At 51.8% G+C, this 69,578-nt stretch overlaps 2 protein-coding genes across 4 annotated transcripts; one reads left to right on the forward strand and one right to left on the reverse strand.

Moving 5' to 3' along the window:
- The first annotated feature begins 13,008 nt into the window (after positions 1-13,008).
- Positions 13,009-30,519, forward strand: Lamp1 (lysosomal associated membrane protein 1). 2 transcript variants are annotated; one of them, XM_076872373.2, is made up of 9 exons: positions 13,009-13,207; positions 18,689-18,810; positions 20,682-20,898; positions 21,058-21,216; positions 27,070-27,266; positions 27,804-27,929; positions 28,735-28,801; positions 28,873-29,043; positions 29,566-30,519. In XM_076872373.2, exons 1-9 carry the CDS (start codon positions 13,162-13,164, stop codon positions 29,703-29,705), a joined length of 1,245 nt encoding a protein of 414 aa, XP_076728488.2. In that variant the 5' UTR covers positions 13,009-13,161; the 3' UTR covers positions 29,706-30,519. The 2 variants fall into 2 exon arrangements, with proteins under 2 accessions (XP_076728488.2, XP_076728489.2); XM_076872374.2 differs by having other exon boundaries at positions 18,692-18,810.
- A 1,008-nt stretch (positions 30,520-31,527) lies between these two features.
- On the reverse strand, positions 31,528-55,159 carry Grtp1 (growth hormone regulated TBC protein 1). 2 transcript variants are annotated; one of them, XM_076872163.2, is made up of 8 exons: positions 55,013-55,159; positions 54,493-54,644; positions 47,875-48,033; positions 45,573-45,697; positions 43,280-43,376; positions 34,555-34,727; positions 34,300-34,485; positions 31,528-31,810 (listed from the first exon to the last, which is right to left on the reverse strand). In XM_076872163.2, the coding sequence occupies exons 1-8, from the start codon at positions 55,057-55,059 to the stop codon at positions 31,721-31,723; spliced, it is 1,029 nt and encodes a 342-aa protein (XP_076728278.2). In that variant the 5' UTR covers positions 55,060-55,159; the 3' UTR covers positions 31,528-31,720. The 2 variants fall into 2 exon arrangements, with proteins under 2 accessions (XP_076728278.2, XP_076728279.2); XM_076872164.2 differs by lacking the exon at positions 54,493-54,644 and having other exon boundaries at positions 55,013-55,097.
- Between the last annotated feature and the right edge of the window lie 14,419 nt (positions 55,160-69,578).

Consider the following 69,578-nt stretch of genomic DNA (forward strand, 5'->3'; position numbering starts at 1 on the left):
GGTGCGGCAGGAGGATCAGAGTTCAGAGCTACCCTCCGCAACTCTGGAAGACCTGTCTCTAAATAATCCACAAAAAGGGCTGGGATGGTGTCCCAGTGGTAGAGCACCCCTGGGTTCAATCACCAGTACAAAAAGAAGAAGAGAGACTAAGGTTGTGTTGAAGTGCTAGTCAGAAGGATAGGAGCAGCCTCCACTGGATGAATGTGTTTCCTGAGCCAAAGGAGGGTGGGATGGGAGAGCCTCAGGGCGTGGCCGAAAGCCTGGTCCTGGTCCCAATGCCAATCCAATAACAAGGCCATGGTTTCGAGGAGGGGGAGTTTAAAACACCGGGGATGGAGCTTCTAAAGGGTGATTCAAAGGCTACGTTCCAGGTGTTCTCTGCCGGAGTTGGGATCACTTGTTAATTTGGGAGACTGTCATTCCTGAGATCTGGTGGTGCCATCCCCAAAGTCTGGACGACTTCCTTCCCACGGTGGGTGTGTGCTCAGGACAGACTACTCTGCCTTTGGGGAAGAAAGGTGATCCTGTTTCTTCTGAGATCAGGGAGGAACAGGGGGAGAAGGAAAAAGAAACACTCCATTTTAAAAATGAGTCACAGCGTTTGAGAGCAGCAAGGCTATATTAAAGCATAAAGTGGACCACTGTGAGGAGGTCAGGTGCAGACCATGACTTCGGAATAAATGAGGTCACTGGCAGGGGAGAGGATGAGGTGACTGTTTCATTATCACAAAGATTCACTTTCTTGTTACACTATTTACATAAATCCAATTTTTTTTCTCTAAGACAAGTTTTTTCAACCTTCTGTTGTTTTAGTTTGAACCATTTCTTTTAAGTGTAAATGGACATAATACTTTTATTTTTAGGTGGTGCTGAGGACTGAACCCAGTGCCTAACAAGCAAGGCAAGTGCTCTACTGCTGAGCTACAACTGCAGCCTGCCATTTATTTGGGGTGGTGGGTACCGGGGATTGAATTTGGGGGCACCCAACCACTGAGCCCCATCCCCAGCCCTATTTTGTATTTTATTTAAAGACAGGGTCTCACTGAGTTGCTCATTAGCACCTCACCATTGCTGAGGCTGGCTTTGAACTCTCCATCCTCCTGCCTCAGCCTCCTGAGCCACTGGGATTACAGGCAGGCACCACTGTACCAGACCCAAGACTGATTGTTATTTTTTACATTAATGTGGATCTTTTATTGACCTTTAAATGACAGTACATTGTATTTTTAATTTCTCAATTTTGTTTTCTAATATGGCAAATATCAATAGACAAAACCCACAAAAACAAAAGCTCTTTGTTATTCTCAAATAAATTTTAAAAGTTTTAAGGAATTCTGATACCAAATGTTTAAGAACTACTGACCTAGAGTATACCCGAGAGTGGAATTGCTACACTGTAACTTATCTTTACTAAATATTTCCAAATTATTCTCCAAGATGATTGCATTAGAATGTCTGTTGCTCAAATCCTCATCAGCATTTTGGAATTTTTTTACACTTAAATTTTGCTTATATTCAATAGGTGCCAAAGTGGTGTTATTTTAGTTTATGTTTCTCTGATTATGTACTTATTACATGTGAGATCATATACTTTCCATGCATTTATTACCCTTACAAATTTTTTCTTCCCTAAATTCCTGTTAAAATTTTTACACATTTCTCTAATAAGTAGCTGGTTCTTTGCATCAGTTTTTAGGGGCACTTTAAATTTTCCATGCAAAGTACCCTCGGTTGAGTTCTCCTTTTTCAATTTTTAAAAATGACAGTATATTTTGAAATATTATACATAGAAGAACTTGTTCCAATTAGTATCACAGTATTGTGATTGTACATGATATGGATTTATATTGGTCATATATTTATAAATGAGGATAGTTAAGATATGTTCAATTTATTCTGCTTTTTTTTTTTCTATTACTATCCCTTCTCCCTTCCCTTCATTCCCCTTTGTCTAGTTCAATGATTTTTTTTTTGACAGTGAATGCATTTTGACATTGTACACAAGTGGAGCACAACTCCTGCTTGCTCTGGCTGTGCGTGATGTGGAGTCCCTCTGTAGTGTGTCATTTGTGCACGCAGGGTGATAATGTCTGACTCATTCTGCATCTCCCCAGCCCCAGCCTGAGACTTATTTTTTAAATGGAACATTTCTTCCTCTTCCTCTATCCGTGTTCCTAATTTCTCCCCTTCCCTAATCTCAGGGGAAACAGGATTACCTTTCTTCCCCAGCCTTTGGAGCGATCTGTCCTTGAGCACACACCCACCACACCAATGAAGTCCTACAGCAGATCTCAGATACAGTCTCCCCAATTAACAAGTGAATTACAACTCCAACCGAGACCCCTGGAGTGTATCCTTTGAGTCACCCCTTTAAAAGCCCCCTCTTCCTGCTGACCGGCAGAATCACAGCCTCTGGGATGGGAGTCTCCTGTGCTTCTTTGCTAGTAAAGCCAATGAAACTTTTTTCCTTTTCCTCAACATCAGTCCTCATTATTGGATTGGACTTGGAGACAAAGGACGGAGCTTTTGGTGACAGCTCTGCAGCATAGATGTGACCCTGGAATCCCTTTTCTCTGAGTTCCTGCTGAGGCCCACTCCCTTTTGGCTTTTGGCCTTCCTTTTTGTTTTCTTGGTTTTACTAAAACAGATTCTGAGAATGATTCTCAGAATGCGTGCAGACACATTTACTGAACCTTTGCTTCTGTTTTGTGCTTAACTGTTTGGTTGTGTAAAAATTCTAGGTTCATTTTCCCTTTGAGCCTGAAGGCATTGCCGTGTGCTGTCCTCAGCCCACTGGCAACAAGGTTCACTTGCTTTCATGTGGTTGACTCTTCTGTTCCTGGGACTCCGCCAGAATAAGCGCGCGTTTGGCTCCTGGGCTTCTGTCTCGCAGAAGCATCCCCTGACCTCCCATGTGGCTCTGCTTCTCCAGCTCCTTTGCTCCCACCTGCCTCAAATTGTGTAGGTCAGCTGGCCAGAGGGTTTTACAAGAAAAAGCTACCTCCCCAGACTCCTGCTCCATTTGTTTCTGGGGTTCCTGGTCATGTCCTCTATTGGCATCAGATTCACCTTTATAGGTCGGGAGCCATTTTATCTAGAGGCTCCAAAATTTGGATTCTGAGGCAAGGCTGCTTAACTTCCCGTAGGACAGGTGCCTGCTAAATGAGCAGTCCCACCCAGCTTATGAAATTCCTCTTGCAATTTGGACAACCCTCTGCTGTTGTCCTCGGAGGGACAGCCTTTTTGGTTTGCCTTGTGCTACTGAAAGTAAATCTCTTGTGCGAGATTCCAGGGTGTGGCATGATCTTTGGACTTTTCGTGGACTCTGCGAGTGTCCTTCCAGCCTCCATGTCAGATCATTTCTTGTTTTCTAAGCCACATCCCTGTTTCCTTTTACTTTTTGAGACAGGTTGTCACCAAGTTGCTTAGGGCCTCAATAAATTGCTGAGGCTGGCTTTGAACTTGCAATCCTCCTACCTCAGCCTCCCAAGCTGCTGAGATTACAGGTGTACACTTAATAACAGACTTTTTATTTTATGGCTACAGAGTTCTTTTCTCCTTCCTCCTGCTCAGGGCAGAGCGGCAAACTTTTTCTATAAAGGGCTGGAGAGAAAATAGCCTTGCAAATCTCATGGTCCGTTACATATTCTTGTTTTCTCACACTTTAAAATCTTAAAACCACTCTCAGTTCATCTAATGAGTTGCGGGCAGCAGTCTGCTCCAGGGCCAGCCGGTTAGTCTGGTCGTAAGGTCCAAGCACTGACAGCCCCCTCCGGCCTGTCCCTGTTTCTGTGCTTTAACAGCAGGCATCCAGGAACACCAAGGTCAAAGGTCATCTGGAAGGCAGGCCCCCGTTCTGCATCGGGCCTTTTCCTCCCTCGACCCTCACCATCTGTGGTGTCCTGAGGCCTCACTCACCAGGTTCCAGAGGCACTGACAGAGCAGAACCTCACCTGAGTTGTGCACCTCCCCAGCCCTCAGGAGCCATTAGAAGTGCAGGGGCCCCCTTCCACAGAACATCTGAACTCAGCTTCTCCCGAAATCTTCACCACAGTTGATTTATTTAAGACTATAAGCAAAAGTTCAATGTAATTAAACTTCCTATTTTCCTGTGACTCTATTTTACTTGGCCACTGGCCTGGAAGAGATCAGCACTCCAGGTGCTGCAGGCCCCTTTACTTCTTTTTCACAAACGTGTATCTAATATAGTAGTTTGTAGAAGTGTGTTTGCAAGTGCAAAATGTAATTTAAAAAAATCCTTTAACAAGGCCTCTGGCCTTGAGCTGGGCTTCACAGAGATGTCTACATTTCTAAGATAAGAGAAGTTACCAATGGGCTCCATGGTAACAGCTGGCAGGGGAGGAAAGGAAGGGGAGAAGAAGCTCTCCCCTTCTCAGGCACTGTCCTTGAAGGGTGTGCCCAGAACAGTGAAAAGGAAAAGCTGCTTTTATGTGAACTGCTGCAGACTGTGAACTTCTGAGCCCCTCCCCTTACATGCTGGGTATAAAGTTCTGAAACTACCTGAACTCGGGGTTCAGAGGATTAATTGATTTCAGCAAAAGATCTGCCCTCTGAACCTGGCCACAGCCAAATAAAACTGTGTCCTGCTGTCTTGGGTCCCTTGCCTCGTCTGTCCCCTGCAACAGAAACACCGAGTGTTAGGGAGAGGAACAAGGGGAGAGGGGAAAGTGGGAAGAATGGTGCAGATGCCCACAGGCTGCACCAGTTCAGGCCAGCAGGGCATGTGTCTGGGCAGGACAGGCCTGAAGCGCACTAGAGTGGCCACTGGATAGAGCAGACACCAGGGAGTTTCTCCCGGATGATGAAGGCAGAAAAAATTCATTCTCCAAGGGACAAGCCAATCCAGGGAGGAGAGGAATAATATGAAAATGTAGAAGAGAAGAAATGGTACAGGTCAAGTTTCCAGAAGAGCTGGACAGTGGAGGAGACCCAGCAGCACATGGGGCCTGTGCACCTGCCCCTGGCAACAACACATGGTGCAAAGCCAGGCACAGGAGTCCACGGAGGTGAAGCAAGGAAAGAAAAGTGGAGGGACTCAGGAATTGCAGCTGGTTGTAGAGTCACCTGGGATGGCACCTTGCTGTGAGCACCGTCAGGAGTCTGAGTCACCACAGAGTGGACAGAGCTTTCAAGGCACAGGGTCAGTGGAGAGGAGGGTCCACACTGGTCTCAGGCTGGGCCTCCAAGTTGGAAGCCCCAGGAACCAGTACTGGTTCTGCAAGGATTGCATGCCCCAGGTAGATTGCTTAAAATCTCTGAAGCGTGGTTTTTATTTTTTCAAATGGAGATAATGATCTAATTTCCGGGGTTATTCTGAGTTCAAAGTACAAAGCTCCTTACACCAGAAACCACATAACTGAAAGGACCAAGGAACAGCCTGCAAACCGCAGCTCCCCAGGGTGGGAGGACACTGTGGTGACTGAAGTGGTTTATTTATGAACATTCAGCTAACCACATACTCAGTGAATGAAGGCAAACGACAACCGGTCAGATGTGCTGCAGAAATGACCTCCACCAGACTGACATGGAGAAAGGCTGGGGGACTTCCTCATACAGCAGGACACAGGGTCCCCAGAGTCACAGAAAGGCCAGGGTGCCCACCCAGAAACAATTTCACTATTTTACTATGTTCTTTTGATTAGTCACCCTGTGAGTCCTGTGTATGAAAACTGCTCTGTGGTGACAGATCAGTGATGGGTGGGCAGGGAGGGTCTGACGCTCAGGGGCACCTGAAACTCTGGGGTGGAGAAAGCGTCTTCCGTCCCTTTGGGGTGCTGGTTTCACAGGTGTACACAACTATCAAAACTCGCTGACCCATCAACTCAATGGGTGTCTCTATTTTACATAGAAAGCTGATTGTTACAGCTGGAGGAGAACAAAGACATGCTTGCCAAGAGCCTGGCTCTTGGGAAACACATTGCTGCGGCCTCTGATTCCATACTGGTCCTCAGGTAGCCTTTTGTCATAAGAAGGCACAGAGGCCAGAGTGACACCACCGTGCAGGCTTCAGGGCGAGCTCTGAAGACGCGCATGTCCTGGCTGGAGGGTCTGGTCACACCGTGTTTCATGCCTGTCGGTTCTGACCCAAGCTGCCCTGCACCTGCAGCCACCCGACGAAGGCCTGCTTCTCTTTTCTGTGCACCAGCGTCATGTTCCCCTTGGAAACTTGGTATAGGTCCCTAACACATTACCCATACTAGACCTGCCCTGGCCAGCCACTGCAGTCACCTGTGTATCATGACCTAATGATAATGAGTGCCATTATCATTAGGTAATGATACCTGAGGTGGATGGGCAAGAAAATGGGGAGAGAAGGGATAAGAGCCAGCCCTGAGGGCAAGGCTCTGTGGTGGAAGCCCCCCTGGCAGCCTCTCCTTCTTCCCAGGCCAGGTGCTTAAAACCAACCAGCCGTCCATTGGATCCAAGCCGCTCCACCGACTCTCAGGCAAGGAAGAAAGGAGACAGAGCCTGGGCCAGGTGGACACCTAGCAAACAGCCAACCAAGAATGGGAGACCTTCCAGTGGTCGCTAGTGGGCAGCCTGGCAGCACCATCTGGCCCACCACCTCACCTGGCAGGCCATGGGGAGATCCTAAGCACATAAAAACTATCCTCAAAAATGTTTTCGTATATCACTTACACCAGGAAATGATGTAACACGACTGCTAAAGCTGCTTCCAGAGAGCCTGTACTGCACCGGGAAATGTTTGTTATAAGGCAAGAATCAGGACACAAAGTATCGGCATTTTTAAGAAGCACCTGTGTACTACCAGACTCCACACATCACCCCCAGGGGCTGGGATACAGCTGTGCGGAACACCTGCGGCACATGCATGAGGCCCCGAGTTTGACCCTCAGGACCACCAGAAAACAGCAACCACCACCATAGATAACTGGTGGGTAACAAGTGGTGCATTTCCTCCTTTGATCCCACATTTTTACATTTCTCTGTTTCTTTACTAACCAGCATAATTCACCATTATTTTCACAGAAAAACTGTAATCGAAAAACGACTTTGAGCTGTGTTGTAGCTCAATGGTAGAGCGCTTGCCTAGCACGTGAGCCACTGGGTTTGATCCTCAGCACCACATAAAACGTCATTGTGTCTATCTACAACTAAAACATTAAAAATAAATGAAAAGTAAAATGACTTCTGGATATCTACAAATGAAGTGCCCCAAGATTACAAGACACAGTGCCATGAAGATGTCCCCTCCCCAGCTGATCTATCAACATGGCAAAGTCCAGTAAAAACGTGTTGCTCTCAGCTACCCAGAGTGTCTTGGCAGGAGGGAGTTCCCCACTCTTTCTTACAGGATGGGTATGCTCACCACAGACACCAACACTGGTGGAGAGAAACCACAAAGTTCCCTCGGATGTTTCTAGCTTCTTGACCACATCCTGTTTCAGTTCCAAGAGTAATCCAGGGTCCCACATTGCACTGGTCTTGTGTCTCTGAGTCTCTTTCTACCTGTGACCAGTCCTGCCTTTGTGACCTTTCAACCCAAGAGGATTGTTTCAGCTGTCTGTCACCCTGCAGAGCCCCACAATTCATGCCCATCTGTTCTACTGCAGACAGAAGTGAGTTCCCCATCACTGGGAAGAACATCAGAGGAGTGGCTTCCAGAGAGCCCTCGGGAGGGACATCAAGTCAGTTTGTCCTCCTATAGTGATGCTGATCTTGGTCAGCTGATTAAAGTACCATCAAATGGTCTTCTGTAATGTTGTTTTCTCTCTTTGGTGGTGTGGTGTTGGGGATCAAACCAGGACCTTACTCATGATGAGCAAGCACTCTGCCTCCAGGATACACCCCAACCCAATAGTTTTCTATTTGTAATGAAAAATACTTATTTTGGGAACTGGTTACCACCCTTTAATATAAAGGATGTGCTAGGTTCTGTTCCTCAATTCTGCCAAGAACCTGAAGCAGATAAAGCCATCTGCTGCTTTCTAAGAGTAAAACTTCTCTACTGGTCACTACCATACCTGCTGAGTGGAAAAAAAAAAAAAAAAGAAAGAAAGAAAGGGAGCAAGCAAGCCTCTGTCCCAGACATTGTGACACATGAAGACATGTTAATTCACACCTTTCCTTCATCAGACCATATCAGCTTTTAAGGATTCAACACAAAAAAAACAGTGAATGCTCCCCTTACAGCTCTGCTCCATCACACTCTACACTTCCAAACTTTCCATTTGTGGCCTTTTTTTTTTTTCATTAACCAGGGATTGAACTCAGGGACACTCAATCACTGAACCACATCTCCAGCCCTATGTTGTATTTTATTTAGATACAGGGTCTGAGTTGCTTAGTGCCTCGCTCTTGCTGAGGCTGGCTTTGAACTTGGAATCCTCCAACCTCAGCTCCGAGTCACTGGGATTACAGATGTGTGCCACAGTGCCCAGCTAAAAAGAGATTTTGAAGGTTAAATTCAGGAAATGACTGTTTTATTTATTTTTAAAAATATATATTTTACATCTTAGTTTAAAGGATCACAGTTCAAGTCTTTTTTAAAAAAGAGAGAGAGAGAGAGAGAGAGAGAGAGAGAGAGAGAGAGAATTTTATTATTTATTTTTTAGTTTTCGGCGGACACAACATCTTTATTTGTATGTGGTGCTGAGGATCGAACCCAGGCTGCAAGCATGCCAGGCGAGCATGCTACCGCTTGAGCCACATCTCCAGCCCTGACTGTTTTTAAATATATATGTATATATTAGTTTACAGTGGACCTTTACTTATTTATATGTCGTGCTGAGAATTGAACCCAGTGCCTCATACATGCTAGGCAAGTACTCTACCACTGAGCCATAACCCCAGCCCAGGAAACAACTCGATTGTACAGACAGGTTTTGAATGCTCTAAGCAGAAAAATAATGTACTGAAAAGACTCTGAGTAGCTCACAAAATTTACAAAAAGGATGCAGAACACTGCAGGAAAGTCACAAGGGGGAATGGCAGAACCACAACTGAGTGCAGACTGCACATTCACACCAAGTCCTGGCAGGCCAGCACAGCCTCCTCCTGATGCTCAGGGCCAGCGTCTCTGCACTCACCAGCTCCACTTCAGCCTGACAGGCTGGACTCCTGATAGCCCACACATGAGCTACCAGGAAAGCTGGGAACGAACTGTTTTTTTCAGCCTCTACAGGTATTCTGCCACCACCTACACCCACAGGATAGGAAAGGATTCAGAGCCAAAAAACATAGTTCTGGGGCTTTGTTTCCAAGCTCAAGATTAGCCATAGTTTTTCAAGGTCAGAATATTCAAGAGAAAATGGAAATATATTACAATTCCTCCAATCACATTTGAATTTAATATTATATTTCGTAGAAGTAAACCAGACTTAGTCTGTTCAGGTATTGGACCAACAGCACGTCACATTACTGCTGACCAACTACTTCACAGGAGAAGTCTCAGCAGGCTCTGTGCAGCTTAACAGGCCTCAGCCTTGCCGGCAAGGTGGAGAGCATCACCTTGGTGGAATTCTGCCATTACTCCTCCTTTTCTGGAACAGCAGGAAACAAACTGTAGAAGAATCTGGAAACCTGAAGAAGATATGAGGAAACACACTCTTCACCAAGCATTCCATTCCCACCCCAACCACAGAAAAAAAATTCAACAGACTCCCAGTTCATTACTTATTAGGCTGGAGAGGCAGGAGTAAGACAGAATTAACAGCAGGGAAAGTCAAATCTACAAAAAGTAAAAACAAACAAAAAAAGTGACAAGAATCCAGGACCATTTAGTTGAGTGACCCACTGTAGTGCACAAACCTGAACTGAAGTGACTTGAGATATGGTTCCTAAGAAGCTGGGATTTTATGTCGTAGGGAAGAAGGTGGGACATTCACTTTATAAATAACTGAACCAACAAAAAAGACAAGCAGGCTCCAGGGGCAAAGAAAGGACAAGAGGAAGCCAGGCTGGGGCTCTTCACCCTGCAGACAGCAGGTGATGAACTACTAGGCTATCTCAGGCCCCAGAGGCAAGGAACTTGGATTTCTTTTCTCTCTTTTGTGGTGCTGGGGATTGAACCCAGGGCCTTGTGCATGCGAGGCCAGCACTCTACAAACTGAGACACATCCCCAGTCCAAGACTTGAATTTCTCTTAAAGGAAAACATGTATGTACTGGACTGAGTGCTCCTGCCATGCTCCGGTAAATCCCCCACCTGTGGCCTAGGGCACACTATAGGACCACTGAACAAACAGGAATCCCAGTGAACCCTTAAACCAAGATCTTGTCCAGCATGATGTTCCTTTTTGGGTGGGGAGTTAAAGTACTGAGGATTGAACCCAGGGGTGCTTTACCAAAGAGATACATCCCCAGCCTTTTTATTTTTTGAGGCAGGGTCTAAGGAGCTAAAGGACTTGCTACAGAGCTGACTTTGGCCTCAAACTTGCAATCCTCCAGTCTCAGCCATTGTTGTGATGGGCAAAAAGTGCAGAATAGAGCAGGAGTCACAAGGCAGAATGGCCGGGGCCGCAGCTGAGTCCAGGGGGAGAAATAAAGAATGTCCACCCACTTCTGCCCTTTTCAATGCTTAAATCACTCAACACAATTTCACGCTATAGGTTCTTAATCAAGAAAATGACAATCCTTAATGCTAGGCACTGCAATAGACATAATCAATTCACAGCTAACAATTCTAGATTAATTCAAGCAAACAATTCTAGATTAATTCTAAGCATTGCAAACACACTTAATCATGACAGTCTAGTGATAGATACTCCCTCTGTGTGCTAAGTTCAAGTGTCAGATCAAAAATCTTAAACCCTAGGCTTTTAAGTCCAGCAGATGCCCACACACTCAGACCCTGGTGATCAGGTCAGGAAAGAAGGCAGGTTTCTCCTGGGATGGAGCTGATGGCGATTGAGGAGGCAGTCCTAGGGAGAAGTTGTGGCTCTCACCAAGGTCAAGATGTGGCTGTAGAGTTTGAGGCAGTGAGGACAATGCAGAGGTTCAGGCAGATAAGAGTTGGGATGTCGATCCAGGTCCTCATCAGGCTCTCCAGCTTGTGTGCATCAGTGTCAGCTGGCTGAATGTCTTGTTCATTTGCTCTATTATTTATACTAAATTTTGGGGCTTTTGACCCCCCCTTTCTTTTTTAAAAAAATTTTTAAAATTTATTCTTTTTAGTTATACATGACAGTAGAATGTGTTTTTTAAAGAGAGAGTGAGAGAGAATTTTAATATTTATTTTTTAGTTTTTGGCGGACACGTCTTTGTTTGTATGTGGTGCTGAGGACCGAACCAGGCCGCACGCATGCCAGGCGAGTGCACTACCGCTTGAGCCACATCCCCAGCCCTTGACCCCCCTTTTCAATCCTTATCAGCTACCACTGGATTTCTCAGGGACATCATTTACCCTGGGGTTAAAACATCTGGTATTGTGGTCCCCACCCTGATCTTTTCCGCCTTTCCCTCTGGCAGCCTGCCAGAGGCTTCACTCTTTATCAGGGTGGGAGAAGTGACTTGTTGGTGCCTGAGGGCCATAGTGCCTGGTGAGACTGCAGGTTTCAAACTGGAGTTTTAAAATGGAGCTGCTTAGGCTCAGGCCTAAGGCCATCCTCACAACCTCCCAAGTTCCTGGGATTACAGGCCTGTGCCAGGATACCCAGCAATTACTATTTTCAAAGACAACTTTTGTTTCATAACATGAATTCCAGCATTCAGTATGCTTGTTGAAGTCTGTGGCGAGCAGACGGTCCCGATGTCTGGAATTCAGCTCCGGATCACCTCCCGGGGGTCCCGCAATGGGCAAGGAGTCCGCTCACCCTCACGGGTATCCGTTCTGGTCCAGCAACCCTACGACTACTGCAAGACGCGAACACCAGATGTCTTTCTCGAATGCTCGGTTTATTCAGGTCACGCCTCACACAGCGGCTCCGGAGCAGAGACTGGTTGGACCAGCAGACCGTCGGATGTTGTCCTCTCTCGAGGCAGGTCTGAAGGTGAATGCCAGCCCTCCGTGCCGATATATTTATACCAATCCATAAGCACATTACATCATTCCATTGGGGTATCAGCTCTTTGCAAGTACATTACATCATTCCATTGGGGTGAACATATCAGCTCTTTGCAAGTACATTTTCTTATCTCTACCTAACAGCACATGTCTTTCCTAGCTAGCTACTGCACAATAACTATGACCTCACCTTTTACTTTAATCAATATACTTTTACCAATACTCCTATCAAAGTCCCAATTCTAACTCCCATTTCCAACCTTTTTGAGAATCAGAGGGCCAGAGGAATCCCCAAGTTAAAATTCAGGGGTTTCCAGTATCAATCCCGAAAAGAGGAAGGGGTTTCAGTTCTGTGGGGGAGGACCCAGAGGTTGAGTTCACCGAGGGGACTCCCGGTAAGGCTGACCATGGCTATCTTCTCCAGCCATCAAGAGTGCTCCAAAACGCTGAGAAGTGTCCCACCTGCGCCTCTACTCCCTTTCCTGCTTCGAAATCAAAACCACACTTACCGGATTTCACCTCCCTTCTCTCCTAAGAGGGCAGAACGCTGAGGACTGAAACAAGTTTCCGAGAGGCAACTGAGGAGCTTGCCACTCCAGAACGAACTCCTTCCTGCCCACCCCAAACTGGCGACCAGGTCCACCTACCAGAGATGGGCCTCGCAGGTTCCCCCCGCACTACACAAAGTCGAACGGCGGCCAGTACCGGCCCGGCTGGCGGGAGAGGGCCCGTGCGCCTCGGGCCAGTGTCCACAACGCGCCGCCCCGGTCTCCCGGCGGCTTCCCCTTCCCGCTCTCACTTTCCACTGCGCGGCTCTTCCTCTTCACTTTCTCCAGCCCCAGCCCACTCTGTTTCAGGCCGCCGGCCGCTCACGTGGCCGCCGCATCACGTGCCGAGACAGGCGGTCACGTGCCGGGCGGGGTCACGTGTCTGCCGACGGGGACGACTGGAGGGCGAGGTGCAGCGGGGAAACCGTGGCCGGCGTCGACGCGCGCTCTCGCGATACCTGCCGGTCACGTGGCGGCCGGGCGCGGCGCGGCTCACGTGACAGGCGCCGCCGGCAGCGGGGTCTCGTCGGTGCCGGCGCCGCAGCGGCCGGGGCTCTCCAGAGGTGGACGCCGCGCTCCCGCCCGCCGGCCCACACTCCCGTCCGCCGCGTCCCGGCCGCCCCGCGCCATGGCGGCCCCCGGCGGCGCCCGGCGACTGCTGCTGCTGCTGCTTGGTGAGCGCGGGCGGGGGGCTGCGCTCCCGGCGGCCGTTGGGCGCGGCGCCATGGCGGCGGGGCCCGGCGGCGCGGAGGCCGCGGGCGAGCCTACCGGCCCCGGCCGCCCGACTCGCGCTGCGCCCCCGCCGCCCGGGGCTTCGCGTTGCGTTCCGGCCTGCGCCGCCTGCGTGGAAGGCCCGAGCGCCGGGGGAGCGGCCCCCGGGGAGCCTCGCGGGGGAGCCCGCAGCCTGGCTGGAGGCCGGGACGCGGGAGGCCGCGGTCTGAGAAGGGCGCGCGAGGCTCAGGGTGTGCCGCCCCGCCGCGGGGGCCGGCTGGAGCGCGCGGACCGTGTGTGACGGGGCTCAGGACGGGGCTCCGCCTGACGCTGGAGCCCGGCCTCCGCGTGCGGCGCGAGCGCTCTGCTCCCCAGCCACCCACCACCTCCCCAGCCTCGGCGTCCAGTGTTTGGACCCGCAGCCTCGGGTTGCCCAGGCTGGCCTCGAACTGGCAGTTATCCTGCCTCAGCTTCTCAGGAGCTGGGATGGCATACAAAAAGGTGTTTTTAATATTTATCTTAATGCACAACTTTACCATAAAACAACTTAAAAAAAAGGATCCTGGTTTCTAAATTTTTCTACATTAATAACTAGAACTGGGTAAAGCTGCCACTGTTGTGTGTCCTTAGAAAGAACGGAGAAGCAAGAACTGAAGTTTTACTTCTTAAACAGTGTGATTGTGTAATGTCACTTAAACATAGATGACGACTGAATGCTTTCCTGTTTCCGAATGACGTCGGCCACTTAGGAAGTTTGAAAGGTTTTTTGTGGTAACCAGTGTTACCCTCGGTTGTCGGCTTTTCCGGTGGAATTAGGATAGATGCACCCCAAACAGTATTCTCTCTCTCATTACTTAAACGACATATCCTTTGACCTGGCACCAGGCTACCTCTTCTGTGACTGTTTGACAAGTCTTTAGCCTTTCCCATATGTAAAGCCCAACCCAGGCTTGACAGTGTGTGGCACTTACATGTGTCTGATTTTTATTATTGGTGCATATTATGCAGAATAGTGAGTTTCATTATAGCATGATGGTACAGGCATGTAACATAGTTTGATCAGTTTTTGTTTTCCAGCACCTCCCCTTACGCCCCAATTTTTTTTACCCTGTTGGTCTCCTGCTTTCATGACCACCCCCCCACCTCCAACAGGATTGTTGTCTTTCTGCTGTGTCTGGCTTATTTTGTTTAGGACTGTTGAATTTTACAACAATGGTCCTTAACCAATTTTAGCCACAAATTGGCTTTTTAGGAATACTCTGCCCTGCCACTTAAGGTTGTGACCTGTTCCTGGGATGGAGCTTGGGTCTTTTTTTTTTTTTTTTTTTTTTTTAATCTTTGCAGGTAATTGTTGCTGGTTAAGAAGAAAAATACTGGGTGGTCATAGTGGCACATGACTGTGATCCTAGCAGCACAGGATGCTGAGGCAGGAGGGTCCCAAGTTCCAGGCCAGCCTCAGCAAATTAGTGGAGATCTGGTCTCTAAATAAAACAAATAGCTCTGAGGATTTGACTCAGTGATTAAGCACCCCTGGGTTGAGTCCCTTGTACCAAAAAAAGAAAAATTCTCAATTTGAAAGAAGCTAGGACAAAATAGGATTGGATTTTTATGCAAATTAGTTTTTAAAAATTTTTTTATTGTTGTATATGTACAGAAACCTTTATTTTGTTTTTATATTTTTATGTGTATGCTGAGGATCAAACCCAGTGCCTCACACTTGTTTGGCAAGTGCTCTACCACTGAGCCACAATCCCAGACCCTGCAAATCAGTTTTTTTTTTTTTTTAAAGAGAGAGAGAGAATTTTTTAATATTTATTTTTTAGTTTTCAGTGGACACAACATCTTTATTTTATTTTTATGTGGTGCTGAGGATCGAACCCAGGGCCTCATGCATACTAGGCGAGCGCGTTACCACTTGAGCCACATCCCCAGCCCCTGCAAATCAGTTTTAAAAAAAAATTTATTGGCTTCAGATATCAGTCTCTCATTTCAAAAGAAACATTAAATAATTTAAAACATACCCCCTCACCAGGCACTGGAGAGGCAGTGTGCTCAACAGTGGTGTATGCCCTGCAACCAGCTTATTAGCCCTGTGCCACAATAGAAGACTCCTGCTGTTCATTTGATGTGTGATATTGAGCAAATCAGTCAGTTTATCTGTGTCTTAGCATCCACCTCTGTAAAATGGAGTCATAATAGTGCCTACCTGTTAGGGTTGTCATGGTAACCAGATTAATTGCAAAGCACTTGAGTAGTGCCTATCACAAAGTAAGTGCTTGTTAGCCAGCATGTGGTGACACATGCCTGAGTCCCACCTCTCCGAGGCTGAGGCAGTAGTAAAGCTTGAATCCAAGCATTTGAGGTTGGCCTAGGAATAGTGCCTATTAAATAATGTATCTTTTTGATGCTTTGTCAGAGCCTGAGGATTAAAGAATTAAGTAACAGTGGCTAGCATTGAAATGAATGACTGCCCTGCACCAGTGCTCCACTGCATTGGCTACTGGAGATGCCCTCATAGCCTGAGGGATCAGCACCCTTATTTCCTTGTCAAAAAGTACATGAACCGAGAGTGGGTTGGCTACTCTGTGCCAGGGTCACAGAGCCAGTATGTGGTGGAGGGCCTGGGGGCTGAGGCCTCTGAAGTGCTGCTGTCCCTCACATGTGCTTCCTGCATTTGCACTGTCAAAAAAGGACTTTGTACAAATGTGAGTATTTTGAAAGAACAAGCCAAAGTTGCTCCTTTAAGTGACCCCTGGAGAAATAAATTCATTGGTTCTGGGTGAACAGAGCCAGCAGTCCTTGGCAGGCACTGGGCCCCCTAGCAGCTGCTCCCGCCAGGCCCTGACACTTGTCAGGTTACCTCAGGCACCTTAACTGAGGTTAGAAGCTCCCTTAAGCCAGCTGTCACAGTTAAGAAATTTTTTAAAGACTATATACCTTTTTCTTAAAATTCTGTTCTAGTGCTCTTATTTAAATTTTTCTCTCGACCAGAATTGACCTTTAGGACAGATACATTTCTTATTTTAATAGCTCAAAATCTGTGGGCCTTTCCAGAATAAACATGGATGCTGAATGCTGCTAAAGCTTATTTTAAATTTGTGAGTGATACCTCTTTTTTTTTTTTTTTTTCCTTTTAAAGCTTAGACTCACCGTATTACTAAATGAAAAAAACGTGACTGACAGGTGACTTAGGGTGAAGTGTTTCCTAATGAAGTGCTTTGGGTCAATAAAAAGATCTTTTTTTTTTTTTTTCCTTCAGTATTGGGGATTAAAGCCAGGGCTTCATGCATGATAGGCAAGTGCTCTACCACTGAGCTGCATCTCCAGCCCCAGAAGGATTTTTTTTTTTTTTTTTTTTTTTTTTTTTTTTTTTTTTTTAATGATTTAGGAAACTTGGGTAAGAGCCCCACTTGGTAAGAGCTGGCCTGTGTATGATCCCATGTGGGCATCCTGCTCTGTCAGGCAAGTGACCTCTGTGGTCCTCCCACTGAGGACATCTCAGGCCATGGATGTGCTAGAGTCTGTTCCATTCTTTCTTTGGCCTCAGTGCCCATGCCTTCACCGACTGGCTTGCTGCCTCTGCTCTGGCTTTTCTGCCTTGCTGCTGACCCTCACAGACAGGAGTAGGAATGTCTGTTTTTTAAAAGCTTTACTATGTGGGAAATACAGTGATGAATCTTCTAGGTTTTTAAAGTGTAGCATTGACTAATTGCGAATGCTTTTAGGGTGACACTGCCTGAGCACCAAAGGCTATGTATGGGTCAGAAAGCAGAGCAGAGCATCTAGTGGCTACACAGGCTTCCTTCTGTGGAAGGAATCTGCTTCAGCCCCACACAGCAGCACTTCTTCATGAGTGTAGGTGTTGGTCTTCCCTTCTCTAAGGGAAGGTATGTGGTATTTCTGGGTACTTTCTTGGTTCTGAATTTGAATACCAGTTTCTCGAAAGATTTTATTTTTTTCAAAGTCTCAAGGATGAAATGAAATGGGTTCACTGGAGTTAATTTACTTTCCAAAAAAAAAAAACAACAGAATTTTAAATGAAAAGTTGAAGCCTCTCTTTGAGGATGCTGTTCCCAAACCGTACTTGAGTCATGTTTCCACTTTTTAGAGTGGAAGACCAAGTTCCAGGTGTGCAGATGAATTCTCATCAGATGTGCATACACACTCACTTGGAATGTCCCATCAGACCCCAGGTGTATAAATGTCATTGGGTGTGCACAAGCTTGTAACAGCAGGGACCAGTGACAGCGTGTCATTTCTATATTTCACTACACAGTGACGGCTGATAAATATTTGGCTTTAGAACTAGCAAAAACAAGCCATGCACTATGGCACATGCCTGTAATCTCAGCGGCCCCAGGAGCCTGAGGCAGGAGACTTGCAAGTTCAAAGCCAGCCTTAGCAACTTAGTGAGGTGCTAAGCAACTCATTGAGACCCTGTCTCTAAATAAAATGCAAAATAGGGCTGGGGATGTAGCTCAGTGGTCGAATGCCCCTGAGTTCAATCCCTGGTAACAAAACAAAACAAAAGAACCAGCAAAAACACAAATTTGGGGCAATCTGTATACAAACTGTAATTAAACTAGCGGTTTTTCAGAAGTACTACTTTTGTACCAGAGTGATCCGATTGCATTTGCTAGGCATCTTGATCAGTGCAGGGCAGCATAAAGAATCCAGAGAGGAAGTTCTCAGCAAGGCCCACTTTTAGGCCAGAAAGACCCATGTGGCTTTCACCTGCCCTTTAATTTTCAGTATGCTTAAGATGTCTTCGCCCTGTTCTTGTTACGTTCCAGTCACTGTATGTGAGGACCTTCCTGAAATTGGGTAATGAGTTCAGAATAACTTCTGTTTTTCTTTCTTTCTTTCTTTTTTAGTTGTAGATGGACACAATACCTTTATTATTTTTTTTTTTTAAACGTGGTGCTGAGGATCAAACCCAGTGCCTCATACATGCTAGGCAAGCGCTCTACCAATGAGCCGTAACCCCGGCCCCAGAACGACTTTTCTTGTCACACACTAGTCCCTGAGAAGCCACAACAGATGGGACTTGAAATACCAGATCAGGTCTGCAGTGAAGGGAGCTGCATGCTCTCCCCAGTGTCCCCACAAAAGGTTGTATAAGGAGTGTGATATGCTCCCAAAGCCCCACCACATCTTCACAAGCTCCTGAGGAGCCAGGAACCACGGATGCAGAGCACTGGCCTGGAAATGGACTGTAAACACCCATTGAGTGTTCTGAAATAAAGCACTAGAGTGTGTCCAGGAGGGACAGAATACCAGGTGATGCTACCGTGTCACACAGAGCCCAGTGTAGTTCTTCAGTGGTTTAGGAGTATAGTGGAATCTCTTAATAAAATGCACTCCCACTCTAGGTACAGAAAACCAAAATTCCCCCTGGTACTTGGAGAAAGATGCCTGATTCTGTCTGTCTTTCCTGGAATCAGCAGGTGTGGTCCATGGTGCCTCAGCAATGTTCGTGGTGAAAGACGGCAATGGGACAGCTTGTATAATGGCCAACTTCTCGGCTGCCTTCAGGATGAGCTATGAGACTGTGCATGGTTCTCAGGTAGGAATGCTGGTGCTCGTGCTTCATCTATGTGTGTGAGAGAGCGTGAGTCTAAAACTGAGTCTGAGAAGCGACCCTTGTTAACGTGCCCCTTTTCCAGCGACCTGTGCTGTCACCTGTGTTTAGTACATGTGTCTTTGTGGTCTTTGCGATGACCCTTTACAGTCCCAGCATGGCACTTCAGGGCACTGGTCAGCACCACTTGCTAAGCCGCCTCCCTATTGGCAGGCTTGCTCTTCCTAATGCCCACTGAACAGTGTTGTAGGTGTTTGATGTTGCATTTACTTTGGATACATTGTTATACTTGAAAACATCTATATAACTTGGCTTATAGCACCTCATTACTTTGATTAAAATGTTCATCATGTATTAAAACAACTTTTGTGTTTCTACGGGATGAGTGAGGCCTTTGTTTCCCAGATTTCTGACAAATAGGTCGCATGTATTTGTTGTGTTTCTTCCTCAACTAGTCATTAGTGGATACTTCACATACTCATTCTGCATGATACTTACTCAGTGATTGCATCCCTGAGGTACATTTTATGTTCAGTTCTTGGCTGAAGCTCCGTTTTCCCTTGCATGCTGCCATCTGACTGTCACTGAGCTGTCAACTAGCAAAGGGCAGTAGTGGGAGAAGTCGGAAGAAGGGAGCGGTCCTCCAGCACTGTGCAGCCACTTGGCCTGTATCTACTAACTGTGTCTTTGTCTCCACGTGTCTGTCCAAATTGAAGAAAACTGGAAACAAGGATTTGTTTTGTAACAACGTCTCAAGTTATAAATTATTTGTCCAAGAACTTTTTAATTTCAATTTTACTTTTTTAGATGTGGTCTTGGTAGTTGGATGTTGTAGAAATCAGTCCGTTACGCTGTAATTCTGTCAGTTTCTAGAACCGTGTTTGCATAACCTAGTTCATTTTAATGCACATTACGTGATTTTCCAGTTTTGCTTATAACAGTAAATTCAAACAATTCTGAAGTAAATACTTTGGTTTAAGAGGTATTCTTTAAACTAAAAACATTCTATAGTAAAAGTAGTAGTGGCAGCTTTTCAGTTATAATGAATATGTAGCTGGTCCTGACACCCAGTAAGAATTAAGTTTCAGGGCACTTCAAAGTAACTTTAGTTTTTATTCTGTTATAAATAGATTAAAGTCTTTTTTTTTTTTTTTTTTTTTTTTTTAGTTTATTTTAGATGTAGATGGACACAACACAATGCCTTTTATTTTTATGTGGTGCTGAGGATCGAACCCAGGTCCTGCCCATGCTAGGCGAGCGCCCTACCGCAGAGCCACAATCCCAGCCCCAATTAAAGTTTTGTTTTAATAGGAGCGAAGTTTTAAACTATGAATAATGAAGTCACCTTTCTCTTAGATTTGATTTACTTTTCTATTAACTGATGTAATCGACCTTTTTTTTAAATGAGTTTTCTTGTTTATATTACAAAAAATGAAGCCAGGTGCAGTGGCACATGTCTGTAATCTCTGCGGCTCAGGAGGCTGAGGCAGGAGGATCACCAGTTCAAAGCCAGCCTCAGCAGAAGTGAGGTGCTAAACAACTCAATGAGACCCTGTCTCTAAATAAAATTCAAAATAAAGCTGGGGGTGTGGCTCAGAGGTTGAGTGCCCCTGAGTTCAATCCCTTGTACCTCCCAAAATAAAAAAGAATACTTTATAGAACTATGAGGTAACTAGAGCCTACAACAATAACTAGAAGACGAGTTTGAAGGACTTCAGCTCATAGAAAAGATAGTGTATCTGAGTTGGAACTGAGGTGTAAGCCTGTCAGACTTAACAGATTTCTGTTTTTAGTATTTGAATCGCTTTAATAGCATGCATTCTCATTGGGCTCTGTTGCAATTGTGTTTATTCTAGAACGTGAGCTTTGAACTGCCACCCTCTGCAGAAGTACTGAACAGCAGCTCTTGTGGTGGAAAAAACGCTTCCGACTCTAGCCTCGTGATTGCTTTCGGAAGAGGACATTCGCTGACCCTCACTTTCACAAGAAACACAACACGTTATCGGGTCCAGCTCATGAGTTTTATTTACAACATGTCAGACACATGGACTTTCCCCAACGCAAGTTCCAAGGGTAAGGATCAGGGTTGACTGCTTGAAGAGAGATTTGGGTGGGAAGATGCTCAGAAATCACTTTAGCAGAGTACTGCAAGTAGTTCAAAATTGTAGGTTTTTTTTTTTTTTTATTTTGATCATTATTTTTTGTTTATTTTTAATCTTGTTTTTGATGCAGAAGTCAAGAATGTTTCGTCTGTAACTGACATCAAGGCCGACATAGACAAGAAGTACAGGTGTGTCAGCACCACCCAGGTCCACATGAGCAATGTGACCATCACCCTCAGCGATGCCACCATCCAGGCCTACCTGTCAAGCAGCAGCTTCAGCAAGGGAGGTAGGACGCTGACCTTGCCCTCTGGTGTTGGTCATGCGGCTGCAGTGGCTCACTTCTCAGGTGCCTGGCACACCACATGGAGAGAATGTTCATGCAGCCAGGGATGCCTCTTTGCAGAACTGTGCAGCAGAACTCTTCTCTTTGGAGAAGATGACCTCTGTAGATGAGGGTGGACACATCTTGATTCACAAGAGGAGAAGGTTGGAGTGAAATAAGCCAGGCACCAAAGGGCAAGTGTCATCTGATCTCAGATGTCAGTCTTGATCTCACAGGCAGGGAGAGTCGACTGGTGACAGCCCCGGGCTCAGGTAGGAATGTTGGCCTGCAGATAGAGTGCTCCAGTTAGATCAGTAGAACCCAGAGATCATTGTGCCACATGGTGATGGTGGTGACCAGCGATGCACTGTGTTCTTGAGTATTGCTGAGAGAGTGGTTTTTAAGTGTTTTTGCCACAAAGAAGAGCAATCCAGGCATAGTAGTGCACACCTGCAATCCAAACAACTTGGGAGGCTGAGGTAGGGAGACTGCAAGTTCAGGCTGGGCCAGTTAGAGACTGTCTCCAAAAGTGAAAAGGACTAGAGATGTAGTCAGTGGTAAAGCACCCCTGGGTTCAGTCCCCAGTACTGCAGAAAGCAAGAGAAGGAAGGGAGGAAAGGGAGGGCAGCAGAAGAGCAAAGCCATTGGAACCTTCCCTCATGACCCCACTAGTGGGATCAGAGGCACAGAGCACTCTCGGTTCCACACAGGAGGCCATGGATCAGCACTGCCTTTCTGAGTCTGTGTCTGACCCACACCTGTGGACTCAGCCAGTGGGCGTCAGGTCCAGACAGGTGGGTCCAAGCCACCTCTTCCCGTCTTAGAAGCATGTTGGGATTAAAATATAAATTTATGCAAACTACTTATCAGTGTCTGGCAAGGAGTAGCAAATACATTTTACTATCTCCTTTCCTTTTTTATGTTTTTTTTTTTTTTTCTTAAATCATTTTATTGTTACTTGAGAAAATCCTCCCCAACCACCAGCTCAGAAACCTCTGTCACATTTCAGAAGTAGAGGATGTGTGGTTGGCCTAAGAAGGGCTCACCTGGCCACTGCAGGTGTATGAAGAGAACATGGCCTTCCCTTGACCTCAGACCTGCCCTGATTGACCTTGTTTTGGCCTCTTCCCCAGTAGTCGGCTCCAAGGTGACTTGGGGGAGTGGCTAACAGGATGCTTTTTCTTGGGTGCTAGTTAGGGCCCATTTCGGTCTCAGGGTGTGTGCTCACAGCAGGGTGCACCCAGGCACAGGCCCAGTCCTGCTGTCTAAGGTTTGAAAACAAAAAATAACCAGTTTATAAGACTCAGTGTCTGGCCAGGTACCATGGCATGTGCCAGTAATTCCGGTGACTAGGAGGCTGAGGAAGAAGACTGGAGGTAGCCTGAACTACTTAGCAAGATCCTATCTCAGAATTTATTTAAAAGGAGTGGGGGTGCTTAGGATGTAGCTTGGGGGACATAGAAAAAGCATCTCCCATTTACTGGGCACACCACTGTTACCTGTTCAGTGTTTTCTGCAGCTGCTTTTGCATTAGGAATGGCAGAGTCCAGTTCTCAGGATAGAACCAGAGCCTGCAAAGTCTAGAATATTTACTGCCTATCACTTTGTAGAAAGGACTTGCTGACCTTTGATCAGTGACAAGAGCATTAGTGGTAGAGCCAGGCCTGAGAAGCCCTGCCCCCAAACTCCAGGTGTAATTGGGAGGAACAGGACTGTCACAGGGAAATTCTGAAGGAAGCCAACTTGAGTCAGGTCTTTGGACAAACCTTGCCATGTTGAATGGTTAACAGAAGCCCCTGGAGTTTGTGGAATGGCTCCTGGCCCACTGGCGCATGCATAGGCTCACCCATGATGACACAGTGAGCACAACGAGCCTGTCTGTGTCTGCTTGGTGGGGTGGGGAGGGCACTGCTGGCATGTGGGCACCAGTGAAGATGGCCTGTCTGGCAGTCTCTCTAAGAGTGCCATACTCAGTCCACGCCCAGGCAGCTTGCAGTGACCTCATTAGGCAGGGTGACAGTGTTCAGAGCAGAGAGTGTTCAGTCACGAGTCCCTGGTTATGTGGGCCATCAGAGGTCTCAGATCTGAAGAGCAGGAAGAACCTGGAAACCAGAGTCGGGCCTGCTGACCTTGTCCAGTGTCTGCTACTGGCTTGGCCTGGATGTGGTAGTCACAGAATGTGGCTTGCCACCTAGTTCTACATCCTGGGCACATGTCATGTGGTGCCCTGCTTTCTTCCCCATGCAGAGAGGGCTTGAAGGGAAAAGCTGTGCAGTGGTGGTCAGCAAGGACAAGCCCTGAGACCTTGGCTGCTCTCTCTGGACTAAAAGTGGATACACGCAGAGATAGAAGACTTGCTGTGTTTTTTGAGGTTAATTATTTTTAGAGAGATTTTATTCTTGTAATAGTTTTAGGTTCATAGTAGAGTTGAGTGGTTGCTGTATACCCCGTGCTTCACCAGCGCCCCTCACTGTCCACACTCACACCATAGTTACGTGGAGAGCACATGCTTGTGAAAAGAGTCTGAGAAGAAGGCTTCTGATGCCTGAGGCAGCCACATGTACCTCTCTGTGGGCAGCCAGTGGGGTGGACTGGCCATGTGCTCATGTTGGATGTTGTCTACCCCAGAGGATGGGCTTTGAAACTGATGACTCATGCAGAGTGGGTGGCTGTCCCTGACTCGCCATCAATTTGTCCACCAGAGGATGGTCACTCAGCGCGTCCTCCCTTTAGAGAAGGGGCTAAGAACATCCATACCTGCCCCTTCATCATGTTTCTTGAGTTTGTTGAATCTGCAGGTACACATAGCGAATAAAGGAAATCTTGCTTCTTTTTCAAAGATCTTAGAACCCTTTTTTAGTGCGATCTAGTGGGTAATAGGGGAGTTAAAATTATCCTAAAACTTCCTGAGTGTTTCACAAAAACTGGGGTGTCCTGACAATCCAGGTCTGCCCCTCTTTTTGCCGGCAACAAGGGTAAAGGGTGGAGGAGGTTCTCTTCGGTAGGAGGAAGGAGCCCCTGGGCTTTTGGAAGCCATCTCAGTGTTGAGTCACAGCCTAGGGTAAGTCCTCGTCAGTCCAGGCCCTTCTTGCTTAAAAAAAAAAAAAAAAAAAATACTAAGCGCAAACCAAACTGGGGGCCAGAGTGGGGCTCAGGGGTAGCATACTTGCCTAGCATGCGAGAAGCCCTGGGTGCAGTCCTCCCACCACTCGCTGTCTTGGGTAGGGCCTCAGCAGTGGGCAGCAAGGATTGCTTAAGGCCAGCACTACGGGACACAAGCTTAGAGGACGAGTTGACATCTGAAACACTGGTCCCACGACTGCCTTGTTGGCAGACTGCTCAAGAACCCTTGAGGTCTCTCAGGATTGGTCATTTCATTTCCTTTTCACCTTTTTGGTTCCTAGGCACTTTTATGACTTATTTTTTGGTGTCTCTTAACCAAGTCAAGAGCTGTTCCAGGGAAAGGTCCCAGATCAGTCATATGGAGTCTGTTCTTGTGTCTCCAGCCTGCTCTGAATGGTTCCTAATACATGCTGAATGAATTCATTAAGTCACTGATTTCTTTGGTCAGAAAACAGCCCCTTGGTCTCTTACCCATGTAGCTTTTATTTAACAAGCTACTAGTGGAGGAGAGAGGCCTCTGTGGCCTATTCGTCAGCAGAGCAGCGGTGGCCTTAAACAGACAGCCTCGTTCATCTTGCCTTTGAACTCAACATTGTGTCGAAGGAGACTTGGTGAGAGAAAGGAAAGCACAAGCCAGGACTCACGGGTCTCCTGTTGGCGTGTGATGAGGAAAGCAGCACATTTGCTGAGTGCTCGAGAGCCAGGCAGACTATGCTCGCCTGGGCCTGGCTGTGTGGAGAAGCCTGGGCTGTGGTCAGTTCACCTGGCCCTGGGACACTGCTGTCTGTGTATCTTCCGGCTTGGGAGAGGGGTGCTTGCTGTGAGTCGAAGGCTTCCATGGCTTTGAAGCCTTGTCATCATAAGGCTCACTCTGCCCGATTGGCCAGTGTTTTTGATTGATTCCTTAAGAACCAGGATCTCCCTCCAGACTAGCCTAAGCTGAAGGCATCGATGCTGACAGGTTCTTGTCACCTGAGGTTGCTCCTTGATGGTAGCAGGCAGGCCTGTTTTAGCACCTGCTGCTCTCAGGAGGCTGTCTGGGGCCTGGAGGGCACGGAAGCCTTTGGGAGGTAGTCTGGAAGGGTGCACCCACCCATAGCTGCCCTGCGTCCTGAGTTCAGAGGGTCCAGGACATCTCCTGTGGTGTGTGTCTATGCAGTTTGTGTGTGATTGTCTTCTAGCTCATGAGCCTTCTGCAGGGAGGGCTTTGGTATTTAGCGTATGTTTAGGGAATGAAGGATGAGGCTGGTTGATGCGTGGGTTTTGCATGCATCATCCAGAGAGAATGAAGAGAGCCCTTTACCACCAGACTTCTCGAGTCCTGAGTTAAGTGTGGTTCAGTGCCGTCTTGGCCTCAGCATCTGCATTGCCTTGTTGCCCAGGGTTAAGTGACTGCAGAGCTCCAGGCAGGTTCTCTGGGCCCGGGCTGGGTCATCTCTGTTGTTCTGCTCTGTCCAGAAGTAGGTCTTACATGGGGAAGACGCTGCTGGTGAGGGAGCATTCCAGAAGTGTGCCAAGTACCACTTGGGAGGTACAGCAGGTGAAGATCTCCATCCACACCCACGAGGTGAAGCGGGAAGGACCCCATCCTGTCCCCTACTGCAAATACACATGGGGGTGGGATAGGAGCTGGCAACTAGAGAAGAGCTGAAATGAGAGCTTGGTTTTTCACTCCTGGTAATAAGTGGTTCACGAAGTTCCATAGCAAATTCCTGTGGGCTCACCCACGCTGGATATTTTAGGCCACATTCTCATGACTTAGGAAAAAATGTGGAAAGGATCACATTGGATGGGAAATGTATGAACGTTGTTCTAAATTTCTTGGTTCTCCTCAGAAGTGAGGTGGTGAGGAAGTGCTGTGTGAGAACATTGCCCAACAAGGCCAGCTTGACTCCTGCCCAGTGGTCAGCTCTCTTGCCTGGGTTCAGTCTGCCTTAGTGCTAGATGTAAATTTTTGTTAGATTACATTCTAAGGGACAGGACCATGATCAGACTCTTCAGTGTGTCCCCTCCCTGCAGACCCTTCCATCCCCGCTGTCCTGTGGGCATACCCGTGTCCCTCACCTGTCTATCTCTGTGCCTTCCCCCTCTACCCTCTCTTTAAACGAGGATGCTCGTCCTGACCCTTATAGCCCTGAGAGAGCTGGCTGGCCTGTTCACCTTGAGTCCCTGTTTGGGGTCCTCAGGGAAGCTGCCCTGTCCCAACTGGCAGACATGGTCAGTGCCTGTGCTTACGCTGCTCCACTTGCTGAGCCTGGGAGGCCAGGACCTCTGCTGTCCTCTCTGTCAGTGCTAGCACAGTGCCTGGCAGGAGACCGCTTAGAGCGAATTAACAACCAAAAGTCACATTTGTGGGGCACATGTCCAGAAAGAGGGCCTTGCACGTGTGTTCTCTGGTGACAGGCCACACGGTGGCATAGTGACCCACTGCCTTGGCTGAAGTGAAGCAGCCGGTAAATGGAGGATACTCTAGCATACCCACCTGGTCTGCTCCGCTGAGCCCACTGTGTGACCTGCCTCTGTCCAGTGCTTAAGAGAGCATGACCTCATGCTGTCGTTTGTGGGGAAGTCACCTCTGAGAAGAGACTAGGGGTCTACAGTGGGTTCTAAGTTCTGAGTTTGGCCTCAGGTGAACTAGCAGTCATTACCAGAGAGCTGGGCTTTGAACTTGCATCCCCTCCAACATCCCTGCAGAGTCACGCTGCAAGCAGGACGACCCTGAGCCTTCCCCAACTGCCCTGCCACCTGCTCCACCCAGCCCCTCGCCTAGCCCTGTGCCCGCTGAGAGCCCCTCCGTGTCCAGGTACAACGTGAGTGGTGACAACGGGACCTGCCTGCTGGCCAGCATGGGGCTGCAGCTGAACGTCACTTACGCCCGGAGGGACAACACGGTAGGGAGAGTGCATGGAGAGGGTGTTGCCCCAAGTCAGGTTCACTGCAGAGCACTGTGCCCGCCACACTGCCGGCCTACAATGCTTGTTGGACCCTCAGAGAGAAAGTGTCAGTCCTGGGGGTGCACTGCGCTTCCCCTGAACTGCTGACGCTCATTTAGGAATCAGTTTTTATTATTCCCTGGGAGAAAGGGTGCTGGCTTGAGTTTTAAAGTGTGGCTAAGCCAGGTGTGGTACAAACACCTGTTGTCTGCATTATCTGGGAGACTGAGACAGGATGGCTTGAGCCCAGGAATTAAAAGGCCAGCCTGGGCATGCAGTGAGACCACGTTTCGAAAATCAGGTAAGAATTTTTAAGAAAAAAGTTCAGCTCTGAGGGAGTGGGGCTGGTGTAAGGCCACACCGCCCAGCATTCTGAGTGTGCTGGAAACATTGTAGGACCTGGACATTTGCTCAGCGTTCCCTGGGGTTTGGCTGACGTGAGGTGTTAGCCTGGGCCCAGGGCCCGAGGTCGTGACCTGTTTGCTTTTCTTTCAGACGGTGACTAGTGTGCTGAACATCAACCCAAATGAGACCACAGCCAGTGGGAACTGCAGTTCCCTCCTAGTGACCCTGGAGCTGCAGAGCAAGAAGGGCATGGTCCTGGTCTTGTGGTTTGGGATGGTGAGGCTCTTTGCTCCTTCGGCATCAGGGCTGCTCACTGGGGTCTTCCTCCTGCTGCCTTTCTCATGCCCTTGCAACAGTGTCAGGCAGGACCACTGTTCTGGCCCACTAGCAGGGTGCTGTGTATAAGCCCAACGTCTGTGGTTCAGAGTCCATTGTCACAGCTCTGCTTCCAGTGTGCAGACTCTGCCACCCTGTGTGCATCTTCCTGAGTTCCCCTCCCACTTTCTCATCAAGGCACACCCTTGTTCATTTATTCTGCGGACATTTCAGAAAGACCTGTGTAGGCCTGAAAGTCAGGGTGCCTGCAGAGAAGAAAAGGTGACGTGGGACAGCCACAGCCTGCAGGGCACAGGTTGCTGATTAGGGGCCAGGCCACTCTTTCCTGGGGCCAGGTGCTGCCACCTGCCTCCTACAGTGGTGGTCCATGTCCTGTGCCCTGTGCTTGGGAGGAGCCATGGTGTGCAGTCAGCCAGTGAAGTGGGAAGAGCGTTGGAACCACTCACAACCATCTGATGCTGTGCAAATGGACTGATTTGATAGTTGGGGCTCTTAAATTTTAACTGTACCCATTCAAAACAATTTTACTTTTTTGTAAGATGGCTCCTGCAAACCCAATTTTATTAGAGAATCTGAATCTTTGAAATGGTCTGGAAGGAACTAAGCAAACTTTGTGTTCCTAGAGTCATGGTGCTCCTTCAGATGATAAAATAAGCAGCTTTGTCCTAAAACTAGGAATGTGGGAAGTCCAGTGGACGACCAGGGACCTGTGGGCTGACAGACTGTGCACTCTCTTCCCTCTCAGAATGCAAGCTCTAGCCGGTTCTTCCTACAAGGGATCCAGTTGAATGCAACTTTTCCTGATGCCAAAGGTAAGACCCCACAATTCACCAGGCCCCAGCCACTGTGGCTCTGGGGACTCAGACTTTCGACTGCTTTGCAGAGCCCACCTTCAGAGCCACCAACACCTCCCTGAGAGCCCTAGAGGCCACCGTCGGGCACTCCTACAAGTGCAACACTGAAGAGCACATCCGAGTCTCCCAGGCCTTCTCCCTCAACGTCTTCAGAGTGTGGGTCCAGGCCTTCCACGTGGAAGGCGACAGGTTTGGGTCTGGTAAGTGGTCCTGAGGGTGGCGTTCGCCATAGTGGTGGTGGTAGAAGCACATCAGACCTCTCCCAGTCACGCTGCCAGGAGTTGGGGACGGTGGCTTCCTTTTCCCTCTCAAAGAAAACTCTGTTCTTCCAACAGAGATATTCTGGAGAAATCCCTTCCCCTTGCTTTAGAAGGACCCAAGCTGCCTGACAGGTGGGGCAGAGGCCTCCCTTAACAGAGGCAGTCTCATTTAGAAATGGAGGCTGTCCTCCTGTGAACACTTGAGTGTGAGGGGTCTGGAGCTGGGTGCAGCACAGGGGCCAGCATGACCTGCTGGTTGGCACCAACTTTTGATCTTGGGGGGAAGCACGGCTGTGGTTTCCCAGCCGAATGGAGAGTGCCTCTCCCTGTAATGACTTATGTAGTGACAATTGTCTGGAGTTGAGACCTCTTACCTGGCCTCCTCTTGCCCCTCTGGCTGGGGAGGACCAGCAAGTAGAGGCAGGTCCTTTGGTGAGTGGTGTGTGGCTGTCTGTCTTGCAGTGGAAGAGTGTCTGCTGGATGGGAACAACATGCTGATCCCCATAGCTGTGGGGGGTGCCCTGGCCGGGCTCGTCCTCATCGTCCTCATTGCCTACCTCATCGGCAGGAAGAGGAGTCACGCTGGCTACCAGACAATTTAGCAGACTGGCAGGTGTGCCGCAGACAGCAGAGGCAGGGGGTCTGTTCTCGTGTCCCCAAGCTTAGATTCGTGTGGAGCGGGGCACACTTTCTGGCAAACCGTTTTCAAATCTGCTTTATCAAATGTGAAGTTCATCCTGCAACATTTACTATGCACAAAAAGAGTAACTATTGAAATGACGGTGTTAATTTTGCTAACTGGGTTAAATATTTTGCTAACTGGTTAAACGTTAATATTTACCAAAGTAGAACTCTAAGGAGGCAAGAGTGCTTTGCTAATGTGGCACGGCTCCACTTTGATTCGACTGTTAAGATTTGGTGTTGGTTTTTCATTCTTTGCTCAGATTTAAGCCTTATAAAGGGAAGTCTCTGGTTTGAACACTTGGGCCTGGTGCAGGGTGGCTGATGGTGAGACTGGCATGCTTAGGAAATTAAACATAATAGAGCCAGGAAAGTGTTACCGTGGAGGTACCAAGGGTGAACACCTGGATGCTCAGGTTAAGCTTTTTCAGGAGGGCTGGCCCGCATGTGGTGAGGCAGTGTCCAGGCTGGGCGTGACCCTCATTGTTCCCATGTTTTGCCGCCCAAGAGCTGGCACTTTTCTAAGTGTAGAAAGGGTGTTATTTTTATTTACTTTTTGTAAAGTGATTTTCCGTCTTCTGTCGGCATTCAGGGTGATTCTGTTTCTGCACTGCGTACAATAATAGATTCACCACTGACGTCTGCGCTGCGGCTTGGGTGGGTTGTACACTGAGGGTCAGCTCACACGCGACACGCTGCCTGTAACGATGCTAATAAAAAGTCTCTTTCTTCGTCTGTCTGCACCTCGTGTCTGCCGAGCGCCACACATGCCTCAGTGGTGGCTGCTGAGGGAGCATGCTGCTGGAGGTCTGTGAACGGGAGTCGGTGGGTACTGGCGGTGGCAGCAGCCCTGGATCAGGGCCTGAGTCCTTGGTTCAGGAGAGCTGTTGGGATAGTCAGCCTCTTGGGCAGTAACCTGAGAACACTGGGTCTCAAGTGACAGCAGTATCCATGCTCTTTTGGGCTCTGCAGGCAAAGCCACCTGTGTCAAAACCACATGTGCCCTGGGCCCTAGCTGAGGCACAGGCTCTGCTGTGCTCATGCCACTGGGTGTCTGGCCCCTCTGTTCTGTGGGGTGCTGGTCTCACCAGTTTCCTGTTTGCTTACAAGAGGTATAAAAGGCCAAAGAATGTGAGAGCTGCTGCACCTGGAAAGGCAGGCCTGGGACTGGAGAGACACTCGGCTCTGAAGCCTGCCTTCCCCTGTTCTCCATGCTGCAGCCAGCCCCTCCTCTGGTCTCCATGAAGTGCAGTGGGAGCCACCACTTGCTGAAACAAGGAGCTCAGGGCACAAAAGCTCGCCTTCTGTTTTCTGAAGCAGAACTCTGGCACTGAGGATCCTGGGACCTTGGGGGTTGGCTTTAAGGATGGCCTGCAAGTGGCTCAGAGCCCAGGCTTCCTGACCCGTGTTCTTCCACAGGCCCGCACTACCAGGCACCCAGACTGCAGACGCAGACATGGGGACAAGCCGAGGCCCCCACAAGCTGCTCCTCTAGCAGTGCATCTCGGTCAGGTGGGCCAGGTGGAGTGGTGTTGCCCACCCTGCGAGGAGCCCTCTCAAGGTCAGAGTGAGTCTAGACGGACCAGGCTGGCATGCAGGCGCTCAGGAAGGTCAGAGGGGTTCCAAGTGACGGTGTGGCCTTCCTGGTGCTGCTGGGAGAGCCCTGCTTGTCGGTTGGCAACCCTAGGGCCACACATGAGCACTCCCCCACAGGCAAGAAGAGTAACTAGGCTGACAAGCTGATACCAGACTCAGTGCTCACACTTTATTGAATACAAATCCAGTCAGAATCTATGATCTCATAGCCTGAGTGACAGGATCGGAGGTCTCTAGACCTACTGCTGCATGCAGTGACATCAGGCATTCACAACCTGACAAGGGAGCAGTAGGAATGGTCATGGGCCCATGGGCAGCAGGGCAGGGAAGAGGGAGCCTGTCAGCCCTGTGCCAGCAGTGCAGCACGGCGGCTCTCACGCAGCCTGGTGATGGTCGTCATGGACAAACTCCCTGGCTCTGAGAATATTTTCTGGAAGAGAAATAATTTAAAAACAAATTAGCCAAAAAATATATTCCCACCTTATCTGGAACGGCACCAGGACAAAGCCACCTGCCAGTGCTCACCAGAGCTACCTCACAGGGCAGAGCCTTCCCTGTAGGGCCAATTAGCGGGGGCCAGGCCCACAATGACCACAGCCCCTGCCCTCCACCCCCAACACCTAGGCAGCCATGCTCACAGTGGGCCTGAGTAGTCAGCCTGGTAGACACTGCAGGGACGGGCTGTCGGTTCACCTGGAAGCCAGGGGTCACCTGCATGCAACACTGGCCATCTTGGGCCACATACACCCCTCTGATCCCTGTGCTCAGCCAGGGACACTGCACACCACAAAGACGAGGACTCAGGCTGTGGGGCGGGGGGGGGCTGGGAGCCCAGTGGCCAGCAGCTAGCACACATGGAGGTGGAACTTGGGCGAGGGCCTGGCTCCATGTGCACAGCACTGTGGCCGTTGGGGGACAAAGGGGTGTCCTCCCTGGTTCCACATACTTGAGGCAGGAACACTGAAAACTGCAACAACCCTGAGGACAGCCAAGACCACCAGCCCCTAGATGTCCCCATGTGCCCTGCCTGGGCAGCATAGAAGCCCTGTGAGTGCTTCCTGGTCCTGGAGCATTTGGGGCTGGGACTTGGTCATGCCCTGGACACAGCTGAGACTTGAGGGCGTTTAAGGCCCCCACACTGTGTCCTGAGCAGGGGGCAGAGCTCTGCTGGCTACAGCATCACAGGGTTTGCCCAGGCCCTGGCCAGGCTGGCCCTGTCTGCCCTGGGCATCCCTGACACCCTACATCCTCATGGCAGCACCATTCCTACCCAGAAACTTCTGAGTGGGTCTTTCTAACTTGGCATCACAATCTAAAGTGATCCTTGCCTGATGCCGTCTAACACAAACCATTCATGGCCACAGCCTATTTTCACCAATGAGAAGAATATTTGGACCATAGAACCCACAGTGGAAACATTTGGTCGTGTAAAAAGAATCAAATTGTGTTTTCCAACATGGATTATAAAACACTCGTGGCAGCAGGAACAAAAGGCTGCTTCTGGAACAGGAGGGGCTGCTGGCAGCTACCTAGGAGAACATCCTGGGGCACTCCATGGGTGAGGCCCGTGAGGTCCCTGAGGCCGCTGTCAGCCTGGAGGGAAGGCTTTGGGATCTGTCTCTGCAAGTCTCTGCCCCTGACTTGGGCTAAGCCCACGGACTGCACTGTGGCTTCCCCAGGGCCAGTGTTCTCAGTGCTCCGTGAAAGTGACCATAGCCCTGTACTTGCTTGCGCTTCCCTTGGAACATCTCCTGGAGGAGCCCTGAGCCAGCAACAGCTTCCAAGGGCCAACACTGCCCCTCCAAAGGCACTAGTTCCTAGTGACCAGAGCTAGCCACGGTGGCGTTAACTCTAGGTTAGGGGTTCACATGAGTTGCTGCTCCTCACAGCGCTTAGTCTCCTCTTTGGTCCTGTGCATGGAGGGTGTGTCTGGTCCCAGCAGAACCACTTGCACAAGGCAGTGGCCACACTCAGCCACACAGCAGAGAAGGAAGGTGCACCTCTCGGGGCAGGAGCCCACATAGGCTGTGCCCACATCAAAGGGCTCGACCTCCTGCAGCCAGGCCGCTCACTGGCACCACCCGCCACAAGGGAGCAGGTAGAGCCAGTGGAGACTTTGGCCACATGTGCCTGCTCTTTCTGAAAGAAGGCAGTCCCACAGCCAGCTTGCAGGGCTCCCAAAACTGCCTCCAGGTCTCTTGGTACCTAACCAAGGCTAGGTGGGATGGACCCCAAGGTGCCTCCGGGACTTCCTTTGAATCTGTATCTCAAGATAAAAAAGTTACAATGTTACAACAGGCCACTTAAGCTCTGCATCTGGTCTGGTCCTGACAGGGTCATGCCCACTGAGAGGCTCTGCTCACAGCCTTGCCCAGCCCCCACAACCCCCCCAGAACGCTTTTCAGTGCAGACTCCACTTGAGTTTGCACAGTCAGGCTTGGGACTCAGCAGGGAGCCGCCCTTCAAGGCACCACACACAGGGGCAGCCCATCTGGCCAAGGGTGAAGTCAAAAGCATGAAGGTTGAAAAGAAATGGCCTGCTGCAGGCAGGATGGTCAGGAGAGCCCTGAACCAGGCTCTGGACAAGAGTGAGAGGACATAGTAAGACCAAGCCTGGATAACATGGTGCCACTCTTCCAGGCCCCAGGACACCAAAGCACCGGTAAGTGGGTCTATGTTCTTGTGCCCACCCTTCTGACCCAGGGAACCCTGATCTGACCCTCTGTGGTCAGAGGCAGCCTCGGACATGGATGGGTAAGAGGGGAATCATGCCCCGACCTCGGCAGGCCACAGGAGAGAAGGATGGCTACAGCGGGAAGAGGGCATAGTCCTCCCGGGGAGAGGGGCCCAGTAGAAGCCCAGGTCCGGCACACGGGCAGGCAGGGGGAGCCCCCATGGGTCATCATCTACAAAACTCACCTGCATGAATGTGTGGCACTCGGTCACAAAGCTCCCTCTGGTGATCTGCTTGAACCTGTCGCAGATGTCTGGAACGCTTGTGGCTTCCAGGATGAATGTCTGATGTTGCTTGATCAAAGTCAGGGCCACCCGAAAGAGGATCTTGGAGCCCTCGTTGAATAAGCAGTCCCAGATGCGCAGCACTGTCTGTGGAGACATAGACCCACGTCACTCAGGCAGCAGCCCACATGCTCCGGGGCCCATGGAGGTGCTCACCTCCACCGGCAGGATGTCCACAAACAGGCAGATGAACCAGCGGGACACCACCAGGGTCCACAGCACGCCATGTCCCTCCATCAGGGCTGCCACTGCTGGCATCTTCAGCCTCACCAGTTCTCCAAGGACCTCCTGGTCAGTCTTCAGGCCCAGCATTGCAGGGCTGTAGTAATCTGCCAGAGGGGGAGGGAAACCAAGAGACTCAGGCACACTTGGCAAGCCACTGGTGCCCCCAAGGCCTCGCTTGCCTCTGAGCTGGGAGTGGAGACAGGGCTCTCCCAGGAGGAAGGACCATAGTTCAGGAGCACCTGTGAGCAACTCCCAGAGCAAGGCCCCCGGGACAGCCATGGGGCACCAGGGGTCTGGGCCAGATGCCACCCACTCAGGTCCCATTGGGCATTAGTTAAGATCTTCAGGCAGGAAGAGACTGAAAAAGATGTTTGCACACCCAGGTGTTCACATCTGTGCTGTTCACAACTGCTAAGAGGTGTGCATCAATAGACACACGGGCAGATGTCCATATGATGAAACATTATCCAGACTTCAAATGAGAGGGATTCTGACACAGGCCACAACAGGCCACGGCTCTTGAGGACACCGTGCCCAGTGAAATGAGCCTGTCCAAGAAAGACACACACTATGTGACCCCTCTTTTCTTTTTTTTTTTAATATTTTTTAGTTGTTGATGGACCTTTATTTTATTTATATGTGGTGCTGAGAATCAAACCCAGGGCCTCACACATGCTAGGCAAGCGCTCTACCACTCAGCCACAACCCCAGCCCTATGACCCCTCTTCTAAGAGTCCCTAAGTCCTCACTCAGAGACAGATGAGCGGCTGGAGGGGAGGGGAGTCAGCACTTAATGCAGACAGAAGGTGACAGGCACAGCAATGGGGGCAGAAGGTGAGAACGCAGCCCCTGCTACTTGCAAAATATTCATAGTCAATTTGGTAGGAAAAAAGGTTTTATTCAAAGATGGCTTTGAAGGAAGACAGAAGAAACTTAATGGGTTCAAAAGTCCCATCTTCAAAACACCTGAAAGTGAGCAGAACTTTAAAGGAGACCAGCTGGAGAGGCGAGACCATGGACAGGAACGTGCAGTCCACAGGCCTGTGCCAAACAGGCCAGGGCCGGGCATCTCCACACCCGGCTGCTTTAGAGCCTGTCAGGGTGGGGGCTGCAGCCCTTGGACTTCTCTCTCTTAGCAGGAGCAAGTTCTCCTTAATCCAAGGGGCCCCCAAATTCAGTGTGTCACTAATGCTCCTAAGGCGAACACAGAAATGGTTAAGAACGTGAATTTCACGCTGTCTGTGTTTTACCCCAACAAAAATAGAATTCACATTCAAACACTTCTAAATAGCATTCTATCTTCCTTTGAATGGACATTTGTCTCACCACAGAATTTCTGGGTTTCCTACTCAATTTTTTTTTAATATTTATTCTTTAGTTTTTAGGTGGACACAATACCTTTATTTTACTTCTTTTTTTAAAAAGAAACCATTTTTTTTTAAGAGAGAATTTTAATATTTTTTTTTAGTTTTCGGCGGACACAACATCTTTGTATGTGGTGCTGAGGATCGAACCAGGGCTGCATGCATGCCAGGCGAGCGCGCTACCGCTTGAGCCACATTCCCAGCCCCTTTATTTTACATTTATGTGGAGCTGAGGATCGAACCCAGTGCCTTGTGCATGCTAGGTGAGCGCTCCACCACTGAGCCACAACCCCAGCCCCTCCTACTTGATTTTTAAAGTTAATGTGACATACTGTAATAAGTTTTAATGCTCAATTTGTGATATAGAAGAATGCAGTAGCCAGGCATGGTGGTACACGCCTGTAATCCCAGTAGCTTGGGAGCCAGCCTCAGCAAAAATAAGGCACTAAGCAATGCAGTGAGACCCTGTCTAAATAAAATACAAAGTAGGGTCGGGATATGGCTCAGTGCTCAGTGCCCCTGAGCTCAATCCCCAGTACTCCCCCTGAAAAAAAAAGAACACAGTAGGCTATCCTCAACTGTCACAGCAGAAGCCGCAGCAGATGCTGCATGCCCAGCAGGCCTTCTGGCCACCTGCCACATGGCTGCTTAACCAGGTAGGAGGTGCGGTTGGGCGGACTTGGTGTCTTGGTTGAAACAGTCATTATAGATGCTGGCACATGACTGATTCTCAGAGTAAGCAAACAAGGATGTTTGAAATGAAAGTACCTGAGGATTTTAAGAAATGCCAGGGATTTCTGAACCCCCTTCCTATCTTGATATTGCACGTATCTCTTCAAAGCGTGAGTTGTTTACTGTCTTTGCCTTCGTGACCGAGAGCATGCTGTTCAGCTGGAAGACAGGCACAGCAACCCCACATGCGTCATCAGACCCTGCAAGGAGCTGAGCTGAGCTGAGCAGAGCAACAAGCAAGAGGCGATTTACAAGGTGCAGTGCGACCTTGGACCCAGGACAGAGAGGCTTAGAACAACTTCCATAAATAGAGGCGCTAAACTTATACCCTGACCTCATGGGGCTGAGGGGCTGTGGCGGTCTCCAAGGGCAGGATTAAAGTAAGTTCATGGCGCCTTCCCTTCTCTGAGTGTGGAAGGTGCTGGCAGGGCTGCACTGCTGGTGTTCCATGAGGGTCTGAGGCCAGCAGGCACAGCTGGGCCAGGTACTAGTGCCCTGGAGCCCCAAGGCTGAGGTCACACCTGAGAGGGGCCCCAAAGACAGCAGCACAGCATCTCCAGTGCCTGTGACCCGTCCTCCGTTGCTGGACTCTCTTCCGGCCAGCGTTCCGTGAGAAGCACGATGAGGGCTGGCATCACACTCCCACGTGGGGCTCCAGCTGTGCTCTCAGTTAGATGAGTACGAAAGGTGGGTCAAACCTCCCTCGCAGGGCCACAGCAGGCTCCTGCTGAAGGTGGGAGGGGGAGAGGCAGCAGGTCTCTGTGCTAAGCCACCTGTGGCTGAGCTCGACCCCAAGTAACCCCAAAGGAAAATGACAGAACCATTAAGACCTGATGCCACTTGGGGCTGCTAACCACCCAATGGGCATAAAACTGGAGCCACAGAAACAGGCCACATAATTCACCCCAACGCCAGAGCAATCCACACTGGCACCCAGTTGCCCCCACCAGATGGACCTTGGGCACAGGCAGTGTTGGGCACCTGATGGGGACTGTGTCATGGAGGGTGGCCCAGGTACAGCTGTGACACACTTGGGGCATAGGAAGCATGTGGCCTCTTCCCAGGGGGGGCGCCTTGCCCTTCCATCAGTGCATGGATGTCCTCCAGAACTGATGCCCAGGGCTGCACTTCCACTCACCCTCACCTGATACCCAGTGTGCACGGCCACATCCCAATTCACGGACGCCCCAGGACCCAGGGTCGAGTCTAGGGGGTCTCAGCCCCCCACTCCCACCCCTCAGGAGCAGGACCCAGGAGCCTTCCTCCCCCCAAAACTGTGCTGCTTCCCAGGGATGGAGGAGGAAGGGAATGAAACGGAGCCCTGAAGACATTTCGCTGGGGCGAGGGCCTTCTACATGGCACACTCCTGACCCTAAGTGTCAACGTTAGGGTCTCTGGCCCAAGCATGCAAAACATGGCCCACAAGGACACCACACTGCATGGCCCAAGACAAAGGGAAGGCAGGCACAATGTGTCCACCCAGGGCACAACAGGGCCACAGGACCAGCAGCTGCCCTTCCACACTCGGGGACCTCTCCCCCGAGGAGGACCACCCTCAGCCGCACCATCAAATAGCAACAGCCATGGTTCCCAGTCTCTGCCGCAGGGCCACTTCATCACCCTGATCCATGGCCTCAAGAAAGGCGAGCACAGAGGGAGGCCTCCTTCACCCAGCCTTTATCACCTTATACAGTTATAGTCACCTTGCCATGGGTCACTGCTAGTCTCTCCTCTGCCCGACTTACACACTTCATCACAGGTCTGTGTGTAAGATGAAACAGCAGGCTCAGTACTACCAATGGTTCCAGGCATAGGGGAGGGGTCTTGGGGCCTGTCCCCAGGATGAGGGGACATTGCATTTTTTTTTAGGTTTACTTAGTTTTTGTGTAGTAGTAGTTTGAACCCTATGACACTCTACCACTGAGCAACATTCCCAGCCCTTTTTAAATATTTTTTTATTTTGAGATGGGGTCCAAGTTGCTGAGGCTGGCCTCAAACTTGCTATCCTCCTGCCTTCAAAAAGAACTAACTCAGTTGGGCACAGTGGTGCAAACCTGTAACTCAGCATCTCTGGAGGCTGAAGAAGGAGGATTCCAAGTTCAAGGCTAGCCTTAGCAGCTAAGCAAGGCCCTAAGAAACTCAGCAAGACTGTCAAAATTTTTAAAATAAGCTGGGTGCAGTGGCACACGCCTGTAATCCCAGAGAATCAGGAGGTTGAGAAAGGAGGATAGCAAGCTCAAAGCCAGCCTCAGCAATAGTGAGGCGCTGAGCAACTCAGTGAGACCATGGCTCTAAATAAAATACAAAAAAGGGCTGGGGAATCTAGCTCAGTTGGTAGAGTTCTTGCCTCACATGCACAAGGCCATGGGTTCAATCCCCAGCACCATAAAGAAAGGGGGGGGGTTGCTAAGGATGTGGCTCAGTGGTTGAGTGACCCTGAGTTCAATCCCCAGTACCAAAAAATAAAAAATAACAAAGGGCCTGGGATGAGGTTTAGTGTTTCAGTGCCCCTATGTTCAACCCTTGGTACTGAAACATTAAAAAAAAAAAAAATCAAATATGTAAGTAGCTCACTAGATAGCAATAAAAATAGAGATTTTTAAAGAGATTCAACCAGTCATGATGGCACACACCTGCAGTCCCAACACAACATAATAAGACCCTGTCTCTTATGAAAATGAGTAAACATAAAACATTTCTATTCTTTGTTTTTTTTGCCAAGTCCTAAGCCTATTATCATAGAAATGATAGATTGATTTTTTTTAGAGCACAATACTGTAGAATTTAACTAAGAAAAAAAAAAAAACATGTAATATCCCTCCTCTGCCTGGCAGGGAGATCAAGTCCCAGACTTGGTCTTGGGAGCTGAGGCACCCGGGCATGCTGGCTCCACTAGAAGGCCCTGGCTGGCCACCCTGCTGGGTCCTCTACTGTGCCAGAGACAGCACGCTGGGAGAAGAGGTCGGAGCAGAGTCTGTGCTACCTGACTGTTCCGTGGTGGAGCTGGGCTTGTCTGTAGTTGGATGCCCACACGGAGGCCCAACTCATACACAGCAAGGGCAGCACTCCCCCAGGAAGCACCAGGCTCGGGATGGGCAGTCATGGGGGAAGCCCACCAGAAGAGTGTGGAGTCCTGCTCAGCCCCGGCTGAGACCATCAGGGCACCACCAGCCCACACCAACCCTCCTTTGCTCCTGGGACTGGAGCTGTGGCCTTGCAGAGTGTGCCTTGGTGCTCATCTTGGCCCTCCTGATGGCCATCAAGGACCTGTTCCCCTGCATTTCAGGGGAAATCAGGTCTTTCAGGACATGCAGGCGTCAGCTCATCCCAGAGCCTGCCCTCTCAGCAGTGCCACAGATCCACAGAGGGCTCCTCTGGGAGACAAGGAGTCTTCTGGCTGCAGGGAAGCCACAGTCTGCTCTGTGCAGTGGCATCCTGGAGAGGGGGCAAGGCACCAAGGGCTCCAACGGGCTGGTGCCACACGTTTCCTGCTGATCTGAGCAACTGGGATGAGAGGGGCTCTGGCCCAAAACCTGGGCTGAGTACAGTTGGGGGCGGCCAAGGACTGGCCACAGTGCAGAAGTCTCTGGTAGGGGGTGTGCAGGTTGCTCATTCTGTTCTCCAGGGTCCTCCTCTTGAATTGCACTGACTGACACCTGTTCTCAGGGATGCAGATGACTACTGCCAGGTTTCAGTGGCTCCACAGCTGGGGACATTGCTTGGCACGGGCCTGCTGAAGGCCGCACCACCTCTGCCTAAGTCCGTGGGCCATCCAGGTGCCTGTCTGTGAATCAACTGTTGGCCATTTCCTTCCTCAATGCTGTCCTCTCCCAGACCTTTAGGAATTCTTAAGACAGTCCAGATCCACAGGCCTTGGTTCATCGCATGGACCAGATGTCTTCTCCAAACCAGCAGCCACTTGCTTCTGTCATCTGTCTCCAAGACTGGCTTATTTTCATGTGACTGAGATTCTCAGTGTCTTCTATGCTTTTGAGTTGCCTTCCAGAATTTCATCTCACTGCAGCCTCACAAACCGCTCTTCTTCTCTGAGCTTCAGAGCTCTGACTTTTTAACTGTGAAATTCTGAACCATCTGGAATCGAATAAGGACCTAATTTTGCTTTCTTCCATGTAGACAGTCAACTGCCACAGAATAGTGTTTTAAACAGTCATTTCTCCATTAATTGATGTGCCTTATACAAGACATTCCAACAGATGGCAGATGCAGCCACAGATCAGTTGGCTTGGGGTTCTCAGTTCTGTTCCACACATGTCTTTACCAGTAGACAAACTAACTCCACATACCTTGAGCATCAATCAACCGCCAGTTTCCTTCTTTAAACTTTTGTTGGCCTGTCTTGCCCTGGACTCTTTGAAATGATTAGGTCATTCTGGCATTCCTGGGATAAAATGACTTTCGACAACAACAAAAAGAAAGAACTCACTTCACAACCATTTCTAGATTCCAGTTGCTCAATCCCTGAGTGTGTTACCAGGGACGTGCTCCTGTGCCTCAGGGAGATGAGCCTACATGCAGGACGTCACACTATTCTGGCTTCCTAACATGAGCTGACGAACAGCTCGTCATTTTCCATTTTCTGCAAGATCTTATTCTAAAAATCCTTGTGGTGCCAGGGATCACACCCTTGTGTGTGCCAGGCATACTCAACAGCCAAGATCCACCCCAGGCTGAGTTTTTTGAGATGGGATCTTGCTATATTATCCAGGCTGGTCTCCAACACCTGGGCTCCAACGAGCCTCCTGCCTTAGCCTCCCGAGTAACTGGGACCACAGATACATGCTACTGTGCCCGGCTAAGCTTTATTTTAAAATATAATTAAATAAAACAGGAATTATCTGTTTTTTCAAGGTTTGACAGTAGAGAAAACTAGGCATGTCCATCAAGTCAACTTTGTTAGACTGTTTTTCTCAACACCTCTGAAGGAGACAGATGGGATGTATTCATGGAAGATTGTCACTGTCATCCTATCATTGGTACTAGATTTTTTTAACTTTCCAAATGAAAATGTATATGTATATCCCTCATATAATTAAAAAAGAGATGATGAAAAGTAGGACACAGGCCGCCCGAGACAAGACTTGAGAGGTGCAGTGTCCCAGCCCCTGCTGCCTGGAGCACTCCACAGTGGCAGGACCACCTCCTCTCACTGGCTGACATTTCATCCGAGTTCCGAGTCTGAATCGAGACCTGTTCCATGGCATTTTGGTTCAACTGAACCCATGCAGGCAGCAACGTGGGATGAAGCTCTGCTTGATACCGCTGCCCACTGAGGGGAGCCGGAGCCTGGCCCTTCTCCCCTCTGACCTACATGATCTCCTGTTCAGGACATGCAGGCGTCAGCTCATCCCAGAGCCTGCCCTCTCAGCAGTGCCACAGATCCACAGAGGGCTCCCTGGGAGACAAGGAGTCTTCTTGCTGCAGGGAAGCCACAGTCTGCTCTGTACAGTGGCATCCTGGAGAAGGGGCGAGGCACCACGGGCTCCAACAGGCTGGTGCCACACGGTTTCCTGCTGATCTGTGCAACTGGGATGAGAGGGTGTGCTGCTGCTGCTGTCCAGAACCTGCCCAAGGACAGGACTGGTGCTTCCCAGACCCAGAACAGGGCCTGGACCATGCCAGGCCCGTTGGGAAGGACAGAGCTGACCTGGTGCACACCAGCCTCACCCTCGAGGGCCGGAGGCAGCGGCACCTGCTGCAGTTCCCTCTCCTCTGTCCTGGCCCTGGCTGCTATGAGGGAGGCATCACCTCTCAATCTGCCTTCTCCTCACCACGGTGCGCTCAGGCGCCCTTCCAGGGGGCACACGGGCTGAGGTCCAGGTGCTACTGCCGCACCTGGCACACGAGCCTGCGAGCAGGTCCACACTCACACTCCCCAAGCCTGCAGACCCTCTGTGAAAGGGGTGCTGTGGCCTTCTGGCTATCTGGTGGCACAAATGACCTGGGCTGGAGTGAGAACACATGTGTGGAGCATCCGTATCTCATGTCCTTGCCCGGGGACAGGCACAGAGTGCTCTTTCCAGCACCTGTGTCAGACTGGGGTGGGACAGGAAGTCAGCTGTCACACATCCTCTTCCATGGGGACAGCTCTGGCTCTTCCTCTCTACCCAAAGTGACCTCACACTATACAGTCTGCACTATGCTTTGTTAAAGCTGGTAGCTGTTCTTACTTGTCAGGAAGTTAAAAAGCATACAGATTTAAGAGAGATTTTCCCCAAAAGTAGTAATAAGAGATTGCTATTGTGCTGATGAGAACTCACAAACCTAATGACCAATACACGGGCAGCCAGGCCAGCCCCTGGCAGACTGCGTGACCCTCAGACTCCACAAGTCCCCCACTCCCCAGGGAAGGGCCAACAGAGGAAGAGCAGAGCTGAACGCATGGTCAAAGCCAAACCCATGCTCTGCAGCAGACCCCCCCACACACCCAGTGGTGCCCACGCCCATGTTGGGAGCTTGAGGAGGACGGCTGTGCCTCCACTAGAGCTGGCCTGGCTAACCCAGAGGCAGGGTAGGAAGGTGTAGCAGGGGCTCCAACATACCAGGCAGTATCCTTCCAACAAGAGCGTCCAAGAGCCAAAAAGACTCTTCCTCATTCTTCGTTATGAGAATCAGATATCCTGCTATGAAGTTCATTCCCTAAAATAAGAAAAAGGAGAAGCAAAACTCACATTGAGGTTTTTACATTCTGTTTTGTTTTTTGGCGGTACCAGGGATTGAACCCAGGGCCTTCCACCACCGAGCTGCATCCCAAGCTTTTTACTTTTTATTTTGAGACGGTCTTGCTGAGTTGCCCAGGCTGGCCTTAAACCTGCAATCCTCCTGCCCCAGCCTCCCAAGTCACTGGAATTACAGGCATGGACCACCACAACTGGTCCCACTGAGTCTTCAACTGCCTTACAATTTGGTACTAGTTGGGCGGCTACTAGGTCCCCAGTTCTCTTCCCTTCCCTAAAACTTGAATGAGCCTGGAACAATCTTTTGGTAGAATCTTAAAGAAACTAAAGGTCTGCCAGTAGTACTGTGTTCATTGAACCTCATAAAAATAAGAAAAAGTTAACAGTTAAAGCCCCTAAGCAATGCGAGGAACACTGAAGACCACCCTCTGAGGGCTGCATGGGTCAGCCTACCACCCCTGGTTCCCAGAAGGCTATCTGACCACTTGCTTGGCCTGGATCTCTCCCCCAAGGTGACTCTACACCTAGGGCTGTGATTACACAAAGTGAGGGTCACAGCCTGCCACCAGGGCCATCAGGGTGGCTGAGAGAACTGGGTGGAGGCCCTCCTGGGAGAGTCCTACCACTTTCCAGAAACCTCAGGCCTGCGGCCCTCTGGGAAGGGCTCCACTCCTGGGGGCTGAGCTGCGTGCTCAGCATCACTTCCACCAGGAGTAGGTGAGTGTGAAGCAATGCACGCTGTGGTGGCACCAAGCCTGGCCTGCATGTGCCACCGAGGGTTTGCAGGCGCAGACGCCGGCTGCACACACATGGCTCTCACACCCTCAGATCTGCACCTCAGTTGCACAGCAGAACAAAAACTAAACAGAGACCGTGTCATCAAGACTGTGAAGGCAGGGGCTGGCGCGCACTGGGTCTGGGGCAGCCACCGCGGGTGGACCATGCTGACACAGGCAATGCGCGTGGGCAGCCACCTCGGATTCCCAGGCTGAGACCCACCCTCTGCCTTGGGGAGGTGCCAGCAGTTGCTGCTGGTGTAAGTGAGGGTCTACAGACCCTTACAGAACGGGACCATGGGCACAGACACCAAGCAGGCAGAATGCCCTGGGATCATGTGCCAGAGATCGGAGTGTGGCATCTACAAGCCCAGGGATGCCAAAGTCGGCAGCGACCACAGAGGCTGGGGGAGGCTGGGACAGACCCTGCTCACAGCCTGGGGCGGGGCACCCAGCCCACCGCCCTGACCTCAGACTTCCAGGCCCCAGAAATGCAGGAGCATGGACTTGCGTCTCAGCCACGTGGTGTGTGCCTGTCAGGGCCTCAGTTGGCCAACTCGGAGAATGCGCAGTGTGTGGGGTCCAAGCAGCAGAGCTCTGCTGTCATGCCAACATCAAAACTGTGTTTGTGTTTGAAAGTAAAACTGTTTTTAAAAGCCAAGAGAACAGAAAGTAGAACAATATAAAGACATTTTGCCTCAGCTCCTTTGGGCCACAGTCTGGTCCCCTGACAGAGGGTGGCAACAGCAACAAGCCAAGGATGGAGGGACATCCTGCCTCAGCTCCACGCATGCAACCCCAGCGTCCAGCCAGAAACGAGCAGCAGGCCGTCCTGTCCTCTGCCTCCTCTGCTCCTCTCCCTGCCCACGCCGCCACCCTCTCACCCTGAAACCCACTTGCTCAGTCAGAGAATGATGTGAGGGCTCTCCAGGTGGGGACTGAAGCTCCCAGACCTGCTCTGGGCAGACATCTCTTCACACCTGTTCCCTGAACCATGCCCTCTGGGCTCCCTGGCACTGACCATGGGCTTCTGGAGCCATCGCCCAGGATGGGAGGACCAAAATCACCCAAGCTCAGGACACACTCATCATTCTCTCCAGAAATCTGGTGCCAACCTCAGCTATAGGGAGCAGGAGGGCCATGTGAAGCTCGCAACCTCCAGCTCAGGAAAAGCTGCTTCCCGCTCTGTGGCAGACCTGGGCTACAGCTGGCGACCCATGACGGCACCAGGCTGGCCCCCGGGTACCTGGCCTGAGTTCTCTCCTGGGAACCCTGGAGGTGGCCTGGCTGCAGCCGGAGCCAGCTCCCTGTGCCAGCAGCACACGCAGAGGCCCAGGGCTCCCCTAGCGACCCTGTGTTGGTGTGAAGGCCTGAAGGCTCACCTGGCAGTACCCCACGCCTTGGTTGTGCATCCCATACGCCAGCAGCACGTTGTACAAGGTCTTCTGCAGGCAGGGCTCGGCCGTCTTCCGGAAACGCACATTGTCCGGGAAGGTCCGGTTCAGGTCTGCACGGAAATTCACCAAAGAGGTCACCACTCAAGCCTCTATGTCCACCCCAGTGCAGTGGTATTCTGTCCGGGACCTCAGGATTGGTTTTACCCTGGTTGCCTCTTGAATCAACCTGGGAAAGGTCAGTACAACTGAGGTGACGGCACACTGTGTCAGGAAGAAGGGGGCTTTCTTGGAATCTGGGGACACAGGCAACAAGTTCTAACAGTCCTTTTCCTTGGGATCAGAGATGGCACAGCAGCTATCCAGAGCCACAACCCTCACTGGCCCATTTCCACACTGGCCCCACCAGCACAGCCCACCTCACCTGAGTCCCAGCTCCCCCCAGGAAGAGCCCTCCCCGCGCCAGGGTGACCCTGGAAACGACACACTAAGCTCTGGGGAGCTTCCCAGTTCTGAAGACCAGGCACACAGCGAAGGAGAGGAGACTCAGCCAGAAATGAACAGACAAGCTGCGCTTCCCAGTTCTGAACACCAGGCACACATCGAGTGGGACAAAGACTCCCTCAGAAATAAAGAGAGAACCTGAGTCCCGAGCACTAGGTAACTGGCCCTGCCGGCTTCTGTATGAGGTGGCCGCCCTGCGGGCCTCTTCCTGTCTTAGGGCCCACATCCCTGTCCCACATCCCCACCCAGGCCCCAGATAGACCTCTTTCTGGAATTGTCAACATTCAAATAAACGAATCAAGGGAAAAGATGGTGCTCTTACTATTTCAGACTAGAGACAGCTGTGAATGCTCCTGTGTGGTACCCTGGCCGGGAGAAGCTTCTCCTTGCTCTCATCGTTCTATAGGAAAGGAAAAGGCTGATGTGGACGGGTGCAGGTGCGGCCACGGCTCACAGGCGCCCTGAGCACCCAACACCCCCTTACGATCCCTGTAAAAGGTTCATCCAGATGCCTCCAAGTTAGACACCAAGCCACCACCTGCCGCCACCACCTGCCACCACCACCTGCCGCCACCACCTGCTGCCACCACCTGCTGCCACCACCGAGCAGGCCGACTTCTGGGCCCACAGCCAAGGGCCAGAGGCAGCGACTCCAGCAGAGAGCCAGGTGGTGGAGCCACCCAGTGTCCATGGAGTCCGAAGGGTGAACTCAAAGTGGTGCCCACGTACCAGGACACTGCAGCCTTAAAAGGAAGGGTCTTGACCCTCTGCAGCCCCAAGGAACCTCGAGGCCACTGCTCAGAGAAGGGTGCTGCTCAGAGGAGGATACGGGCGGGGATTCCTCCTGTGAGGACCCTCAGACAGCCAGGCAGAGACATCAGAGGGGGCCTGTGGGGGCCACAGGGCAGCGAGGCAGGTCAGTGCCCAGTGAGGACAGTTTCGGTTTGGCAAAATAAAATGGTAACTTTTATGTTTTACCTTTACTTTGATAAAACAAAAAGACTGATCCAAAACCACGCTCAACAGAACCTTTAAAATCACTTTTCCAACAAACAGCAGGATTCCATGTGCTCTGCTATGCACGGCTTCCATGAGCTCCCTGTCCCCACCTCCATCTGCACCTCTGCCCTGCCGAGTGAGGACCCTGGGCTGGGCTCCTGTTCTGTGACCAGGATGCAGCCTCTGGCTCCCAAACCCCCCCAGCCCTCCCCGCTCCCACAGCTGGAGCCTGAGGACACTGAACCCAGGAGGGCAGCAGCACGAAGCCCTGCACACGTCAGGGCCACCCCTCCCTCAACCTCTGTTCTTCAACATAAACGGGTTCATTTAAAAAACTGTGTCGCGTTCACATCTATATTTCTCAAAAGGTGTTAAAGTTGGAGAGGACATCTGTTTCCTAAACAGTTCCTGTTCAACTTGGGTCAAAACTCTTCCAGCACTTTGAGCTTCTGAGAGTTCCGTGAGCTCAGGGCTCACTAAGGGCCCTGAGGCAAGAAGCTGAGAGTTGCTGGTGACTGGTTCCTGGGCACAGCACTGCCACTCTGTGCCCAGTGCTGCTGGCTGCCGCCCTCCCCTGAGAGCGGTGAAGAGCTCGTGAGCCAACAGGCACTCTAATATTTTCTGGATGGATTAAAAACACTGTCCTTCCCATGAATGCTTCAGTTTATTTTTCCTCCAAAATGTGATTTCAAGTCAAAACGAGCTGATGCGTCTTTGACAACAGCTTTCCCCACAGGCCTCAGCTGCCTGGTCTACCACCCCGCCACGTGCAGGCCCTGGCTCCCACCTGTCCTGATGGCCTCCTCCAGGCAGGAACTTCGCTCTCCCTGGAGCAGTTGGTGGTAGTAGCCAGGGTTCTGGTCCATCTGAGCCTGGGCTCCACTCACTGCCATCCAGACACGGGCCCGGTGTTCCAGCGGGATCCCTTTCCGGACGTAGCGTTTCACTGGAACCAAAAGGACAGATAGCGCCCACGAGTCAGAACCAGGAGGGGCTGAGCGTGCCCCTGTGGCTGCAGGCCTTCAGCTCCCACACCTGTCCTCCCTAAACAACGCGGGCAGAAGGCCCAGACGTCAAGCCTTCCCCCAGCCCACACATACACTCTGTAAATTCTCTAAGACAGACTCCTCTGCCCACAGAGCAGCACGAGAGGCGGTACAGTCACCGCTGCTCATCTTCTGCCCTGCCAAGCACCTGAGGAGCCAGGCCTGGGCTTCAGGCTCCTCCCAGGTCCTCCCCTTCTGCCTGCCCTGTGGACTCTGCCAGACTCCAGGCCCTGCCTTGGGCTCCTGCCCTGGGATACTCACCCCAGCAGCCCTGTGCCTCTGTGCTGAGCCTGAGCTGATACAGAGCCACATGGGGAAAAGGGCATAGCTCAGTGGCCGACCATGTGCTGAGTGGGCACCAGGCCAGGCGGAGATGGCCCTCTGCAGAAGAGGGCAGGGGCAGGTGCTGACCCTCTGCTGTTCCTGGGAGCTGTAGACAGAGTAACAGGGGCCAAAGCACAACTTCAGGCCATGCAGCCCTCACAGGACCCCATGTACCAGGTTCAGGTGCTGACACGGACCTGGTGGTGAGTAACAGTGGGCCCAGTCAGGAGCACAGCACCCACATGGACTATGGCTGAAGGGCGGAGCCCGTAGGGCTGAGGTGAGCACACACGGACCTGGGGGCGCTTGGGAGGTGATGCTAGTGGTCAGTCCTGGTTCTGAAGTTAACCTGTATATTGAGCCCTACAACTTGTGGTTTTATTTTCATTGAAAATAAATAAAAGAAAAAGTAATTTTTTTTATGGTGCCGGCGATCAAACCCTGTTTTACGCATGAGTCTCACCACTAAGTCACATCCCCAGCCAGTAATTAGTAATCTTCTAATGACTATAGAAACAGATAACTGATGCCAAGTGAGACTGACAGGCCAATCAAATTAGACCAGGTGTCCCCTGTGCCTTTATGACATCAGCCTGCAAAACAGTGAGCTTTCAAGGCTTTGCTGTGTTCCTCTGCCATGACATTATGAATACACCCTCTGGAGTAGCCACACTGTAGGAAATGCCAAGGTTTGCACGTCAGACGTCCTCCAAGGCCATGTGGCCAAGGCCTGGTCCCAGGTGGCACTTCTGGGAGGGTGCACCCTCTAAGAGTGGGGCCCAGAGAGGTCCCTGGGTCAAGGGAGCTCTGCCCGACAGGGACTGTGGGACCCTGGCCCCCGCCCCTCGTCCTCCTGCTCTTCCGCTTCTTGGCCTTGGGATGAGAGTTCTGCCCAGCCCTATGCTCGTGCTGTTATGCACAGCCTCACCAGGCTCAGAACATCAGGGCCAGCCACCCACAAGGGCGGCCTCCGAAGCTGTGAGCCAAGAGAGACCTCAGGTCTTGCTATAGTAACAGCTGGCTGAACAGGAAGAAAAGAAGTAAAAATTCGTGCAGTTCGTGAAATTTCACAAGGTATCATAAGCCCTAGGAAGAACCTCACAGGCTCCAACAGGAAATCCATGAGTAACAAACACTGTTAACACCAGTTTCAGGGACCCACAGTTATGAACATCGGGCCTGGGCACCTTGAGGCAGGCACCAGGAGGACAAGCCTCGCCCACTGCCCCCTGGGCCTCCCAGTCAGGGTGGAAGGCTCAGCCACTGCTGACAAGAGCTGTGGTGTGCAGGGCAGGACAGACCAAGCACCATCCACAAAAACCAAAGAACCTGGGAGATCCTCTTTGCAGCTTAGAAGTGTCCTTGAGGATCCTGCTCTAACAAGATCATCTCAGCCAGCTTGTCTGATCACTGTGTTTGTGAACACGGAGAGCAGGAGCTTGGTCCCATTTAAAATTCAAGCAGAATTTTGAATAATAATAATAATAATTTGACCTGACCTTCCCTCCAAATTAGTAGATTTGTACTGAAACTGGGCCGTGGGTCTCAGAACCCCTCAGAGGGCACAGTGACCAGAGTGCTCTGAACGGATTTAGTCACTCTTTGCAGCCCAGCATCAAGAGGGGTCAGTCCCAACACCGGCAAGGACTGTTCTAACCAGAGGAACTTAATCGCCACAAGGAAAGGACATGTGCAAACCAGGGGTGTCTCCACAAACCAACAGCGAACAACCAGGAAGCAAAAATTTTAAAGGTGTCATTTACAATAACACCAAACAGTAACAGAAAAGGGTCTAAACCAAACGAAGCATCTGCGGGGTCTGAATGCTGAACACTGCAAAAGGAATCAAAAGACCCAAGCAAACGCAGACAAACGCCCCACTCATGGACTGGGAGACTGATAACTACAGTAACAACAACATGGTGTTGGTAAAAGGTCACGCAGATGGATTAATGGACACAGGAAAGAACCAGAGAGGGGTTCACACAGACAGAATCAAGTGTCTTTTGACAAAGTTGCACATAGAATAATCTGTCCAGCGGCTGTGGTTATAGCTCAGCAGTAGAGTGCTCACCTAGTACATGCGAGGCCCTGGGTTTGATCCTCAGCACCACATAAAAATAAATAAATAAAATAAAGTAAAGGTATTGTGTTCAACTACAACTAAAAAATAAACATTAAAAAAAGAATAATCTGTCCAAAAGAAAGAATGGATTAAAAAAATAAAATTGTAACAAGAAAGTGTAGCCACTTGAACGTTCATACAGTTTTGGGAGACATGCAAAATTGAACAGTCGTTTAGAAAAAGAATCTGCAACTTATTTTTCCTTTTTTGTGTGTGGGGAGAGGGCACTGAACCTAAAACCCTGCGTCTGCAAGGAAATGCAATTTCTTACTAATCAAACTTTGACATGACCCAGCAATTCCAGTCCTAGGTTGTTTTCCAAGAGAGAGGAAAAAGCTAAGTTCACACAGAAGCATCTGCATGTTTACAGGGTCAACTGGGCACGTCCCAAACATCAACTGATGGCTAGAGAGATCCAGAAAGTGCGTCACTCCTCAGCAACGGAAGGGAGTGAGCCACCAAGTACACAAGAGGGTCCCAGGAGTCCCATGCATGGTGTCGAGATGCGCTTGGAAAGCTCCGCCCCTTACAAGAGAGAGCGGATGGGCAGCTGCCAGTGGGGGAGCTGATGGCAGGGTGAAACCCACACCCCAGTACCAGGGATCGATCGGACCCATGGGTGCCCAGTCACTGAACCACATTTGTAGCCATTTTATTTTTTATTTTTAGACAGGGCCTTGCCAAGTTGCTGAGGCTGGCTTTGAATTCATGATCCTCCTGCCTCAGCCCTCTGTGGGATGACAGGCTTGCACCAGCACACTTGGCAAGAAGCGGAATTTCTGAAGGTGATGGAACTGTTTTGAATCTTCACTGTGGTGAAGACTATGTCTAAACTCACAGAAATACACACAGGTAAAAATGTTTTCCTGTAAATTAAAAAATAATTTGGCAATATAAAGTTTTGTTGTTTTGAATGAAAGGGCAAAATGGTTATACACACCAACTTCGACTTCAGACACCTGCTCTGTCTGAGCACAGGGATGCACACCTGTAATCCTAGTGACTGAGAAGGCTGAGGCAGGGGCACTACAAGTTTGAGGCCAACCTGGGCGGCTCAGAGAGATCCTGTCTCAAAAATTATAAAGTGCCAGGATGTGGCTTCCTGGGAAGATTCTCCTGGGTTCTCTCCCCCGTACAAACAAGCCGGAGGCGACTGCTCTGCTGACCATAAACTGCACACCTGGGAGCTCAGTCTCAAATACACAGAGAGACGGAGCACAGCCTGGTGTCAGGGGCAGGACAAGGGTGCCTGAGGCCTGGCTGGCTCTGGCAATGGCAGCCACACTTGCAGATTACACAGAACAAGAGCTTTTGCTACTTTTTGACAAGTTTGCTATCTGAGCCTACACTGTTTCTTTAGCAGGGAATGGAATGGTTTCTTGTCCTCCCAGTCTGACCCTCTCCCAAGGGCAGGGCCAGAGAATTAGCTTCCATCTGTCTGCCCTGACAAAGGAAGAGAAGTCTCATATTTTGGCATTTGTCTTTGAAAATGTTACTGTGATTTAATTTTCGTTTAGATGTGTTAACATCTTAAGCAACTCAGAAGGAGATCTGAAAGAAGTCCTTTTCACACCCAGACAGGAAATGAAACAGGAGAGAACCTTGTGTGCGAGGTCAGTCTTTCTAGGCTACAGGAGCGACAGGCTATAGGGCTGCTGGCAGACACTTACAACAGAAAAATAACGTGTTCCCCTACCCACAAACAGTGCACTGAGCAGAGTAAGCGTGTCTTAAGACACACTGAATGCCAACATTTGTAGGTAACTGTGCTACTGGACACACAAAAGGTGGGTGACATGCCTCCACAACATGACAAACACCCAGTGAGTGCGACGTCACACTGGAGGGGCGCCTGGTGACCCAGGGGCCTGAAGCTGAGCACACTGCCACCCAGCTGCACCCACCCAGATCATCTGGCAGGAAAGCCTGTATCTTCTCCTATTTCAGACCTCACAGTCCACCAGGAGTTTCGCCTGCACTAAGGGCCTTGTGTCCACAGTAAGGGACCCAGAAACCACACCTTGTGCCAGCAAGGACACACAGGGTGCAGACCCCCTCACCCCTACCAGTCTGAGCAGAACCTCAGGCTGCTGCTGGTGGCTCCCAGTCCTCAGGCTGAGCATCCCTGAGTGGCACAATGATCTCCCCCCAGTCCTGTGACAGTGACTGTGCTCATTACCATAATCACAGTCTCTCTGCATTACTAAAGAAATGTGAGCAGGAAAAGGCTACTTCAATAAAAACTAAGTCAAATTTTTAAAAAGAATTAAGATAGTGCTCCAAAGAAGCAAAGCAAAGCAAAAGCAAAACCGCTGGACTAGAGCGAGAGCCTGGGAGCATTTTGTACTCTGCGTTCAGACTGCTTCCCAGATGCCTTCTACTCCTGCTCCAGCTAGAGCCCCCAGCATGGGGAGATGGAGGTGAGCCAAACATGGCTCCCACCACTCACAGAAGGGAAGCAGCATGGGATCAACAACAAAGTCAGACAGAAGGAACGTGCCCTGGTCTCACAGGTGACACATCCCTCAGGGACTCTTCCCACTGGGCCCCTGTGGTGCAGAGCCCATGCCATTAGCTGGCACCTCTGCTCTTGGGGGACACCTGGACAGTCCCTAGTGGTCACTTGTATGAGAGGCTGGGGCCTAGAGCAGGCAATAAACAACTTCATTTTTCAACCCTTAGTGTGACCGGAATGTTTCCCATGTGCGTAATCTTGCATGTTTTCAAGTATATATGTACACACACACACACAGATAAACACACACTGTACCTGTACCTATCATGCACAGTGCAAACACGATATGCATACCAACATGTGACATCTTAAGTTAAAAGACAACTTTTAAGAATAAGTCCAAAAGAAGAAAAGTAAAGGTACGTGTTTGCTGGAGCATGGACAAACAGGTGACAGGAAGGGACAGCAGGGTACCTGTGGGACACCCAGGACCCTGACTTCAGGGCTGTAAAGCCAAGGCGAGCCACCCCTGCAGTCCCTTGGGCTCTGCCTTGTATGCTACACTGGGAGCCTTTACCCACCCTCTCACCCACCCTCCCAGCAACAGCCTTGGAGGGAGGCGGGGGCAAGAAGCCCAGGGGCTGAGCAGGGACCAGCTTCCCCACCCCAGTCCTCTCTCCCTCAACCCAGCACGGCCTAGGAACACTCTGCTGACATCTTTAAACCCCTTCAAGAGTCAGGTGTGGGGCTGGGACTGGGGCTGGGGCTGGGGCTGAGCCGTAGAGCCTGACTAGAGCAAGGCGCTGGGTTTGATCCTCAGGACCACACAAAAATAAATAAAATCAAGGAACTGTGTACAATTACAACTAAAAAAATTTTTTTTAAAAAGAGTCAGATGCTTCTGTCTGCTCACTGTCCACGTGGCACCCTAGGCCCTCAGGCCAGTGCAGGGTCCTCTGCCTCATGTCTACTCTCCCTCACACCTCTACCATCTGGCTCATCCAGCTCTGTCCCTTGAAGCCTAGCCCTCACTGGCCCCTCTTGAGAGGCGACTCCCAAGCCATCTGGGGCACTGCCCTGCTGGTGCGCTGGAGGTCTGTATGTGGCCTCTTGCAGGCCAACACTGCCTTGCCCACTTAACAAATACTGAAGTCACCATCCTGGTCAAGCCACTTTGCAGGATGGGCAGACTCTCAGCAAGGAAACAAAAGATCAGCACATAAATAACACCTGTGGCTTGGACAGTGACCAGGGAAAACACGGGGGTCTGGACAGGGCCCACTCCCTCAACTGCCTCTTTCTCCGTGAAGAAGGGGCAAAGGAGAGCCTGCCCCATCTGATGGCTTTGTTTCCGGGTGCTGCGTCTGGAGAAGCAGCCTCACCGCCAGCCTCGGGAAGGAGCTGGACTTCGCCCGTCGCGAAGGGGTGGGTGGTGCAGCCCTCTGGCTCCCTCACCTGTGGCGCTTCTCCGGACGGCGCCGCCGCCCTTCAGAAGTCTGGACCACTTTATGGCTCTCTTGGTGAGTATCACCAGGTACGTGGAGAAGAATTCTTCGTAAGCTGCGTAATCAAAGTCTGCAGGCCTCTCAAACCCATACGGGTCGACCCTGGACACGAAGAGAGTTCTGTTTTCCAGTCCAAGTCTGCTCGCCCGCCGGGGTCGGCAGTGTGCCGGGGCGCGACCCCCGCGGCCCTCCTCCTTTCGCAGCCCCCTCCCGGGCCCGACGCTCCCGGACCTGCACCCCGCGGACCCGCGTCCCTCGCGTCGCGCCTTCACCGGACCCTGCACCCCGCAGACCCCCTCTCTGCCTAACGCTCCTCCCTCCCTGACACCCCGAGTCCCTGCCGGGCCTCCTCCCTCCCCGATCCCGCCTCACTGCAGGGCTCCCCATCTCTCCCGACCCTCGCCTCCAGTGCCCACGGTCCGGGATCCTCCCTGGCAACCCGGGGCTCGGACTCGGCCTTCGCCACCCACCTGGGCACCCGGGCCCGCGCCGCCTGCCAGCGCTCGGCGGGCTCCATCGGGGCGGACCGCCGACCCCACCAGAGCGCGGACTCCAACCCCGGGCAGAGCCCAACCCAGGGCCGAGCCCCAGCCCAGCGCGCCGCCAGCCCCGGGGCGCGCTTGTCCTTCCGGCGGGGCGGGGCCCAGGCGACCGCGGAGCGCCGGGGGAGGGAGGGCCGGGGGAGGGGCCGGCGGGGGAGGGAGGGGCCGGCGGGGGAGGGGAGGAGGGGCCGGGCCGGGGCTGGCGGTGGGCGGGGAGCCCGCGGGCGGAGGGGGCGGCGGGCCGGGTGCACCTGCTCCTCCAACTACCCAGACCTCTCCGCCGAGCGCCAAGGTTAGGGCTGAGTCCAACCAGGGATCCAGCTTGGTTCGCGCGCGCCCCAGACTTCACCGTGCGGCCCCGTGCTGTTCTCTTGTGGAGAAAAAGCGCAGATCCTGTTTTCCGTCAGCTCCCCTCCGTTTCGGTCCGAGAATACACAAGTTGGAGGCCTGCATCCCGCGCCCACCGAGGACCCGTTCGGCCTCCTCGAACCCGGGGTTAGGGGACCGGGAGCCCTGAGCCAGCGAGGGGGTGGGTCCCGGTGGGTCCCGCCCTGGGTCCAGCCCAGGGTCTCCTCCCGGGTGTGAGTGAGCCTGGGGTAGGCGCAGCACTGCAGCCCCGGGTGGCCGCAAAGCGGGACTATCAGCTGGACCGTGGAAGGAGCGCCCCAGGCGTCCAGGGCAGCGCCCCATGCGGGTGGGAATTCGGTGCCCTGCGATCTCTTAGGTGCCACCTCCGCTAGGGGACCGCGCCACCCCGGTCGGCCGCCTCCTATGGTCCCGTCGCCGCCGTAGCATCCTGGGATTTCAGCGTTTTGGCGTGAGAACCACGTGTGGCTCTCCGTTCCTGGCCCTCGGCCGTCGGTTTTTAGTTCGCTGTGGCAACGTGGCGAGGTAAAGGGTACTTCTGCAGCCTCGGCCTCCTCCCCATGCCAAGGGTACTTTAAATGGGGTCAGCAGTGGGCAACCAAGCAATTAAGAAGGTATCTTCTCTCCAACGTCCTGCAACAGGGTCCGTGTCCAGAAGCCCCCACCCCGAAGAGGCCGCCCACCCTGGGGGAAATCCCTGCTGGAAACGGGGCGTTCGCTGGATGGTAGGAAAGAAAGGCATCGCAGCCCTGCGCTGCGATTGCAGGGCCTCTGAGAACTCAGTGGGCACTTAGTTGTTCCAGAATGTTTCCTGGCAGGGGACATGGAAAAACGTCTGTGGAAGGGGACAGGCCCCTACCTGGGGATCAACCTGTGTCCCCTTCAGCCTTCTCCAGGCCCTGGAAGATGGCTGGAAATTCAGTGCTCACCGGCATAGTCTCAAATTCCTGTTTACAAGCTGTGCCATTTGCTAGTGGGGGGGGGGCACTCTTGAAGTGCCAGCTCAGACCAGGAGGCCTGAGGTCTGGGGAGTGGGAGCAGACTGGAGTCTGCAGTCGTCCTCACCTACATGCAGTAGAGCTACGGCCCAGCCAACAGGGCTGAAGGGCTCAGCCAGGGCCTCAGGCCTCTCCCTCTGCGGAGCTTTCCTTCCTCCCAAGCCACACATGGGTCTGTAGCCCACCCAAGCAAAAGTAAGATGCCCTCCCTGCTCCTGGTCTGACACCTCCTGACTCACCTCTCCTCGCTCCTCCCTCGGCTTCCAGCCCAACTCTGGCCCTCATGCTTGGGGCGGGGGCAGGGGTGAGGGGGTGGGGCTCCATTCTGGCTACAGGTCAGGGCACCCCTGAGGCCACTCTGCAGGTCAGGCCATGCCTGAGGCCACTCTGCAGGTCAGGGCACCCCTAGGGCCACTGCTCTGCAGGTCAGGGCACCCCTGAGGCCACTCTGCAGGTCAGGGCACCCCTAGGGCCACTGCTCTGCAGGTCAGGGCGCCCCTGGGGCCACTGCTCTGCAGGTCAGGGCGCCCCTGGGGCCGCTCTTTTGTAATTCCTGCGCCTTGCTGTGAGTGTTGGGAGTCCCACAGGATCCCTCTGGGCCCTTGGAGAGCAGCCCTGGCCCATGGCTTCCCCACCGGCTGGCAGTCAGGCCCAAGTGAAGCCGGATTTAAAGTTAGGTGGTCAGTGTAGTCAGGTAAATCGGGTCTAATACCGAGTGAGATCTAAAATGGAGGCCATGCTGGGAACGACTCAGGGAATGTTAATGAAGTCCTGGAAAGGCCCTAGGCCAAAGTCCATCCCAAAGAAGTGTTAATGAAGTCCTTCCAGTTCAGACTACTTCTTTGGCCCACCTGTGTCCCACCCCTCTGGCCTTCCCACCTATATTCCATCACTGGAAGAACTATAAAAAAGGAAGACAATAGCCCTTCCACGGATTCCACCTCTTGGGTCCCCTTCTTCCTTGCATGTGTGAGGCCCTGAGTTCGATCCTCAGCCCCACATAAAGACAAATAAATAAAAAAAAAGGTATTGTGTCTGTCTACAACTAAAAAAAAATTAAAAAAAAGAAAAAAGTGTAAGTTTCAAAGCCACAAGGGATATAGTCAAAGCATCAAGTAAAACCTGTTACAATTCCCCACTGTCAACTTCTACATTCCATTTCTATGGAAAGTGGGCTACAACTTCCTGCTAAGAGGGGGTGAAGTTGGGGGAAGTAACCCAAAATCCTTGTTCTCTATCAGGTAAGTCATGGATCGTTAAGGCATTCAGCATCAGAGCAGTCCTGAAGTCCAAAGTGGCACATGGCAGGTGACTGGACAAGGCACACGCAGGGCAGGGGTCATGCTAAGACAACGATAAAGACGGCAAAGCAAGACTTTTTTGTGAGCAATCAGCACAAACAATTTGTATTTCAGCCAGTCTTTAAAAAACACAAGTACAGGAACTCATGATCTCATCAGTGAAAAACAGATCAAATTCAATGTAAAAGAGGTTAGAAAGATTCGTAGGTCTATGAAATCAGACTCAGATTAACTCAGGGTGAATCTGAAACTCTTGTGATCACTATTATTAGGCACTCACAGCCAAGAACCCTTCCTTTATAGCCTTGAGCTTTACTGACTGTTAGTAGGGCTGACATAAGTACATTTTAATTTGTTTTTTAAAACATTATCTTTTTTCTTTTAAATGTCCATGTAGGACTGTGCTTTTAGGTTCTACTCTCCTGCCAGCTGTTTAAGACCAAGTTGGTAAAAACTGACCTTGTTTCTATCTAGTCTTAAGAGTCAGCTGAGATTCCTCAGGGGTCACTTTTGGGGACATGTGCAAAGCCTCCTGCCTGTCCTTTAGCTTTCCTCTACCAGCCACCTGCCAGGATGGGTCCAGGTCTGGCTGATCCAACATGACTTCTCTTGGAAGCACCAGGGAGATTTCTATCTCCAGCGACCCTCCTCTTTGCAGAACGTGCACTGGTTGACTTCCTGTTCTTTAGGTCCCCTCAGTGACTTAGAGTTGCAGGGCCCAGAGAGGGTCCTCTGTTCCCCAGGTCCTGGCAGACCTTAGAGGGTGAGTGCCAAAATATCGGCTGTTTTTTGCTGAGCCCTTTTACTTCCTTGACTTTGGCTAAGTTTTTGGTTTTAAACACCCAGGAAGCCAGTTTCACCAATGTTCAAGAGGGAGTAACAAATCATAACTTAATATCTGTAATTTCACAGATCCCACTTTCATTTAATTATGGTGGTATTAGTACTGGAAGTCAGCATTATATACTATCTATCCTGTAGGTGGTGGCTTATCTCAGATTAACCCATTTTTTTCTTTTTAATGAAGCAATACTTCTAATAGGCAACAGTTATAAATTTTACAGGGAAAATACAAAATGAAATTAACAAACCAAAAACATTCCGTTTGTGTAATAGCTGTAAACCATGAAAAAATGCCTTTTATTATCTTGAAACTTTACTTAGTTACATATTATATTCACTGTTTGAGATCACAGTAATCTTTACAACAAAAATCAATCTTTTGAACAACTTTATTTATTTTTTAAAAATATTTTTAGTTGTAGATGGATACATCTTTTTTATATAAATTTATTTATTTATTTTAAGATAGAGAGAGAGAGAAATTTTTTTAATATTTATTTTTTAGTTCTCGGCGGACACAGCATCTTTGTTTGTATGTGGTGCTGAGGATCGAACCCGGGCCACACGCATGCCAGGCGAGCACGCTACCACTTGAGCCACATGCCCAGCCCCTTTTGAACAACTTTAAAGGAGCTGAAGTCTAGTCTGTATGGAGTCATTCTAACATGGGGTACGGTGGGAGGCAGAGCCTTATCTCAGTGAGGGGGGACTCCTCACAAATGACAATTCAACATGACCTCTGAAACATGAATCCAAAAGGCTAAGAGTGCTTTTATCTTTTGTGTGGAAAAAGTGGCAGAATGTTTCCATGTTTTACAATGTCACCTTTAAACAGATCAGGCTCTCCTTAATACCATCAAAAATACATTTGAATTCCAATTGCAGTGTGAAGATCAACACAAAATTGTATATATAATTTATGGAAAATGGGTCTCCTTATCAAGCTATAAAACATCAGATATGCGAATAAATACTCATCAAATTTGTTATTTCTTTACAAAATCGAGACTTTTGCTACACCTGATTTTGGTTTGGAGAATACCAACTTGGGAAAGTGCTTTCCAATTAGAAAGTACAGTTTAGAATCCAGAGTGTAGGGTGATAATAATCACAGATCTGCACTGATTAACAAAAATCAAAGGACAACATTAAATCTCTTATAACTCTTAGCAAAGTGTTAATCATCAGAAATTGACTTAGCCATAAAAACAGATATAAGACTGGTCTTCAAATGAAAATGTGGCCTTCTATGTCAAACACAATGTATAAAAGAGAGCGCTTATTGGTCATCTTGCCAGTAAACTTACATAAACTTTCATTTTATAAACTTTTACACCACCTAGACAAGGCTTAGACGGTTCTCAGATGCTACCTATATGTACTCACATGTATTTTGGGTGTCAAGTATATTGCTATATCCTAAAAAACAGTGGTTTTTTTTAAGACTTTAAAACAGGTTCAAACCCCAGCCACCTGCCGGATTCCTTTAAGACTTAGCTTCCCCAGGTAATAAAACCTGACAAATACAGGAAATCACCCATACAGAAGAGCAGGTCAGTGTTTCAGACTTGGCTTCAATCAGTTCATTAAAGTTCAAATAACTTTGACTGACTGTGCTAATTATAGTCAATTTAGTCAAACACAAACCTTGAGATCTTCCTTCTGCAAACCCTCTGCGACTCAAACATTCACAACTCCTTTACATCTTTGGGTTTGCCCACTTTCATCTTGGACTTTAGCCCAGACAGAATACTTTTTCATATGGAAACATTTCTTTTACCTTCTAATTTTCCATCTGAAGTATATTTCCGTACCTATAATTTCTTTTATCTTTTCTAGTTTTGTGCCCTTTCTTGAATCCATGTTCTGAAACAGGCCTTAGGAATGTTAACTGTGCACTTACTCCCCACACGGTCTCATCCCAGGAGAGGGCACAAGACGCTGCCTTAGCTCCTCCCAGACTGCACTCAGGAGGTCGGGGCACAGGGTCTTTCTGAGCCTGACCTGTCCCCTTTACCACTATCACAAAGCCACCAACTTTGGGTGAGTCCCCACTGTCAGCTGTCCCCAGTCCCCGGGGCCCTTTTCTTACACTAGGCATGTTGATAAGCAGCGGAGCAGGCCCTTTCCTCTTTCCTTGGGCTTGTCGAGTCACACAGGTGGGCCTGAGGGTCTGTCTTCTTTTCTGGGTGCAGTGTTTATCCTGCCAGTCTCCCCAGGCATTGAGTTTGCTGGGATGCCATGATAGCAAGAATTGCTTTGCCCCAGTGATGGATATCCCCTGGCCAAATGGGGTCCCCTGTCAGATCTTAAAAGGGGAGACTATTCCTGTCCTCAAGTCATACGCTGACAGTGCTGGATGCCACATCCTTTGTGGCCAGCAGCCTCCACCCCACAGGGGCAAAGGGGGCTGAAGGCAGGGCAGAGCCCGGTTCTCTTTGGCCATTTTTCTACAGCCCAGGCAGCTTTTCTGGGATTTCCCCCCAGGTTAGGGCTGTGTCCCTGACCACAGTGAGAGGATCTGCGGCTGCCTGGGGCCAGGCTGGGGGGCGGAGCTGGGGGTGCCAGGCTGAGGGGCAGAGCCAGGGGTGCCAGGCTGAGGGGCAGAGCCGGGGTACCCAGGCTGGGGGGCGGTGCCGGGGGTGCCAGGCTGAGGGGCAGAGCCGGGGTACCCAGGCTGAGGGGCGGAGCCGGGGGTGCCAGGCTGGGGGGCGGTGCGGGGGGTGCCAGGCTGAGGGGCGGTGCCTGGGGGTCCCAGGCTGAGGGGAAGAGCCGGGGTACCCAGGCTGGGGGGCGGAGCTGGGGGTGCCAGGCTGAGGGGCGGTGCCTGGGGGTCCCAGGCTGGGGGGCGGAGCCGGGGGTGCCAGGCTGGGGGGCGGAGCTGGGGGTGCCAGGCTGAGGGGCGGTGCCTGGGGGTCCCAGGCTGGGGGGCGGAGCCGGGGATGCCAGGCTGGGGGGCGGAGCTGGGGGTGCCAGGCTGAGGGGCGGTGCCTGGGGGTCCCAGGCTGAGGGGCGGAGCCGGGGGTGCCAGGCTGGGGGGCGGAGCTGGGGGTGCCAGGCTGAGGGGCGGTGCCTGGGGGTCCCAGGCTGGGGGGCAGAGCCGGGGGTGCCAGGCTGGGGGGCGGAGCTGGGGGTGCCAGGCTGAGGGGCGGAGCTGGGGGTGCCAGGCTGAGGGGCGGAGCCGGGGGTGCCAGGCTGGGGGGCGGAGCTGGGGGTGCCAGGCTGAGGGGCGGTGCCTGGGGGTCCCAGGCTGAGGGGCGGAGCCGGGGGTGCCAGGCTGGGGGGCGGAGCTGGGGGTGCCAGGCTGGGGGGCGGAGCTGGGGGTGCCAGGCTGAGAGGCGGTGCCTGGGGGTCCCAGGCTGAGGGGCGGAGCCGGGGGTGCCAGGCTGGGGGGCGGTGCCTGGGGTGCCAGGCTGAGGGGCAGAGCCGGGGTACCCAGGCTGGGGTGCGATGCCGGGGTGCCAGCTCTTTAAGTAGATCTACGTCTTCCTAACCCTTTTTCTGGAGTCCTGCTGTCCCTGCACAACAGGGGCCGTGCCTTAGGCACCTTCAGCTTAGTCCCTGACGCCCAGCCCCTTATCCTGCACCTGCATCAACGCCTCGTCAGACAAAGCTCTCACATACTTCACCCTGACCCCCTGACCGACCAACTTCCCTCTAAGACTGTGTAATAATTCAGGAAAACCATCCAAAGGCCCGATTGTCTGACAGTGAGCACTTCCTCTAGGCTTATCCCTATGGGTGGCCCCTGCAGCCAACCTCTCTGTGCTCAAGAGACTATCCTCAGATAATGCAGCTGAGGCTGAGGCAGGAAGATCTAAAGTTCAAAGCCAGCCTCAGCAATTTAAGGAGGCCCTAAGCAACTTAGCAAGATCCTGCCTCTAAAGTATAAAAAGGGGTTGGGGCAAAATATGGAACCAAATTTGGTTCCTCTCAACAGACGAATGGATAAAGAAAATGTGGCACATGCCATCATCCCAGCAACTTGGGAGGCTGAGATGGGAGAACTGAGAATTCAAAGCCAGCCTCAGCAAAGGCAAGGCACTTAGGAACTCAGTGAGACCCTGTCTCTAAATAAAATACAAAGTAGGGCTGGGGATGTGGCTCAGTGTTTGAGTGTCCTGAGTTCAATTCCCGGTACAAAAGAAATGGTATATATACATAATGGAATATTACTCAGCCTTTAAGAAGAATGAAATGATGGCATTTTTAGGTAAATGGATGGTGCTGGAGCCAAAAAGCCAATCCCCAAAACCCAAAGGCTGAATGTTTTCTTTGATATGTGGATGCTAATTTACAATAAGGGGGGGCTAGGGAAGAATAGAGTTACTTTGGAATAGGCAGAGGAGAGTGAGGGAGGGAGGGGATGTGGAGGCAGCAAGGACAGCAGAGTGAACTGACGTTATCACCTGTGTCCATATGGGATCAAGGACCAATGTGATCTTACATCATGTACAACCAGAGAATGAGGAGTTTGCTCCATTATGTAGGATGTGTCCAAGTGCATCCTACTGTCATGGAGAGCTGATTAGAACAAAAATAAATCAACATACTGAAGAATGAAGAAGGGGACGGGGACTTAGAGGTTAAGCAGCCCTGGGTTTGAAACCTGGCACCAAAAACAGAACAAACCTGAAACACAAGCCTCAGCACCGACAGGGCAACACAGCACCCAGAGAGGCAGACGCGGGGCAGAGCAGGGTACAGTCCAGGGGGCAGGGTGGGCGGGTGTGGCTCCAGGGTGGAGGGTCCTGGGAGAGGCTGTGGTGCTGGAGACCCCTTCTCCACAGGAGGTCTAACCTGGGCTTCTCCAGAAATCTCCACCAGGGCTGACCTCAGGACTGTCAGCAAGAGTCTCTGAGAAAGAGTCCAATGTAGATGAACTTGCTATTTTCGTGTCGCCCTGTTTACTTGGCCACTGGCGGGGAAGATACCATCCCTCCAGGTGCTGGACACCCCTTACCAGTTTTTCATAAACGTATCCAGTACAGTAGTTTGAAGAAATGTGCAAACAAGGCCTCTGGCCTTGAGCTGGGCTTCACAGAGATGTCTACATTTCTAAGATAAGTTACAAATGGGCTCCATGGTAACAGCTGGCAGGGGGAGGAGAGAGAGGGGAGAAGACGCTCTCCCCTTCTCAGGTGTGGTCCTTGAAGGGTTAACTTGCTCAAAACAGTGAGAGAAAAAGCTGCTTTTATGTGAACTTCTGCAGACGTGAACTTCTGAGCCCCTCCCCTTACACACTGGGTATAAAATTCTGAAACTCCCTGAACTCGGGGTTCAGGGGATTGATTACAGCAAAAGCTGTGCCCTCTGAACCTGGCCGCAGCCCAATAAAACTGTGTCCTGCTGTCTTTGGTGCCTTGCCTCGTCTGTCCCTACAGCGGTGCTGGCTGGCACAACTTGTGTCCAAAGAACCACGAATGGTGCGTTTCAGTGGGCGAATGGCAGGGGATATGTCACGGCTGTCGTGTGGGACAAGGCAGGAAGCTCAGAGTGAGAAGGTGGACTAGTGGGTCCCTGCAGGCAGGTGGGTTTGCCTCGGGTTGCGACTATGAGCTGAGCTCAGCTCTGCTTCCTGGGGCCAGGCTGCCGCCACACTCCTCCCCAGGAGGCTCTGCCTCACTGCAGCCCAGAGGAGTAACTGACCTCGGAAACCCTGAGCCCCAGGTGCCTTTCCCTCCTCTCACTCTTCCTGTCAAGATTCTGGTCAGAGCAACGACAAAGGGGACTAAAACAGGACACAAATTATGTTACAATAAAACACAATAGTTAAAGCCTCTATGGAGGTTGATGAGGACCAGGAGAGGCCACATCCAAGTACCACAAAGAACGTGACCCTCACGCGCACCAGCAGGGACAAAGAGGAAGTCCGCAGAAAAAGTAGGATTTGCCAAGTTTTAAAAACATATTTATTTTCCACTCTTCGGTGGACACAACATCTTTTTATTTTTTGTTTGTATGTGGTGCTGAGGATGGAACCCAGAGCCTGCGCATGCCAGGCGAGCCGTGCCTGCTGGAGCCACACCCCAGCCCTTGCCAGTTTTAAAAAAGGACTGTGACCTGCTAACCTCTGGCATTCCCGTGGCCCTGTGTGGCATAGGGGTTCCCGCGACACAAACAGCGGGTCCCGCGCAGGGACCCCCGCCTTTCCTGCCTGTCCGTAGGCGCCAGGACGGATCCGGGGAGCCCTGGTCTGGGTTCCCTGCTTCTTCAGCCCCTCCCCATCTGCAGGAGCCCGAGGGCCGGGAGGGGCTGACCTCACTGCAGCGGCTCTTCCCGCTGGCCAGGGCCAGCCACCTCCCATACTTCGCTGACAGGAGACTGTGTTCAGGAGGTGAACACTGGCTCTCGCCTCCTGGCCTCTGGTCTGCATTTCCATGGGCCTCTGCAAGATCGATGGCCTCTGGCTCTTTCCCGGAGCAGGGCCACGCCCGGGGAGAAGTGACAGACCGGCTTTAAGGTCAGACACTGGGCCCAGCTCAGACGGTGCCTTCCCCAACACGGAAGTCCTCCCGCCAGGGTTCGTGGCCACCGCCGTCGCCCGCTCCTCCTCGCTGCCCTGGGCACAGCCGCCCTGTGCGGGTGCACAGCCGCACTCCCTGCAGCCCCGTGTCACGGCGTCACGCGGCGCCGGGCCTCCACCGTGCACCCTCTGCCGAGCTGCCCAGGGTGGGACCCAGCGCCCCCGCTGTCCAGGTCTTCACCGCAGGAGGGAAGGGACCGCACACCCCCAGCGCCCGTCCGCGTCCCGAGTCGGAGGGGCCGGGCGGGCGGCTCCAGAGAGGCACCCGGATCCCAGAGGCCCCGGCCGCGAGCTGCGCTGGCCACACGGCTGGGCCCGCGCCGAGGCTCCGCCGCCCCGAGCCAGCTCCGCAGCGAGCGCTGCGCCGGACGGGGCTCTCCCGGCGTCCCCCACGGCCACCACCCAGGCGACAGCGCACACGTCGGCGCGCGACCCACGCCGACAGGACCCACAGCCAGGGATCGGAGCTGGCCGCTGCCGCCGGGCTCTGGGTCCTGCCCCCCGAGGCTCGGGGGGCGCTTCCGCCCGGCTGTGGGGACCCGCCTGCGTTCCGAGGCGGTGGCCGACTGGCCTCTACCGGTCGGACCGGTTCTAGCCAACCGCCGCGGCCCGGGGGGGGGCAGCCGCCGACCTGCGCGGAGCGGGTGGGCGCAGCCGCACGGACCGCGGGGCTGGGCGGCGCGGGGCGGGGCGGCGCGGGGCGGGGCGGCGCGGGGCCCCGCGCGGGGCGGGGCGGCGCGGGGCTGGGCGGCGCGGGGCTGGGCGCTGGGCGGCGCGGGGCTGGGCGCTGGGCGGCGCGGGCGCGGGGCTGGGCGGCGCGGGGCTGGGCGGCGCGGGGCTGGGCGCTGGGCGGCGCGGGCGCGGGGCTGGGCGGCGCGGGGCTGGGCGGCGCGGGGCTGGGCGCTGGGCGGCGCGGGCGCGGGGCTGGGCGGCGCGGGGCTGGGCGGCGCGGGGCTGGGCGCTGGGCGGCGCGGGCGCGGGGCTGGGCGGCGCGGGGCTGGGCGGCGCGGGGCTGGGCGCTGGGCGGCGCGGGCGCGGGGCTGGGCGGCGCGGGGCTGGGCGCTGGGCGGCGCGGGCGCGGGGCTGGGCGGCGCGGGCGCGGGGCTGGGCGGCGCGGGGCTGGGCGCTGGGCGGCGCGGGCGCGGGGCTGGGCGGCGCGGGGCTGGGCGGCGCGGGGCTGGGCGGCGCGGGGCTGGGCGGCGCGGGGCTGGGCGCTGGGCGGCGCGGGCGCGGGGCTGGGCTGCGCGGGGCTGGGCTCGGGGACGGCAGCGCCCTCTGCTGGCCCCCAGAGGCGGTGGCGTGGCGCGGCGGGTCGCAGGTGCGGAGGGGCGGTGGCCTGGCCCACCCACCTGCGCCTGCCACGCCCCCAGCCCAGGGACGGGAACCGAGGCCCCCTGGGCGCGGTCACTTAGGCAGCGTCACCAGAGGGGCAGGGGCCTGAAGCCTGCTGGGGCCAGGTCCTTGGCCACTGAGGACGTCAGCCAAGGGTGGTCCTGCAGGCCGGCGGGGGTGGGCTTGGGGGGTGCCTGCGACTGCTGCCCGCGGGGACACCGCCCCTCCCGCGGGCACCCTGCTCGCCCTTTATGTCCCTGTCGCTGTAGCCTACTGCTGCGGGGATTCTAAACTCCGCGTGGTAGGACACTTCCTTTCAGAAAATCATGTTTTAAAAACGATTTTAAATGGCTTTACAACATTTTGCTGAATAACATGCCATAGTTTATTTTAACGATCTCTTGTTAATGGACTTTCATGTCATCTGTGTCTTTACCTTGAATAATAAATACCACACAAGCAGATTGTTTTTTAATATTTTAATAAAAAAGTGGAAAATTAATCTGAGTCCTAAACAGAATTACTAAGTCTGCATTTTTTTTTTTTTTTTTTTTGGTACCAAGGACTGAACTCAGGGACATCCCACCACTGAGCCCCATCCCCAGTCCTATTTTGAATTTTACTTAGAGACAGGGTCTCACTGAGTTGCTTAGCGCCTCAATTTTGCTGAGGCCAGCTTTGAACTCTGGATCCTCCTGCCTTAGCCTCCTGAGCCATTGAGATTACAGCATGGGCCACCCAGCCCAGCAAGTCTGCACCTTTGATAGGTTCTTGGTATTTATTGCCAAATTGCTTTACTTTGAAAAAGAAGATCTGATGTTTGGTCCCATCAGCTTCACCTGTCTCAGCACATTCCCGAATGGGGTAGGTATTACTGTTCCTTTAAAAACTGGAGCCTTCCTGTTTGGTGGCCGGAGGCACACTGAACTCTCTTTGCAGGTCCCTGCCTGTGGTGGACATGCTGACCTCAGCTGCTGAGGCAGAAAAGGCCAAGTGGGCCCAGAAGTCTTCTGCTGGTCACTGTGGGTGGCGCCCTGGATCTTCATTAGAGTGGACAGAATCCAGCCTTGACTTAAGCAGAAAGGGTCCAAGTTAGCCAGGGAAGGTGGTGTGCAGCGGGAATCCCCGGGACTTGGGAGGCTGAGGAAGGAGGATCACAAGTTCAAAGCCAGCAACTTAGCAAGACCCTATCTTAAAATAAAAATTAAAAAGGGAGGATAAAAAATAAAAGCTGGGGATGTGGCTCAGTGGTTAAGTTCCCCTGGGTTCAATCCTTGGTACCCCCCAAAAAGTGGGGGGGGGCATAGTTGCATAGTCGCGTTGAACAGGTCAAAGGGTCTTCACTGGACTGACGGGAAGGCCTCCAGGCTTTCTGCCAAGTGGTCCCTTCCCCTGATTCCCCTGAAACCTCTACACAACCAGGAAACCATCGAGTCACAAGCAGACCTCCGGGGGCCTAGAGCCTGCTGCCCATGCCCATTCTGTCCCTTCCAGGCGACCTGGGGAGAAGCGTCTCCAGTAGACGGCAGAGGCCGGCGGGTGGGCGGGGCCGGGCAGAGAGCTGGCGAAGCACCAGGGTTGAGCGTACTTTGGTGCCCACGGCTCTAGAGCCAGGGCAGAAGGGCCTTCCCCAGCCGCCTCCCTGCTCAGAGCCCTCTGGGAGAGCGTCCTCAGCAGGCAGGCCTGACCACAGTCATCTGCAAGGACTGAGATCCGCAGCCTAACGCCCTTACGAGCTGGGGGAGGGGGCACGATCTCAGGCACCTTCCACCTTGTGCAGGCAAAAGGAGAGATTGCGACATTACGCATGATCATGTTTACTTCCGGCCCCCAAAGTCATGCTGGCTGTTCAGGACCCTCGACCTCTGGCCACTCTGCCCAGAGGGTGACCACTTGGCTCTGCTGATCGACACAACCAGAGAGCCTTTCTGTCTCTCCCTGGCCTTGCTGAAGTTCCACTCACATCAGCAAAGGACCCGAGCCTCCAGCAGAATCCAGACCTTGGCTCTCCTGAAGCGCTGTGTCCTGCCAGTGTCCGGCCTCTGCAGCCGGAAGCCCACCCGTTTCTTCTCCTGACCCGGCAGCACACCCTGCTGTCCTCCCTCTGTGCCTCCGTTTTGTGTGTGTCCTGAATGTCGAGTGTGCGGCTGCTGATGCAGTGAGCCTGTGGCTTTGCTGTCATTGGCCGACTGAGAGGACAGAGGCCACCTGGGCTTTATCGGTGCTTTCTCTGGCCTTTGTTTCTCCAACAGATTTGAACCTTCTTCTGTGCTGCAGAGTCACGGGTGAGCTGAGCACCCTCTGTTTCCAGCTGGACTTGGAAAGGCTGGGGTGGCTCAGTGGGGCCTGAAGCAGCTGTCCACAGCTGTCCAGCTGTGTCTCCACACCAGCAGGGTGCTGCCTGTGGCCTGTGCTGATCAGGAAAGATGCCTGCACGCTGCCCGTCATGGGCACAGAGCTGCCTGGTGTCCTGGGGGAGGTGTCCCCTCCATCCCCAGCACACACTAGGAAGATTCGCACCCATGCTGGGGCGTCCTGGGCAAGAGCCCTGCTGACCTCTGGCCTTCCTGCACCTCTGGTGGGCTCGCCGTGCTCCCTGGCTGCTGCCTGGCATAGCCCTTCACAGATACAAGGAAGAGATTTGTAACATACTTTATTTTTTCAGCCTGGGAATTGAACACAGAGCCTGCGTGCTGCAAGAGCGCTCTGCCTTTGAACACATCCTCGATCCAGCTATTTTCTTTCTTAGAAATTATTTCTAGCTGAATGAAGTCAGTAAAAACTTAAAGGATATAATAAAGTAAAACACATTTAGTTATTTTTTCTGACTAACCCATTTTAGAATTGTTTACATACAAAGAAGGATACAAAGAAGGAAATGAATAAATACTGTGGATGGACACATAATCAAAAGATCGTAGCTTAATGGCAAAGAAACGTGTGAAATTCTAACCACGTCTAGCCCCACAGGGCGCTGGCAGAAGGGCAGGTGCCGACACGTGGGTCTTTCCACACCGGGGCAGAGGTGAAGAGCTGCTCAGGGGTCAGGCAGGTTCCCCGGGGCCCTGCCCTCTCCCCCCTGTGCTCAGGTGGTCTCTCCCACCGGCCTCCTTGGGACAGGCTAAGGG

This window comes from Callospermophilus lateralis, chromosome 12 (genome assembly GCF_048772815.1).
Source record: "Callospermophilus lateralis isolate mCalLat2 chromosome 12, mCalLat2.hap1, whole genome shotgun sequence".
In the NCBI taxonomy this organism is placed as follows: Eukaryota; Metazoa; Chordata; class Mammalia; order Rodentia; family Sciuridae; genus Callospermophilus; species Callospermophilus lateralis.

What these genes read in the sequence shown, in the direction of transcription:
- Grtp1 (XM_076872163.2), bottom strand. Translation starts at nt 55,059, where the DNA reads ATGGAGCCCGCCGAGCGCTGGCAGGCGGCGCGGGCCCGGGTGCCCAG. An exon ending in CGTCCGGAGAAGCGCCACAG is followed by an intron (nt 48,034 to 54,492) that starts GTGAGGGAGCCA and finishes TTTTGGTTCCAG; the next exon opens with TGAAACGCTACGTCCGGAAA. An exon ending in TGTTGGAAGGATACTGCCTG is followed by an intron (nt 34,728 to 43,279) that starts GTATGTTGGAGC and finishes CCCCTCTGGCAG; the next exon opens with ATTACTACAGCCCTGCAATG.
- Lamp1 (XM_076872373.2), top strand. Translation starts at nt 13,162, where the DNA reads ATGGCGGCCCCCGGCGGCGCCCGGCGACTGCTGCTGCTGCTGCTTG. An exon ending in ACTGCTGCTGCTGCTGCTTG is followed by an intron (nt 13,208 to 18,688) that starts GTGAGCGCGGGC and finishes TCCTGGAATCAG; the next exon opens with CAGGTGTGGTCCATGGTGCC. An exon ending in TGGTCTTGTGGTTTGGGATG is followed by an intron (nt 27,930 to 28,734) that starts GTGAGGCTCTTT and finishes CTTCCCTCTCAG; the next exon opens with AATGCAAGCTCTAGCCGGTT.